This window comes from Acartia tonsa, chromosome 10 (genome assembly GCF_053477335.1).
Source record: "Acartia tonsa isolate MP-2025a chromosome 10, ASM5347733v1, whole genome shotgun sequence".
Taxonomy (NCBI): Eukaryota; Metazoa; Arthropoda; class Copepoda; order Calanoida; family Acartiidae; genus Acartia; species Acartia tonsa.
Window position 1 is genome coordinate 34212925 of NC_137269.1, and position 72089 is coordinate 34285013.

Consider the following 72089-nt stretch of genomic DNA (forward strand, 5'->3'; position numbering starts at 1 on the left):
ATATTTACAAAATAAACATTGAATATTATTTCAATAATTATAGCAACAATAACAAAACAGAGTATAACAAAATTGTCTTTGCTTTTTTTCAAATTATAAGGTCTGTTGTTAAAAATATATTTAATTAATCACAAGAATAATATTGCTAAATAAGATATTTTAACTTTAAATCAGAATATATATTTTTTGTACTTAAAATTAAATATTTTGAAAATATAAATAAAACAGGATATAAAACAACTGTCATCGAATATTTTAATGACACTTTGAGGTAGGTTAAATCTTTTAACAATAAATTTAAAGTTGAATAGAAGTATCATTGTATGTCTATCTGGCATTTACCCCTTAATATCAACATATTAATGGATATATAATATGTGGATGTTGTGACAGGAGAACCTTTATCTTCTATCTAGTGATGCTATAGTCAATAGGTGCCTCCATTGCCAGAGTAGGGGATAGGGTAAAGTCATAAGAGGGTGTGGGGGGGGGGGGGGTAATAGCGTTGGTTTAGGCAACTGGAAGTATCATTTTATTAATGTAAGCGAAAATCTGGTGCATTATCCAAATAATTCCAGATCGATAATTACAAATTTAAATAAGATTTAGCAATTTCTATTCAAAGTTAAAGGTAGTTCTGTCAAAGAATTGGTTGTCTGCTAGGTGATGGATCTCAAGAATGCTGGGTCTCTGTTAAAGATGATCCAACACAAGGTTCGTTATTGGGTAAAAGGGGCCAAAAAAACAAAGAAATCCCAAATGAAGTAATTCAACACGTATGTTAAATGTTTTGTTTATGTCAAGGTGCCACTAATTTAAAATATCAAAATTATTTATCTATCTTTACTTATCTATATATTTATCTTATTCTATCAATCTATATTTCTTTATCTATATCTACCTATCTATATATTTATATTTATAAATTAATCTATGAACCTATCTTATCAGGATATCTGACGAAAGTTTGCTGTACCAATGTAATGCTTCCCTGCAAAGTAACCTAACTATCCATGGCAATAGAATCGCATATTTTTCCATCAATGAAAAAGATATTGATTATGTTGTGCTTGTTGGAAAAGGTTGGATTTAGCTAGATCAATTATATTAAACATTTTATAAAGGAAATAATCAACTAGTTTTGTCAAAAAAGGTAGGGGGCATTGAAATGTATATTATACTGGTCAACTAAATTTTTATCAACACAATCTGTCATTCGTTGACTTAAAAACTTTGGGGACTTAAAAAAACATTGATTGGACTGCACAAAACTTCAGTGTCTTAACATTTTCTTGTATATTTATAATTTGTATAGGGTTAGTTTTGTTAGAAAATTGTGTACAATTTACTCAAGATTAAATAAATGAATTAAAATTTAATTTAAAAGAAAAAAGTTTTTTCATATAAAAATGTTAAATATTAAAATTTATGTATTTTTAAACATCCTCCTCTCCCCTACTGATTTTTGTCTCTTGCTAAAAAATCCCTATCAGTTTACTTTTAACATCCAGCTAAACTACAAGGTTGATCATTTTATTTTTAAAGATTTTTTCTTTTCAAGCAACATTTTCGGCCTTTATAGTTTTACAAAGAGGGAGGTCACTTTCTAGTAAATTCTGTAAAGGTGTGTGTTATAAGGCCTAAAAATAGTAGTAGAACGATAAGGTGCTCTATATATTTGTATTCCCTATTGAATAGAACAATAGGGAAATTTTTTTTTTTTTTGATAACAGTACCTGGAATATCTTTAAAAAATACGAAATTTCTATCAAACGCTTTGTTTGGCTCAAACTGACAAAATTTTTTAAAAATATAATTATAATAATAATGTTTTCTATAGGTACAAGGTAAAGGTTAAGAACAATCTATACCATTAAACAAAGGAAGAAGTCATTCTTTACAGGTTGATTTATTATAATTATATTTTTTTTTATTTGTGTCAGTCTGAGCCAAACAAAGCGTTTGATAAAAATTTCTTATTTTTTAAAGATATTCCAGGAAAGGTTATCAAAAAAAAAAAAAATTTTCTTCCCTATTGTTCTATTCAATAGGGAATACAAATATATAGAGCACCTTATCGTTCTACTACTATTTTTAGGCCTTATAACACACACCTTTACTAGAAAATGACCTCCCTCTTTCTTTAATTTTACTTATCTTTTAATATTTAAATGAAATTAATATGACTTATGTCATTTAGACTGAAGAGGGTGCATTGTTCACCACAATATATTTCAATAAATAACTAAGAAGTATCAAAGACTTTAACTCAGTTAATTTATCAATGAATTGAAAGTTTTAAAGTCAACAAAGGAGAGAATGCGTTTTTAAGCTTTCTGTATATTATTAATCCTTTCTTTCGATACTAAAATTGTTTTTACTCAATAAGCGTTAATTTCAGAGCGAAATTATTGTTTAACTTCACTTTAATAGATGCTGTTATACTTAATTCTTTAGAAAATAGAAAATTTTACGCTGATAATAATGAGAAGATAATAGAGCAGTTCTATTATAAGGTAATTATTTTTAGGGGATTTCCGTAAAATTCCCTGTGGGGCCACCCAGTACCCAATAAAACCTGACGTAAGAAACAAAAAACGCCTTTATTTTCAACATATTTTAAAAACAAAGCACCATAAAATCATACATTTTAGTCTCAATTTGATGAAGTAACATACACAAAACCTCTGACAACACAAACAGACTCCAGGTATAGATATAAAACAAGTATGGTCTTCAGATGATATACCATGCATGCACATTAAAGACTTCCTAACAAAGGTTGATTAATCAATGGATTGGTTGTTTTAAAAATAGGCAGTTTAACGACATGCGTATCATTATATATACATTGTTTACTCACTGTTAGTAGTTAAGTCACTCTATAAGTTATTTTGTCTGTCTATCTTAGGAAATACTCGGTGCAACTTTTGATGTAAACATCTCTCGCTTCTTTATTCAACTCTCAATATCCATTTACCCCTCTTTCTATCTCTCTATTATAGATCACTAAATTCCAATTTGCTTTTAGCTATGACCTTAGAGGACTTAGTTTGAAAGTTGGATATCTCGAGTCTGACACATATAATAAGTGAGTACTTTATTCTTTAAACATGGTTCGGCAGCCGCCCATAAATTCACTTACCTGCGGCTTATACAATTTAGCTTATTGTAAATCTGGCCCTTTTAAATGACACATTACAATCTTTCCCGATTTTGTATTACTTTTGCGGAACATAATTACAGTTACGTCATATTTTTCTTTCCCGAAAAAGGGAAGGGGGGAAGAAAAAAAGAGATGGGAGAAAAGGGGTTTTTCCCCATCTCTTTTGAAGAGATTTTCTTCCCCCCTTCCCTTTTTCGGGAAAGAAAAATATGACGTAACTGGAATCATGTTCCGCAAAAGTAATACAAAATCGGAAAAGATTGTAATGTGTCCTTTTAAATCCTTAAATTTTACGCAAATAACCCCCCAAAATTAGATTTTTCTGTTTGTTTGGTCATTCAAAGTAAGGTAAGCGAAGATAACCCAAACTATCTTTTTATAAATAAATTAAAAATAATGGAAGATAGATTTCCGTTCTTTATTCCCTTAGATGAGGTTATATTAGATACTAAATATCCCCGCAGGGTTAGTACCCACCCCCATTATTTTAACATTATGGGGCTGAGGGGCTTTCAATGATCAACCGGATCTTAATATTAAAGAACTGTTTTTAAAAATTTGTGTTCCACAAAATAAGACAAAAGTGTATATTTGTGTATAGATATGACAGAGTGACAAAAACATTCTCAGAAATGATTGGATCAACATTTGAAATTATGAAAAGTATTTAACTATTTTATTACCTTGCAGCTTTTCTACAATTTATCCGTGCTTGTCTGTTAGCCTGGACTAAACGCAGAACATTACAAAACACATTTTTAGCTTTTTGTCCTGAACAACCCCCCCCCCCTCCACCACTTATTTAAAAGCAGAGTATATTTTTGTTCCTACATCAATTGTAAACCATGACATAGGCGTCCAAGGGGGGGGTAATGGGCCATTTGGCACCCCCAAACGATTTTGGGGGTGCCGTAGGCACCCCCAAAATTTTGTGAACAATACCCCCCCCCAAAAAAAATTACCCCTACCTTGGGGGTGCCGTAGGCACCCCCAACGATTTTGGGGGGGGTATTTACCCCCCCCCAAACCATTTTGGGGGGGGTAATTACCCCCCCCAAAATAAATGTTCTTTAAAAAATTTTTTTTTGGGGGGGGGGGTATTTACTGTGTTACCAAAAATAAAATAAGTAGTACATTAGTCGTTGAAATATCAAGCTTTATATCATTGCAAACTGTCAGTCAGTCATAAAATCTTTAGGGTAGGGCAGGGCCAAGTCAGTTGCTAGGCGAAATCGTTATTATTTTGACATATCTTCATTAAATGACATTTATCTCCATGTTCTAATCGATTGACAGAAAATTACATTAAACATAAGTTGTTTGTTGTTAAATTCCCTACAAAAAAGTATAAAAGCAAATTTTTGTGAGATGAGTTTTACGGGTACTTATTGGGTCTCAAAGTCGAACGAGAAAAAAAACATTTTTTTATTATTTTTAAAGGTCAGAAAAAGATTGGGTTGTACAAAAACGGGTAAGAGTTAGGAGTCTAGACGTCTTCATGGGACAGAATAAGCATTCAATTCCATTGAAATCATAAAAAAAAGCTTGTTTAGTTTTCTCAAAACTAGTTATAAAACTTACCAGGACCTATAAGACGCTTCACTTTAAAGTATAATCATATTGGTTCATTGGTTAGTGAGTTAATTATTGTATTTTTATGTTCTAAAGAATGAGATACTACTATATATTTGAATAGTAGTGGCGCCCTTAGCATCTAAGAACTTGTATTTTCTAAAGGGTAAAAAGGGAGGAGAAAAATAGCCTAAAACCACTCAAAGGATTAACCTATAATAGTGTGGAACCATCATGGGATCTATGTGAAGCTTTCCTAAAAAGGAGAACTCAGTATTAAAAGTAATGAAATCTGAAGCTATAGTCAAATAAACCTTACTTACTACTTTATGTTACAGACTTTAGGGGGGGTAATTACCCCCCCCTAATCAAATTTTACCCCCGGGGTAAAAATTTTGGGGGGGGTAAAAAAAAATTTCGGCGCGCTTCGCGCGCCATTTTACCCCCCCCAAACACGAATTACCCCCCCCCCTAAAATTTTTTACCCCCCCCAAAAAAAAAAGCTTGGACGCCCCTGAACCATGATATATAGCTTTATTTCATATCTAAAATTATTCAATATAAACATATATGTATTTCTCGTATTCATTCGAATCCGGTGGATAAGAACCGGTTCTCATCAATACGATAAAACTATGTCTAGTATCGTATTATATCCAGCTTTCTACGAATATAAAAATGTACAATTATAAGATTAAAACTAGTTTTTTTAGCCCGTGCCTTCGGCACCTCGGGGCTAAAATACTGGTTTTTAAATGGTAATTAGGTTCAATATCTTATTTTGTTTAGAACAAATGAATTTCACAGTGGAAGCAGTTCCCTGTATTGATGGAAACTACGGGTCTCAGGTTTCTAGAGTAGCAATCTATTATACAAATTCCTAGGATTACAGGAAAATTTGGGGTTTGTACAAAAACTGTACAAACCTCGTTCAGACGATGCTGCTGTCTATGACACTTTAACGTCAGATCCAACAACCCAGGAATTTTTCTTAAAATCCTAACTGTGCATGCATTGACTTTCGTATTTATTATCTTTAAACATCGAGTAAATGTACCTTTCACAGTTTTTTTATGACCAATCCGTCTCCCCTTTGGAATAATATGCGGGTTTTTTTTCAGGTTTCTGGAGGGGTTTTTCAAAATGGAGTTAAATCTGAATTTAATGGATTAATAGGTGGTTATTGATAAATCATATTACAAAATTGAACAAACGAACCGTATTTTTCAAGTAAATTGAAAACAAGAGGGGGGGGGGATGTAGTGTCTTTTCCCTATGCCTAACGCCATGTCAGGCACCCTATAAACTGAACTAAGAACCCAATATAATCTAACCTATTTTTTTTTAAAAAAAGGATGGGGTTTATTGGTGTTTAACAGAGTACTTTGTATTTGCATGTTTCTAACATTTCCTTTTCTACTTATGAAATTAATTGTATTCGTTTTTATTTTCTAGGGATGTTAGAAAGAAAAGAAATTGATATTGGGCTGGCTGATCTTTCTCTTACCTTTCCTAGAATAAAGGTTAGTTACCATTTACAGTTAGCTTTGAATCCGATTTATTTCAACTAGTTTAAAACTGGTTTTACTATCTGATAATGATCATCTCGTTAATCTCTGTTTTGTTTATAAATGTGAACATAAATTCAATGTTAATGATAAAAATTGTAAACCTGAACATGTTCAAAATTTACGTGATGAATTTTTGTTAACTATCTTAAACATCTGTTATAGAGATTACCGGACACAGTTTGAAAGGGATACAACGATTTTAAATTGCTGTTGTTTAGGTGGCTGATTTTGGCGGGAACGTAGTGGAACAACCAGTTTACTGTCTTATATCCAGGCCTGGAAATAATCTTCAGTTCAGAGCTTATTTTAACCCTTTCTACTTGGTAAGATCAGGAATCTAAGGGGGATAAGACAAGGAACGATAAATTGATGTACACTTTTTCCAATTATGATAAACTAAATTAACCCTTGCGTGATCTAAATCATTAGCGGACAAGTTTATTGGACGTTTGTTAAGCCAAATTAAGAATCATTAAAATTCTTTAAATTTTGAAGTCAACGAATGCGAGAACGGGTCTATAAACTATATATCATTAGACTGCCAATATGTCATCATTAACATGCTTTTTTATCAAAACCATAAAGTCAACGTCAATGTTATCAAAAAATATAACTAAAAAATAACATGTTGATATTATTTCAAGCAAAGCCATTTTTATAAAAAGCTATGCAGCTGATATAAACCATTAAAACTTCACATAAATTCATCAAAAGTGTGTACCACCACCCACGAAAAATTAACTCTCGCGCCCCCCCCCCCCCCCCCCCCTAGAAACAGCCACAACAAAATTAGGATTTATTTAAGAATATCTGGTTATCTGTGCTGTTTACAGCCAGCTGCCTGCTGCTTGCCTGTTTTCTTCTCAGCTCAACTTCGGGGGAAAGAATGGACAGTTCTGGCTTTAAACTCCAACCTCTGGTAAGTTTTTTTTTTTGAAGAGAGTCTTTTCTATAATTAGGGTCAGTCCATGAAAAAGTGTGTGATTGATTACTCTTATTGTTCACTTGAGTTTAAAATATAGTGACCCCTAGAATAATGAGAGACATAACATTTTACGGAATGTAAGTCTTTAATATTTATATTAGGCACCACATATTAAAATGTTTTTGTGACAGTTTTATTCACAATTTTTGTTTAAGTCGGTTTGTCTGATTGTCTGCTTTGTTGAGTTTGACTTTTCATGGATGATGTCAACCTTGTTGAAATTAATTGTAGAGTACCAGAATGAGAAATTTGGAATTGGTTTCCTTCTCCATCAGATGTATGTCCACTAAGGATAACTTTCTTATCAGTTATCAAAGGTAAAAACTTTACAGAAAGACAAATGCTTTGACTTCGATATGACTATTCTAAATTAACATAAGGTATGGTGAAATGTATTCGTTACGTACGTATAATATAGAATTTTTTTGACGTTTATAAATTTACACACAATATTTTATTAATAGTGCCTGCGCCCATAACTTATAAAAGTTTGTTTCAAAATCTTGAATAAATGAATATTTCGTATTATTGCTGAATATTAAACCTAATGCGTAAAGCATAGCATTTTATATAATAGGTACAGGACAACATGGAGAGTTCTGATGCTTACATATATTCTTGTGGGCTATCTTACTGTTGAGGTATTGTTTTTAAGGATGTCTACGCTTTTTTAAGGGGGATGGATACAAAATCTCAATATGTAATTTAAGCGTATGGAAAGGGTGGGTTAATCATCCAAATACCCCCCCCCCCTAACTTTGATTATATTTCATGTTATCTAATGTCTCATATTTATATTTTTTAGACAAAATTAATTAAAATATGATTGCTAGAATCATGGTAATCTTGATGTCTTAGTATATTGTAATTTTATTGAAATAGGTTAAAAGACTTTAGAATATAACATTTGACATTTTAACTCTTATACAACTCAAATCTTTAATTTTGATAAAGTTAAAAAATTTCACACCTTTAAATTACAAAGCCTCCAGTTTTAAAACCGGCATTATGAAATATTATATTTAGGTTTACAATGCTGAGCTGACTTCTTATTTAACAAGGAAGATGCAAAAAAGAAATGAGCAGATCTTAGAGGATAAGACACTGAACGATAAATTTATATACATCCTCAATAATGATTTACAAAATTAACACTAATTTAGATTAAAATTATTGGTTTATATTTTTGAACATTTCTAGTTTAGAACTAACTAATGAAAATTCAATATAAGTACCCAAAACTATAGGAATAAGATAACATGGTTTTAAAACTATGGGTACCAGTGTAATAAAAAGTCCAATGTTCCTTCCCTCCCCGAGCATTACGTAGTTATCTTTTTTCTTCATAAAACTACATTTTACAGTTTACACTGATCAAATCTGTAATCTAAATTTAAACTACTATCAAATCATTATGGACAATAACATTACATGCTTTAAATCTTTATTGTGCATTTTAGCAAAGATATTCGTTTACCAATTCAGCAAATGGAGGATATTTTAGGTTATTTTAATAGATGTTTTTTATATGTATTTATATTTACTTTGTGTTTATACTAGTGGCTGCGCCCCTAGCATCTAGGGACTCTGTAATTTAAAGGGAAAAACAAAAAAATAGCCTAAAACCATCCCAAGACTTAGATTTTAAAAATAAAACATTTTAAAACTATTACGGGACCTATATGAAGCTTTCCTGAAATGGAGGACTCAATCTGTTCAGTAGTTATTGAAATCTTAAGCTTCAGACAAGAATACCTTATTACTTTATATATTAGGAGGATATGTAATCAAGGCGTTTTTTTGTGATTTCTATTTTATCATTTCAAAAAGCCACCAGTTTTCATGAAATCTAATCTTGTTGTTATCTTTTCGCTTTTCTATTGGGGACATTTCTAAACTGTCATATTTAGCGGTAAACCAATTGTATAAATACTTTATGTCGGCATGTTATTCGGTCTTTTTTTAATTGTAGACCATAGTGATATGAAGCTGGGACTTGATCAAGTTTCATTTCTAGTTACAGCTATCCAATTCTCATCTGAGGTAAAATTAAGTGTATTTTTCAGGAATATAAAGAGATAAGACAATGAGCGATTTTTTTATGTTTATCCTAAATTATAATGATCAAAATAATCCCTTCTGTAGAAACTATTATCGATTAAAAAGTTTGGAGACTGCTAGTTTGAGCTAAAAAAAAAACAAGACTTGATAAAAGAGTATATTTAACCCAAGCAAAGCTTTAACCTAAGAAACTATCTATATATGTATCATTATATGGATGAAATTGAACTAATGTCAAAAGAAGATGTATCAACTTTTTTTTTATAGCTAGCCGGTTCTTTTAGTAAGTAGTAGATGTAAAATTTTTCATAGAATTCAGATATGCAATCGGTTTTTTTGTAGACCTCTTATTTTTTAAGTAATTTAAGTTTTTTAAAAAAATAATTAAGTCGGTTTTAAGGTACTAAAACGCAACAAAATAAAAGAAGAAGTTGGCCAGTAAGAACAAAAATAGTAAGATCTTTAATTTGACACCTTACTTTTAAAATTCTGTTGAGTAATTATTGAAAAAATCAATTTTTTTAACCTCGGTTTAATAAAAACTTTAGACCTAAATATTTTCTCAAACAGACATAATTAACATGGGTTCATATATACCTTTAGAATCAGAAAAATATTATGAATCCATTGTAAGCAAAATTGAAAAAAAGTAAAAAAAATTAAAAATTAAACAATTGGCCAATTGTATTTTTTGTTCAGGCAACACTATCGTCTTCCCTTTTTTACCCCCTCTTTACCCCCTTCCCATTTTTATACTCAATTCAAAAATTAAGACGTTGCCTGTACAATATGATATGATATTTTCATATAATTCCTTTTATTGTAGTTTATATACTATATTGTAAACTTTTTTTTTCAATTTTGCTTACAATGAATTCGTAATATTTTTCTGATTCTAAAGGTATATATGAACCCATATTTTTTTATCTGTGAAATAATAAAATTAAGTTCAAAGTTTTTATTCTCGTGGGTTTAAAAAAATCGATTTTTTCAATAATTACCTGACAGAATTAAAAAAGTAAGGTGTCAAATTAAAGATCTTACTATTTTTGTTCATAATAGCCATTTCCTTTCTTTTTTTTTTGTTGCATTTTAGTACCTTAAAATCGACTTAATTTTTTTTTTTTTTAAACTTAAATTACTTAAAAAATAACAGGTCTACAAAAAAACGGATTGCATATCTGAATTCTATGAAAAATTTTACATCTACTACTTACTAAAAGAACCGGCTAGCTATAAAAAAAAAAAAGTTGATACACCTTCTTTCACTCTAACCAATCATGAGGTTGGATTATTCCTACAATTTGGTAGATTTAAGGGAAAAATTATCTAAGCTGTATGCGTTTATTGGGTAAGGCTGGTCCATTTGGGGCGGGTAATATTTACTAGGTTTTTTTCAGAACAAATATAAACGTCTGTGGAACGAGAAAGTTGTTGGAAATGAGTTTGGAGAAATTAGCTGGGAAAATGGAGATGATGTTCTGTTACAAGCTTTAGAGGTAACAAGTATCACAACACCTGAAAACATAACTTAAAAAGTGACAGGTACCCAGAAGTCTAGAAATGTACGCAAGTCTTGAAAGTTCCTGGGCAAATAACCATTATATATTGCTACCCAGATTTGATTTGATGTTTGTGAATGTTTTTATTTTTGAAAAACTCCAAATGTACAGAATATTTATTGTAAATTTTATTATTTTAGCAAAACTATATTCTCGCTGGATTTGGTGAGCTTGCCTTGGCTGTCATTGGTAATTATTGTTTGTTTAGTAGCGCGCTACTCTAGAATCTTGGCCCTTCGGTGCCAACAAAACTGAAAATAATAATTTTTCTATCCGCGGATAACTTTACATAACACAATTTTATAAATTATTATTGTTATTAAGGACGTCACCCGTGCAAAGTAACGAAGCTGCCAACTGAAGCCATGTTTCCAACTCAACTTGGTATTTACCTACAGAAAGATTCGCCTTTAACACCTCTATTCAAGTAAGAATATGCCTTTTATTAAGTGATTGGGGTAGGAGCAGATTGTAAAACTCTCCAATAAAAAAAAACAATTCTATTGATTTTCTCTAATTCATGTGTAATGTAGGGGCGAAGTCACTTAATGCAAAAAGTAAAGCATACAAAAATTCAAAAATTATAAAAAAAAATAACAAAAAAAAAACGGACAGGCCAGATAAAGAAAAAAAAATAATATTATAGCTAGTCTAATCTCAGGTTAAATTAGGTTGTGTATCCCCATTCCCCACAGGGTTAGGGACTCTGCAGTGGTATTATCGATCAAACAAAGATACTATGAGTCAATAATTGAGTTTAATATCCGCCTCTCTTATTTTCATTTTATTTTAAAAATTAGCATAAAAAAGAGAGGTGTTAGTAAATGTTATCCAAAAAGTGATTTTAGGAAAGGCATAGATACCAAAAAGATATTTTCTTGTAGGAAAGCGTTACAGAAACTGCAAGAGGCTGGCGTAGTTCATAATATCAAACAAGCAATTCAAAAGTAAGGAGAAACAGTATAAAATAAGGATGACAACATACATATGAAAATAAAAGTCGTACATTACAAAATAAAGAGTGATGGCGCTTGTTGTATACACCAATTTGAAATTTGATAAAAATATACTAAGTTCTCATTAAAACTTGATTACTACATGTTTAATTTTCGTAGGAATCGCCTTACATTACCATATTATTAAAGATGCTAAAAATATTCTAATTTACGATTACATACAACCCGAAAAGGTTCGCTCTTAAAAATAGGTTTTAACAATAACGTTCAAATTTTAGATCCATCTATATTACAATCCCTTTTTTACTTTCAAGCAGACATATGTCTATTTGAAATCAATCCAATATATCTTTGACGATGGAAATTTGAAACTCACGGGTCAATATTTCTCAAATATTCCCCCTATTTTCGAACTGTCCAAAGTCGTTTATAATAATTAGGGAAAGGGTTGAATTTGGACATGAAACATAAATATTAAAATCTTTTCTAAATTTTTACGATCCTGAAAGTTAATATTTACTGATATTTTCCAATAAATTTTTTCGTTCCGTCAAAATTTGGAAAAATAGCCAATATGGCTGTCTAGAAAGAACACGAAACCTCTACACCTAATATTTTCTCAGTGTTTTTTTTTACTTTTTATACAATTTTTTTTAAAAATTAAATATTGATGAGTTTTTTATTTTTATAGAATGAATTATAAAAAAAATAATATTGGTTGATTGGTTTTTGCGATATCAGAACTCAGAACCATATCAGTTTTACTTTTAAACAATTCAATAAATATGAAAACTTTAAAAATTAAATATTGATGAGTTTTTTTTATTCTTTTAGAATGAATTATAAAAAAATAATATTGGTTGATTGGTTTTTGCGATATCAGAACCATATCAGTTTTACTTGTAAACAATTCAATAAATATGAAAACTTAGATATAAAATTTGTATAATAGATAAGACTTTTAAATAATTTAATCTCCCCTTTCTTTATTCCAAAAATCTCGATTTTTCTTTCATTGTCATATCCTAGTATTTATTATGTGTATTTGTATTGTCGTGTGAGTATGTGAGAGGGTTGTAAAGGATAGATAAATTACCACCCCCCCCCCCTCTCCCTCACATAGCTGTTAAGACTTAAGATTTTTTGTTTCAGGCTTTCAGCGTATCTACTCTATAATAATCCACCTTCCAAAGTTCCAACACCCTACATTCTCCAACCCTCCACCCTGCTTACTGTCTTCTACATTTCAACTCAACCATATATCAAACTTGCTAATATCATAAAGTGAAAGAAAAGTTAAAAAATAAACCACCAATAACCATTAAATAATGTATTAATCATTCTAACTCAAGTAATATGTACTAATTTATTATTTAACCTAACATACTAACAAAACAATAATCATAACTTTTTTTACTTTAATGAAATAAATAATCTAAATAAATAAATAAACTATGTTGACTTAAATAAAATGAAAATAAATATTTTTATTTTATTTGGATTGGAGTTAGTTTTGTAAATTGTAACGTTTTGTCCTTGTTCTCTAAGGTCTCATATTTCCTGTATCATGAGTTGACCCTTAGCTTTATGCGGTCATAAATGTTCCCCCCCCCCCAAAAAAAAAACGCTGAATCGATAATAATTTATTATACTAGTGTAGTCTCACCCCTCCCCTATTTAAGAAATGTTGTCTACCCCTACCTCGCCCCCCCTAGTTTGAAGGTTGACCGTTACGATACAAATATTGACCCCTCCCCTCCCCCCCCCCAAGAAATAACAATTCAAAACATATGGAAAATAGGAATTAGCGAAGCTTTTCTATAATTTGTGTTGGTTATAGACATCAGTTAGTATTACTATTTTATATAATTTATAGACAGAATACTTACTTATAATTATACTTATGCATTTATGTTAATGTTCCCCCCCCCCCCCAAGAAATAACAAAACAAAACATATGGAAAATTCAAAATACTAGGAATTAGCGAAGCTTTTCTATAATTTGTGTTGGTTATAGACGTCAGTATGTTAGTATTTATATAATTTATAGACAGAATACTTACTTATAATTTTGATTATACTTATGCATTTATGTTAATGTTTTGCTTTAATGGATATTGTCATCCTTGTTAAAAATATTTCACACATCCCATTCCCAACACTTCATATTTGAAGATATCTAGAATATTATAAATCTTAATAATTTCTTGGAAACCAACAACAAAGAAAAATAGTAAAAATGGTGGTAAAAATCTAAATTTGTAGGGGGTAATGATTTCCTTGAAATTTCATTTGCTTACGGACCTTTGAAGTGACAACATTTGAACATATACTACAGTACTACAAATTCATATCATCTACATTCTACATTCTCTAGTATTTATTTTGTTGCATTGTTTTACTTTTGCTATCGTTATGGCGGAACAAGGACAGAGAGTCAGAGTTGACCGCAGGCGCAACATGATGATGGATGACTTGGTTCCTTACTTCCCCCGTACTCTTACCTGCACAGATCCAGAACCGGCTTTATACCCCGACCTGATGCCTGGATGGTTCGCCCATTATCAGGTCCTACACAGATATTTTAAAGATATATGTAACCTGCTTTTCAGGTCGGGGTTTCAGTCGGTTCGTAATATGGAGGCGCTCAGGCTATTTAGTGAAGGAATTGGTATATACCAATTCCTTCACCAAGCCCTTCCATCTTCTCAGCGGACACGCGAAGAAAATGAACTTGTTCTGCAGCAACTTGAAGCCAAATGCAACGGTTACCGTGACGACGTTATCCAGTTGTTAGATGTCTATGACCGTGCCATTAATTTAGATGGCACAGTAGATCTATCATCAGATGAAGACGAATATCCCGATATCTCCGGCGATGTAAATCCATCTTCCAATGATGACGATATTGACGCCATCCTGGAAGTTCTGGAACACGAAGGTGGCGCGAGCGCGAACTCTACCCGTGATGACTCTGAGTCTGTGATCATTATCGATTGATGTTGCGTTGAGTTGAGATCGTATTCCTGTGAATATTTAGATTCCACATAAATAACTTGACATATATATGCTATAATAATAAAACTATGAAAAATAATTTTCTTATTTTTATTTAATTTAATTTGTAATTGCGATGCTGCTCTATAATTTGAATTTCTTAATGTCTGTTACTAAGACTTGCGAATGCGATGAGACTTGGTTAATAATTGTATGAATCTATCCTATAATATAAAGAAGTAAGCTCTGTTTGTCTGTAGCTAAGGATCTCGCTAACCACTGAACCTATATGGTTCTCCTTTACAGTACAGCTTCGTATAGGTCCTTAGATGGTTTTAGGCTAGAGAGACGTTTGATATAGTTATTTGATATAGTTAAAGTTTAGTTAGGTCGTTAATTAATATATGTTTACGAAATACTTATGTTTCTGCCGTGATTATTTGTGTACTTATTTTAACTTTGAAGACATAAATTTAAAATTATCAATAGCTATAGTATTTCTTGCATCGTTAAACGGCACGTCAGGGCTAAAAAAACTGGTTTTAATCTTATGAAATTAAATTAAAGACTTAGACTTGGTTAATAATTGTATGAATCTATCCTATAATATAAACTTATAAAGAAGTAAGCTCTGTTTGTCTGTAGCTAAGGATCTCGCTAACCACTGAACCTATATGGTTCTCCTTTACAGTACAGCTTCGTATAGGTCCTTAGATGGTTTTAGGCTATTTTTCTGCCCTTTCATATCCCTTCGAATATAGAGCCTCTAAATGCTAGGGGCGCAGCCGTTTGTATCCAAGGAAGAGAGACGTTTGATATAGTTATTTGATATACTTAGGTAGGTTAGGTAAGCGTTCCACGTATTTAAAATTATCAAGATATTTCTTGCATCGTTAACGAATAAAAGCTAACTATCTCGGACGAAAAATCAACATGTTTAAAATGGACGTACGGACATTCTGGTAATGATTATAGAGTTGCTACGCTTTCTAAATCGGACGGACCGACCATAAGAATGAATAAAAAAGTGTATTATTTCGAGTTTCTTATCACATTTATTTTTACAATATCACGAATATGAATATGAAATGAATGAAATACAAAATGAAAATGAAACAATGAAATTGAAAAAAAAATTAAATAAGAAAATCTTGTTTGTTAATCAATAAATCAAACAAATTATTTTCTGTCATTTTGACTAATCTTTAATATTTGATTTAGAGAGACAATGTTAACTCACAAAGTTTGTACAGATCCAAATCTTAAGCTTGGTATTCAGGTAAGACTTTTAGGTTAGGTTAAGTAATAGCAAGAAGAGCCCTAGAGGGATAGTAACCCCGTAGGAATAGGGCCCCAAAGAATTATAGCTAGAATACTAAAAGAAACATATTTTTCTTTTTCAAAAGTCATTTTAAAAAGAGGATGGGTTTAGTGGTTCAAAATTAACATGGCTAACATGGTCTTTAAATTCATTTATGTAATTAATTTGTCATTTATAAAAACTTTTAATAAAGACAAAATAACAATTTAAACAATATTTTAACAAAATTTTAGTTCGTTATAAAGCAAATTAACAAGAATGTCAGTAATTCTAATAGTCTAGTATCTACAGCATCTATACTCCTTATATTGTTACTGTATTTTAATCTACTGTTATTTGTTTCATTGAAACATTGTGATGATGATTAATGATTATTCTATATATTCAGAGCACTGTATTTCTGTTCATAATTGTTGGAATTGGAATAATTGCTGCCTTTACTATCCTAATCATTGAGATCATCAATTACAAACTCAACCCATCTCAAAATTCTGGTGCCAATGGCAAATTTGAAACAAAAGTACATCCTTATAATCATTAATCTTTCTGATAAAATAAATGTAAAATTTTGTGTTATTTTGATTTTTTCTCAATTTCTGTGTGTAAGAGAAACAGGGCTATAATTGACTGACATTTTGAATATCTCCATCCAAATAAATTCCAGGTATAATCCTCCAGGTGTCTGTCAAAATTTGGATTCCTATGTTTCCGAAATTTCTACTTTTTTTGCATAAATTTTATACACACAATCAGAAGACCTAATTCAATTAAATCTTGACAATAGTAAGACGACATTTTTAAACTTATACTTAAAGCACAAAATTGTTTTCTAGAATCCATATTCCAAAAAAATGATATTCTGGACGTTTTGGCATTGAATATACAGTTGCTTCCATGTTTAATTTGTACTTGTAACATTTGAAGATATCAATATGTTTCAATAAGTTTGAAATAAATAGGATAATTCGTACATGCCTAATCTGTTGCGGTAGGATAAAAAAAAGTGAAATAATAGAGGGGAAGGGGTTAAATAACTTTATGTCCTCACCCTGTTGATCCTTTGACGACTTTCACTTGGGTCTTTGAATATTAGCCAATAGCCTCAAAAAAAAAATAACATTAACTACAAAAGAGAAGAAAGTAATTACAAAAAAGGTCCCCTACACTTGATCCAGGAATTTGTCTGGGCTATACCTCTATACTAAATACATTTATTGAATTAAAAGACCAACCCTATAGGTGCATTGATAAACTTTGCTTTGAAAATAAATTATTAAATATACAATATATGCTTCATGATATTTTTGCTCCAAGGACAATTGAAAATTGAATTGATTATTATTTTCATGGTTACAACGCAACAGTCCATAAATGAAAAATGATATGCATACCATGGGAAATAATTGTTATATTGATATATCGGTTTTTTCTTAGTGAGTCCCTCAACTAATAGAGTTACAAGAAGGAGAGGGACAATCTTAAATATTGAAGCTTTTTATAGTGTCTATATAAAAAGGGTGTATATTTAGAAACTTTTGGCCGAAGTATTTAGATTTTGTCCTTTTTATAGGCACTATTATGAGCTTATTCTGTAAATATCATCCAATTTTTTGTAATACAGGTGCTTTTTATAGAAATACTTACATTTCAAGAAATACTTTGCTTATAACATTGTCCCTTACTGTGAAAATTGTTTTAAATTAATAGAATATGACATTGATAGCGTCTATTTTCACATCATTATTGTAGAAAAGCAAACGTATGAATGGTCACGAAGAAATTGTATTCATGATAATTAATCATTTTTTCCATAGTTATTATTTTAGTTTTATAGCATATATACTCTTCAATTTTTTGTGTAATTCTTCAATCTTTAAAATTTCTTTCAATTCTTTATTTCGGTTTGTGTTGGTTTTCTTTCGAAATGACACAAACTTGGATGCTTTTACAAAAAGCACCAGTTGAGCTATGATACCATTCCCGCTTATCAATACTACAAAGTATCTTGTTCTCTGGCCGTCTGTATGTCTGAAGCTTAAGATCTCAGTAACCGCTGATCTGATTGGATTCTACTCTTCAGAGAATATACCTACTGTTCCTGTGGTGGTTTTCTATTTTCTTGGAGGGTGGGATATCCAAAACCACCCAACAAAAAAATTGTCCTTTATTTTTTATTTTTTATTTTTGTTTAGTAAGGTATTTTTTTCAAGGGTTTATTACCTCTTGGGGCAACTGTAGGCTAGGGGAGAAGTCGCTTGTTTCTAATATAAACAAAATAGGGAAGTTTATTTTTTTCCTATACCAAATATTCGGGGGACCCAAATCTTGAGGGCTACACAGTATTATTAGTTTAAAAGGCTCCACTACGTTTGAACTCATAGAAGTGTATCATCCTTGTTTGTGTTCACATAATTAAAACTGTACATACAAGATTATATATTTCATCTTCAGAAATAAAATAATAGGAAAACATAAAAATATTGCATCTACGAAATTTTTTAAGATTTAAAAATATTTCTCAGAAAGAAATTGTAAGTTATAGAGCAACTGCGTTACTTAAATAATCTTTTATCGATATGTTAAATCGCGAAAGACTTCCATTCCAACAGTTCTTTTGTTTTTTATAATAATTAATTTTGAATATTGACACATCACAGGGCAGGCGTAAGGTTAGTTGGTCTTTGTTAAACGCTTTGGTAAGGTCTAACTGATTTAAAAGTTTGCTAAATAAAGACATTTGTACCCTAGTACAAACGCAGAAGCCCCAAACGTCTGAGTGGACACTTAACCTAACCTAACCTTTTTAAAACCAATTTATAGGTTTTTGAATGCTTATTTGTACAATGTACATTCATATCTTAACCAACCTAACCTAATCGGTCTACTCTGTTTATCTACTCCGACGTTTGGGACTCCTGCGTTTGTGCTGGAACCGGTCCAAGGACAAACGCAGGAGTCCCAAACGTCGGAGTTTTACAAAAGGTTGTATTAAAAACAAGGACAATTACATGGTTAAGTAACGCAGCCAATGAATTTTTAATGTCTTTAATGTAAAAAATAACAACATACTTCAAAAATATATTTTTATATTATCAATAATACAAAGTAGAACGATGTCTGTCTGTTTGTGTGTGTGTTTGTCTGTTTGTTTGTAGCGAAGGATCTCGCTAACCGCTGAACCGATCGGGTTCTCCTTTACAGGGTAGCTTCTCATAGGTCCCGGGAAGGTTTATAACTATTTTCTCGGGGGGTGGGACACCCCCTACCCTACCCCCCAAAAAATGAAAAATCCCCCCCCCAAAAAAAATTTTTTTTCTTTTTAAAACTAAGATTAAAATAGTTGAGTTGACTAACCCCCCCTCCCCCCAAAAAATCAAACCTCTTGGGGCAAAGCCCCTAGAGGCTAGGGGCGAAGCCGCTAGTAGGATATAATATAAGAAATAAGTTTTTTTTTGGCTAAAGCTTAAGATCTCGGACGATACTGGATCGAATTGGCTGTACTTTTCAGTGAATCTATATTATTGTTTTGGAAGGGTTATATGTTTTTCCCTAAACTTCCCCAACCTCCCCAAGAGTACGTAAGTGTATCAAATCAAGCTAAGCGTCCCTCATTTCAAATAATTTTACGAAATTGGATTAGAATTTCTTCTATATATTCTGTTTAGCTTTCACAAAATAAATTTTAATTTTATTTGATTTGTTGAGCTTCGTTGTTAAAGACGTTGTCATCATTGTTAAAATCAAAGCTTGTATATAAATAGTGTATGTTTGTACGTTCGTCCGTTCATACATATGAAACGGTTAACTTTTAACTTTATTTTAGGCTAATTATAATTGTCCCATCGATTTTAAACTTTGCATGATGATATCTGTTAACAGTTAAGTACGATTTAGAAAACGTAGCAACTCTATAATCATTACAAGAAAGTCAGTACGTTCATGCAAAATATGATAATTTATAACTTTTTTGATAACTTTTTAAAAAATTATTTATTTATCCTATTTATATGATTTTTGTAATACTAATTCCTAAAACAACAAGGTACTGTATGATAAGCGAAGCATCTCTATAATCATAAAAAAATAAGTATATCATTATACAGCACCCTGTAATTTTTTTTTTTTACATTTTTATACAATTTTGTTCAGTCTGAACAATTAATATTCTTTTATGTTTTTAAAGTTCTGACACTCTACAAGTGTTCTTGTTCGTTTGTCATATATTTTTAGAGCTTCGCTTTTGTGGAAGTTGTCATCATTGTTATATTCGAAGATTATTGGTATTTTTTCTCGCCTGCATATAAAAACCAATACTCATAAAGGATAGATATGCAAAAAAATGATGTATTACCATAATACTGGTGGTATAAAAGTATGTCGGACTATCTATACATATATATATATATCAGGGATAGAGGGGACAAGTATATGTACTGGTACCCAAAGTTTTGTTAGCACATCAACTCGTTTGTTGGGTTAAAAACTTTAAGTATTTTTTAAATATATCTTGATTAATTTGTTTCAAACTAGCAGCGTCAAAGCATTTCAAACTAAAATTTAATCTAGAGTAGGTGCAATTTTGTTTTATCATCATTGGGAATGTACTGTACATAAATTTATCGTCAATTGTCTTTTCACTTAGGATCCATTATATATATCTTTTAGGTCAAAGGAAGGTTTATAACAATTATGGGGTAGGGGAAACTTAGAACCCCAAAAATAAATCGCAACTAGAAAAAAAACTCCCCCTACCAAAAAATCTTTTTCTTTCTAAATCTGAAATTAGAAGTGAATGGTCGACCTACACCACTTCTCCATAGAGTTTTACAGGGGCATAGCTGCTAGGGATCTACTGCAGTTCACGGTAAAATATTGCTGGTAACGAATATTGCCAAAAATCTATGAATTTTAAAGGCTGCTAGCTGCCAAACGGCTGAAAATACAGATCATGCCCGCACACTGTTTTAAGCAGCATAAGAAGGCCTACAAATAATCTGGAATAGCCATAAATCAATAATGCATAATTATCTCGCAGTGCAGAGAAATGCGCGAAAAAGACCTATTTTACGCGTTTTTTCTTCAATGAAGCTTTCCCTGTGCATCATTGGATCTTGGCTATTCCAGATTATTTGTAGGCCTTCTTATACCGCTTAAAATGGTGTGCGGGTATAATCTGTACGTTTAGCCGTTTGGCAGCAAGCAGCCTTTAAAATTCATAGATTTTTGGCAATATTCGTTACCAGCAATATTTTACCGTGAACTGCAGTAGATCCGCTGCTAGAACTATTATTTATTAAAGAAAGAAAAAAAAGATTTTTCGGTTTCTTTATTCCTAATCCAGTATGTGTGTATACCCTACTAATACACATCTTATTTTCGATATTCAATAGAATTTATTATAGCCAATATTATCATAGGCATATTTTTGCCATATCCTTACATGCGTAGAAACAAGGACAATTAATTTCAGTGGCGTGCAAAAGGATTCACCATGAGTGGGGTAAAACTTTGTGGGGGTAAAAAAAATGAGAAGATACCGAAATTTATGTTTTACTTGGGTGTTTACACCCCCCTTTTACAAACTCAATATTATATCAAACATTAAGGGAAATAGACGAAAAAACAGAAAGTTTAAAATATCGAAATTTTTGAAGTATTAAAAAAATCATTATTTTAAAAATTCTTGAATATAGAAGAACATACAGACACTAACAACATTAGAGTAGCTTCGCTAATAAAGTTCTATATAAATTATATTATAGTCTTCTAAAATTCACGTGCCTGGAAAATATAAGTCCATAGTTTGTTTAATAGCGAAACATCTCTACAAGTAGCCGTGTCCTTCAGTTTAATGGAGAATAAAAATGTTATAACTAAAAACTTTGTTATGAAAAAAGACATAAGAAGCCCTCTTTATCTTTTAAAATTTCTATGTGTTAGATTCTGCCTTTGCCAGCATAACCTGGTATATCATACTAGCATCGCACTTGCATTCTCCTTCAACCACCCCCATCCCTTCCTCCGACACCGTGATCCAATAAGAAAAATGTTGAGACCTGTTTCTGAAAACAAGGACCAATGCATGTGTCATATAGTCGAAAAGTAGGTGAATTTAAGTAAAGGAAAGTGATTTTTATGCATCTGTACAAACTTTAAAAATATGTGATTGTACAGGGTAGCATCACAGAAGGACAGACAGACAGACAGACACAAACACAAATAGAGTATCTTTGTTAATAAAAACAAAGATGATTACAATTAAAATTATTATTACTCTCAAATTTGATTTAAAAATCTTTGGATAGCATATAATTTAATTAAAATTTGATAAGACAAAAAATGTCTCTTGGAGAGGGGAAAGATGAAGAAAAGAGTCCTGGTAATTCCATGGAGCTCACTTCAATGGAAAACCAGGACAAAAATACAGAAAAACCAATGCCAACTTCACCTGCTAAAACAAATAAAACAGGTATCAAAATTTAATCATTTTTCTGGATAAGAACTGGTTTTGATTAAAACTGTAAAATTGTGTATCCTATTGTATTAGAGACAATTTACCACGATTAATAAATGAAAGTCATAGCTCATAATATTAAAACTTGATGAAGGGCCGAAGGCCCGGGCCATTATCACTGGAACGCAAAATTTTGCAAACATGCTGTTATTCGTTGGCATAAAAACTTTGGGTATTCTTATTAGATTTTGATTGGTTGGTTCATAACCTGTAGTGTAATTTAATCTAAAGATGAAGTAATATTAATTATCACCATTTAGGATGTATTAATTTATAATCCATTGTCTTATCCCCAAATATCCCTGATTGTATCTAGGAGAGAGTTATTATAAAGTAGTGGATGGTTATGGAGATACCAGTACTGTTCATGGAGTTGGATATGTACTTGATAAAGAAAATCCCTGCGCTGGTAATTATTTTATGCTTTTAGGGAATAATATTAATTTAAGATTTTTCATCATTATGTAAACTACAAGCGGGAACGCCAATAGGGACCCATGATGCGGGGTGGAGGCAGCCGACCCCCCCCCCCCCTAACCTTCATCTGTAGATTTAACATAAAAAGTTAATAATCTCTTGATAGGGTAATGGTACCTTCCCAGGGCAAAAGAGAAGCACTCTGTAAAGGAGAATCATATCGGTTCAGTTGTTGCGTTAGACACACAGACAGAGATCCTTTTGCTTTATTAAAAGGAATTCTATACTTCACTAAGTACATTAATTTTAATATTTTGAACTTGTCATTCTTGTTTTTTTGTGTTTATTATAAATATATATAGAAATCTAGATGAAAATATCCTTAATTGAACCAATAGTACCTTAGTGTAAGAACGTTTCGACCATAATATTTAGACTGCCACCATTTTTTTGTTGAAAATTTTAGGTTTATATATTGACACACTAGAATTGAAATTTTGTAAAAATCTTTAAAATTTATATCACACAAAAGCTTTAAAAAGACACTAAAACTGGGTCTTTTTGCAGATTTTAAAAACTTTGCAGTGCTTGTGTGATCGAAATTTTTGCATTATAGAGGAAATATTTTGCATGGGTCATTTTTTTTTGCATAAATCAATCAAAATTTTTCCAAGGCGGAACTAATTAATATGTATTCTATAATTTAGACCGCTGTCTGTTTACTTGCTTGATCATCTTGTTTGGGGCGTGTGCAGGTATACATAATTTTTTGTAAAGAGGTTGGATGATTGTCTGTATGAGCATAAAGCTATTCATTAAATAGAGTCTACCATGCTGTTTCGCTCGTGTAAGATAAGAAATTTGACTACATTTTTGTTATTATTGAGAGGTTTTATACAAATCAGATAAAGATATTTTAAAACAACATACTTAGATTTAAGAGTTAAAAATAGTATAGAGATGTTTCGCTTATAACATTATGCCTGCTCGCTTAGGAATATATATTTGAAAAACAAAGATAATTGTATTATTATTTCTTTCTAAAATGTAATGAAACAAGGATGACAACATCCATAAAAGCAAAGCTCTATAATGGAAGGACAAACGGACATTAAGGCTTGTATAGTGTCTGAAGTGAATAATCAGAATATAAATGTATAAGAGTCGAAGCAAAAATTTAAGTATATTTGTTGAAATCAAATAAGGCTTGATACAGGATAATGTTTATGGACATACTTACATTTTTAGGACTTGATTATAGAGTTGCTTCGCTTATGATATTGTACTTTTTTGTCCCAGGAATCAGTATACCAAAAATCAGATCAATTGGATAATTAAATCACATAAAAATTTGTTGTTAAAAAGTAAAAAATTAACATGTTTAAAATGGACGTACGGACATTCTGGTAGTGATTATAGAGTTGTTTCAAAAATTGTTTCTAAGACTGAATACTTTTTAATTGTATAATCAGGAAACTATGTTGATTGAAATGATATTCCTTAGGTTATCTGATATTTCTTGGTGTTGAGGGCTATGCTAATTCGACGGTAGGTTTGTTTTTCTTCAGTAACCTGGCAACTCTATAACTCACTTTGTTTGTCCGTTCTGAGTGGAAATGGGGGGTCAGGGGATCTTTAGTTTTCAATGTAGATCAATAATACCAAACCTGAAAAGAACGAGATTGAAAACGACTTATGTTAAAAATAAGGTTGTGATTTCGAATTAATACTATTCTCCCTTAAAACTACAAACAAACAATGTAACTATAGAGTAGTTTCTCTTCTGAAAAAGTGTATAATCTATTTTCTCCTTGACTAAGATTAATACTTTTTCAATGAAAGCAGTATTAGAAAAAATATTTTTAAAAATTGGATTGATATGATTGTTCTTGAATCGTACTCTACTTTGTTTTTACATAAATCTTTTCTATGATTGATTACTCCCTTCTCTAGGGATAATACACATAGTACTTTTATTAGGAATAGGATTTTAAAATTTTGCACATAACCCTTATAAGTCTGACCTTAAAAGTGCGGGAAAACGGCAGAGGATTTTCAAGAAAATTTTAAATATGCCATGTATGATGTAAACATATTAGAATAGATTAAATTTAAAATTTGAAGTATCTAAGTCAAAAATTGCGATCAGAGACGCCATATTAAGATTGCTGGAAGCCTGGAGGATCAAGACCTGCAGGAACATACCTACAACCTGAAATAAACTTTAATAATTTAAATATTATACCTTATAGGTTTATAAAAATGAGGAATTGCTATTTTTTTCTCAATTGTATAGACCACAGGTTTTTATATCAAAATGCAAAAAAAAGAATATTTTTTGTCTTAAAAAATAGCTTAGTATGGTAGCAATCTTAAATTGCTCATCCTAATTACTAATACGAATAGGACGGTTATTTTAATGCAATAGTTACTCTATGGAAAAAATACGGACAGTTACAAATTCTTTTCCATTCATTTCACATCAACATTTTCCAATTCTCTATATTTCTTCAATATAATATGTAGTAGAGGGTGTACACATTCACAAAACATTCAAAATGGGGGATTTTTATTTGATTATGTTATTTTTTTATGTATTTCATTGCATTATTGTTGAAATTAAACTCATCTATCTATCAAATCACAACCCCCCCTTTCAAATCATAACCCCCCTCCCCCTTCTCCACAGAAATGGGAAAAATAATTTAAGCATTTATTTTAATGTTTTGAAAACCATAATCAATAAAATTTCTGTTTTTTTTATAATTAAAATAAAAAAATCTTAATCTTAGTTTATTTAAAAATCAATAAATTTCAGTTAGAATTTCAATATGTAATCAGTGGTTGGGTAATCAGAAATATGCTGATATAGAATCAAAAAAGACTTATCAGTTAACATTCAGTACCTGGGCCAAGTTTTATTATTGTTTTCATCATGTAAGTTCCAGTCAGCCAATCAAGGATTTTCTTTGAAGACAAAATAAGAGTTTCTTTGCTACCTTGAAGATAAAGCAGAAAATTATACTGTTATGAAATTAAAAATAAATGATGTTATACCATTTCTAAAAGTGTGCATTCCAATTTAGAGAAAACCAAACCTAATAAAGAAGATCTACAAAAGTATACTTCCCTCACTTAATCCATAATAAAAAAAAATTGAAGCATTGAAGGACCCTTACAGGAAAATGATTTTGACTTAAATGGGGTGGAGATGCAATTGGTCAGGGGAATTTGGTCAATACAATTTTTCTATATCCAAACCGACGCCTATACAAAGTCTAAAAGGTAAACTTAAAGGTAAAATATATTATAGCCTGTTTTTGTATCCATCTATGTAGAAGATAGAATCAGGATGTCAGTTTGTTATTAAATAACAGATAAAAGAGTCATATACATTTATTAAAGGTGTTTTTAAAAAAATTGAATAAGATTAACGCTTATATTGTATTATCTAGAGTTTAACTTAAATATCCTTAAAATTTACCATTCTTGTTGTGCATTATTATGTAATGGCCCAAAAAAGAAAAAAATCTTTTTCAATTATGGGAATGAATTTTACATTTTTAAGGATTCATTTCAAGGTTTTTTCATAATAATACTGCATTAGTAAGGCAAATAATACATAAAAAAATCATTCCATCACTTAAATATTTTATATATTGTAAAACTGTTGTCATCAACTTTTTGTTTGATTACTGTACAATTATTAGTTTAAATTTTATTTTTTATTAGATGAATAAACACAAAATAATGAACAATGTTTGATGATGATATATTAAACCTTTTTCTGTTTTTTGGATAATTTCTATTAAACTATATAATATGCATTTTTCTGTATGGTTAAATGCCAGTTTTAATTCAACTGGCATGAATCAGATTTAAAGCCTCACTCGAAATTTTATTGACAGATATAATAGTAAACTGAAAATAAAGTAAAAATTACAATCTAACTTTGATAAAGATTGAAATAGAAAGATATAATTATTACTACTTTCAGGTCTTGATATCCCTTAGCTCAAGATCTAAGCTAATTCCGGATATACCAGCACCAACAGTTTCCATATGTACAGGCAGTACTAGTCTACAGAGGATGGAGATGGCTCTCAACAAAAGCATCAGTGATTGGATAGAAACGGTGATTCATTTTTAAAGAATATTTTTCTCCCATTGAACATATGTGTATTTTGTAATTACCTAATATTTTATAATTGGTAAAGGGCACCTTCTTCTTCTTAACTGTTCTTCTTATACTCTGTAGTACTAGATTTCTTCACTCATTGGTTGTAGCCAAAAATTGCTCATTTCTTATTGGCTAAAATTCTAAGCCTACTCTTAATATGTCACATTGAAACTCTTTCTCATTGGCTAACATTCTTAACTTTTCTCTAATAGGTCACATGAAAACTAACTCTAAAAGTATTAAAATTCATCATCATAACATTTGCTTTATTTAGGAGTTGAATGGCAATGTTACAGTTTCACTATCTGATTACTTAAAAGAAAAGTTTAATATCACCAAGGAATTTATGATCAACTTAAAAAAATACAGTTTTTCTTTTCAGTTTTAATATAATGTACAAACTCTGCTTAAGTCTAAGAAGAAAAGTTACACTTAAATGAATGACAATTAAATACATATTTTATTTTATTTTTAATAAAATTTAAACTGAAGAATTTTTAATTATTCATCCATATTTTCTATGCTGCCTGTCTAATATGTTATTCCAATTTTTGTTAGAGTGTGTCTCTAGGTTACTGAAATAAAAAAAAATAACTAAATGGAATGAAATGACAATTTATAAGTAACAAAGACCTTAGTAAAGTAAATAAGAAAGTAAAATAGCATAATTATTTTACTAAAAGGCATTAGGATATTAGGTTCTGCTACTTGGCTTTTTTTTATCTTTGTTGTTTTTTTAAAGTTGATTACAAAATTTAGGAGGAAGATATAGCAATATTTGACCTATTGTCATCTATGGTGAGCAAAGATATATCTAAATCATTGACAGTGGATGCTAGTAGAGAGTATGCTAAATTACTTTTCACACCTACTGTGACAACTTCAACTACCACTACTACAATTACACAAACTACTACATCTACTACTACTACATCTACTACTACTTCAACAACTACAACAACTACTACATCAACCACTACCACCTCTACTACTACATCAACTACTACCACATCTACTACTACTACATCAACTACAACTTCAACTACTTCTACAACAACAACTTCAACTACTTCTACAACAATAACTTCAATTACTTCTACAACAACAATTACAACTTCAACAACATCAACTTCAACTACAACAACTTCAACTACTACTTCAACTTCAACTACTACTTCAACTTCAACTACTACTTCAACTTCAACTACTACTTCAACTTCAACTACAACAACTTCAACTAAAACTTCTACAACAACAACTACTACATCAACTTCAACTACATCTACAACAACAAAAGCTTCAAATTTTATATTTTTAAGGAAAAAACGTCAAATTAATTCTTCAACTACCTTAGAATCTACTTTACCTGTTACTACAACAACTTCAACAACAACAACGAAATCAACTGCAGCAATAACAACTAAATCAACTGCAGCAATAACAACTACATCAACTTCAACAACAACAATATCAACTGCAACAGTTACAACTACATCAACTTCCACAACAACAACTACTTCAACTGCAACAACAACAACTTTAACAACGACAACTACATCAACGGCAACAACTACATCAACTGCAACAACAACAACTACATCAATTTCAACAACAACAACAACATCAACTGCAACAACAACAACTACATCAACTTCAACAACAACAACAACCACATCAACTGGAACAACAACAACTACATTAACTTCAACAAAAACAACTACATCAACTGGAACAACAACAACTATATCAACTTCAACAACAACAAATACACCAACATTAACAACAATATCAACTTCAACAACAACTGCTAGTTCTAGAACTACTGCTGCAGCAACAATAACATCATCTAATACTACTATTTTTTCTACAAATACTTCTACAACTTTAACTACTTCTACAACTACTACCACAACTTCATCAAGAATATCAACATTAACTTCTACAACTTCTTTGAATAATTCAAAAACTACTCTTACAACTGCTAGCTCAAATACAACATACATAACTACAGATACATCAACTACAATTCTACCCACTGATAGTTCAAATACAACATCCATCACTAAAGATACTACAACAACCCCAACCACTACTTTAACATCAACAACAACTACAACCATGACAACTACTACTCCTTACCCTCCTGCAACAGGTTTTAAATATATTCTAATATCCTATATAAAGTAGTAAGTTTTTCTTTTCAGTGAAGTTTCTGATATGTCTAGGGAAGGTTTAATTTTTAAAAATTACCCACCCCACAAACAAACAAAAATTTAAATTTTACTAAAAACTAAGATTGAAAATTGGCAGTAGTCGACTTCCCCTCTACCACCAACCTTAAGTATTCCTAGAGGCCACTAGGGGCGTAGCCACTAGTTAATGATATAATATAGTACTTTTAAAACCTACAAATCCAAATGGTTAGGCGGCAACAGATGCAGGATTATAGAAAAGGTAAGTGATAATATTGTATATGATCTAATAAAAATATATCTTGTTGCAGAGGATCAAGCAATCCTGCTGGCTTTGATGAACAATATCAATGCAGCTGTTGTGCTTGAAGAAAAGAAACAAGAACAGTTGAAAACGTACTTTGATTCTCAGGTATATAACTAAGAGATGGTTTTAGATTTGAAAACCAAGGGTTGTTGGATAAAGCAACAAAAAAATAAAAAGATATTCATTTATTGCTCATCTCATCATATTGTTTCTACTTACACCTTGTTAGCCACTAAAGTAATTAAATTCGTAGACAAGTACCATCGTCACATGGCCAATATAAAAATTACTGCAATGTTATAATATTTAATAAATTAGAATAATTTCATATAGAAATTTTTTTCAACCATTGGCCTTTTAATTTTATAAAATTTATTTGACATTAATAATATTGAAATGTATTTAATTCAAATATCGTCATATGGATATGTATCAGCCATTACCACTTTTATTTGGCATGTCATCACAGACTGTTTTTTGTTTTGTTTTGTAAACATATACATTATAGGCATTAACTGAGAGCTATATGGAGATTATGAAAATCCTATGGGTGTCTAGTTTATCTTGTACTCAAACAGAAGATGAAACTGAAAGCCTTATACAAAATTGTACCCTTAGAGGTAGATTATAAATTCCTTTAATTTATATAACTTTTATATCCTTTTATCTATTTCACCTTGTTATGCAAGATAGGTTGTTTATAATGGTAAGACAATAATAGACGATTTTTTTACAGAAAAATAACTTATATCTAAGGTGAATTCTTGAAAACTTTTTTGGCTCACTGCCTCACACAAAGTGAGGCAAATTATTCCCTCTAAATTTTTAGCGAGCCTCACTAATTTTAGTGAGGCAAAAGTTTTTTAAGAATCTACCTATGAAGTCTGATCTCAAACAGTTATATTCGAAGATTTTTTGATTTTCAATTGGAATGAAATATTAGCCTGTAGGTGCAAGGGTTTTACTTGTCACCTTTACTATAAATAATACCTCTATTATCCCAATAAATCTGCTCCAATTTTAATATATTATATTAAAAATGAATTATTGTCAGTTTGACATTATCGCAGCATTCAACGATTTTTTTTGTCTATAGTTCTTTTCAATAAGAAATACACCTATGTAGTGAATATTATCTATCTGCTCCAGTTTTAAAGTCTTAAGACTCACACCTTTATGGAATTTTGCCAAACCTACCAATACATTTGGACTGTGATATTTAAGTCAACATGTTCAAGCTTATACTGTAATCATCTTTAAATGGAATATTCTAAATCTGTTAACATATCCAATGGAAATTAATCTAGTAGTGATGGACAATATTGTGATATATTTCATTTCAAGAAAGCAAAGCTGACTGTGGCAAGTTATTCAAAAAGACAATGACAGATAATGGAGTATGCTGCTCTTTCAACAGCCATGTCAACTATAAGGTAGAGCATAATTGTAAAAATTTCATTTTTGAAAGGAGGGGACATTGAACTGTAAATTACACTGTACAAATTATGTGGTGTTTACTTTTTAAGAATAACTAGCTAAAAAACTTGAAGAGGTTTGTATCTAGATTGAATTGGAAATTACGAAGTTCAATTGCTTAAAATTTATAATCAAAGGGAGAGAGAGACAGAGAAGTTTAAAAAAATACTGGTACCCAAAAACTTAAACATATATCATATATGTTTTTACCAATTATTTCTTATCTGGAGAAGTATTTCAATTTATTATTCCTTGAGATCCCTGGAGCACAAGTCATAATCTAACAATTACAATATATTAACAGGTATCAGAACATAGAACATTGCTTGACACTATTATAAATCAGGTAATTTAATTTTGTTGTTATTTCCTATCAAAATTTGGACATATTTGTTTACAGCTTCATTACAATGATAATGTTTATAGGCAAAAATCGAGGAAATGAAGTTGCCCAAAATGTTATACAATAGTACTACAAAAATCATATCAAAATATCTTATCTAGTCAACATATTAAATCACAATGATAGGATCAGTTTTTAAAGAAATGAAGAAGGAATCTGACAGCTTTGTAATATGTTAAACCAATGCAGAAATAGATACAGTATTTCTATGTAATTGGTTGGACTGATAATGATATTCAGACAGACAGACCAATTAAATAATACCCAAGTTACGAATTAATCTATTATTATCTTTCAAAATTAAAGTAATCTAAATTAGGAAATGGACAATGAAACTCAAGAAGAACTTAAAATTGAACACCAGGAAAAAATCATTTTTACAATGCTATAACTAAAAAGAATGGAGTTTGGGAGTATGGCAGTTGTTCTTTTTATTTAATGTGTAATAACAGATAGTGATGGTGAGTTTATAAGTTTATCTTTGATAAGACTGTGATAACATTAAAACAATCTTGCCTAAATGAGATGCTAAGGGAGAATCATTTATGCACTCTTAATGGCGTTGCTGCAAAAGATCTAATTACATGAGGTCTAATTTACAAAATGTCGGCCCACTAACTATGAATTTTTGTATAATGTAGATTAATTTTTATAATTAGGTCTTCTTAGAATATTATAAATCTTAAATCATGATGAATTGATTTTGAAATTTAAAAATGATATTTTGAATCAGTTACAACCTGGACTTCATCAGGTAAACTAAATTTAACAAAGATGACAACATATAAAAATAGAAATCCTAAAAAAATCATGAGTGGACAAACAAATGAAATGAGCTGATATAGTTTAATTATTTGTTGCTTCGTATTATAGACAGCTTTACGCGGATAATGAAATGAAAAATTATAAGAGCCAATTTTGTTGACCTTGAGAGGTCCAATGCCCGGGCTTGCAAAACTAGTTATTTTAACATTCGTGGAAAATTGTCTGCAAAACATTGTTATACATGATTTTTCAGTATGGGAGAGAACTGGTTCTTATCCAGCAAATATTATTCGACTTCGAAGCCATACTGAAGCATATTTTTCATTTGTCATGAAACAGAGGAACATTAGATAAATTAAAGAAAATGAAATATTAAAAAATAAAAGATTCTAATTTTCCTTGATTATCGCGCAAAGCTAAAGAGTACGCACGGTCGGACCGGACCCTAATTATAGAAAATTTCCCCCCTTTTCAAACTGATGAAAAAGTAAAATTAATATATTTGTGATCATGTTATGACGCAAACCACAAAGCACTGAGTTTATAACATCAAATATAGCTGTAATTCTTTAATTCTCCTCAAAGTTTCACTCAGTCTAAATGAAAAAAATACAAGAATGATAATATCCAGAAAAGCGAATCCGCAAATCAGAACTTTACTAACATTATAGGTATTTCTTTCATCGTATTATAAACCGCTTTCCGCGGATATAGATTATTAGATTAAAACAAGTTTTTTTTGGCCCCGAAGTGCCGAAGGCACGGGCTAAAAAACTGGTTGTAATCTTATGATTGTACATTTCTATATTCGTAGAGGGCTGGATATAATACGATGCTAGACATAGTTTTTTCGTATGAATGAGAACCGGTTCCTATCCATCGGATTCGAATGAATACGAGAAATGATTGTATAGGGATATTATTTTATTAAAATTCAATACGCTTCTCAAATTATACCTATCTATTACAGTAATCCAAACGCATGGATTTGAATTTAATGGATTATCTCAGCTGGCCTAAATAAATTATTTTAGCTTCCAGTTAAATTAGTACGGTCGGATCTATCCATATGTAACAAGGATGACAACATCCATAAAAGCGAAGCACTGAAACGGTAGGACAAACGGACATTAACATTTGTTAAGTGTCTGAACTGAATAATCAGAATATAAAAGTATAAGAGTCAAAGCAAAATTGTAAGTAAATTTGTTGAAAAACTGCTTGATACAGGATAATGTTTATGGACATACTTATATTTTTAGGACTTGATTATAGAGTTGCTTCGCTTATAATATTGTTCTTTGTTGTCCCAGGAATCAATATACCAAAAATCAGATCAAACGGATAATTAGATCACATAAAAATTTGTTGTTAAAAAAAGTAGAAAAATCAACATGATTAAAATGGACGCACGGACATTCTGGTAATGGTTATAGAGTTGATACGCTTTCTAAATCGTACCTAACTACTACAGGAATCACCATGCAAAGTTTGAAATCGATAGGACAATTCTAACATGCCCATATTAACGAATAAAAGCTATCTATCTCGGACGGACGGACGTACGGACGGACGGACCGACCCTAATTATAGAAAAGCTTAGCTTTTAAAAAGCTACTCTTGGATACGTCATGTAGATTCAAAGAAAGCTTTAGTTTTAGAAATTATAGAAAGTGAACAAATTATATTCTATAGAACTGTTGCATACTTTTCAGAAAGAGAGGGAACAATGGGCTGTTTATTACACTAGTCCCCAAAGTTTTATAATATCGTTTTCTTATTCGTTGACTTAACAATTTTGGGGACTTTAGTAAATTTTGATTGGTTGATTCATTAAGTTTCAACCACAAATTATAAACTAAAGAAGGGGTAATTTTTATGTATCATTATCGGAGATATACATTAATTTAGCAGCCATTGTCTTATCCCTTTAGATCCCTGCATACTTTTAGTATTTATAGAGTTCTAAGAAAAAGTATCCAACTAAAAAGAAATTGATTAATTATATACAGAGCTGGATCTTTAAATCATTTTAGTGGTGAGCCAGATCGGGGTGCGCCGAGTTTCAGCCAATCACAGCGCGGCATTTTATAAAATGTTGTGCTCTCATTATTGGAAAGTTGGCTCACCCCGATATGGCCTGAAAAAGATCCAGCTCTGATAAATAATTTGGTATTAAATTTTTTTTTTTACTTTAGGGACTCAGCTTTGTGTTAGACAAACATTCAGACAAAGATTCTCTAAACTCTATTTTTCAGTAAGTTTTTACTTTTTCTTATTATCCAGAGATCTAATGTAATGAGACAAAGGACGATTAATTATATGAAAGAAAAATACCCTTATTCAATTTTTGGTTGTTTAAACACTGCAAGTTTGGAATCAACCATTCAAAATCCAAAAAAAGTACCAGAATAAGATGACGTGGTTCCAAATCTTCGGGTAGCAGAGTAATTCCTGTGTTTCATTTATTTTGTATTTCTTTCTCTCTTTATATTTCTCTCATTATCTTTTCTTCCTTTCATTCTCTTTCTGTCTTTCCATCTCTCTTTTTCTATTGTTTTTTCTCTTCTTTTTCTATTTTTCTCTCCTTTTCACTTCATCAGTGTTTCTACATATTTTATTTACTTTCCTTTCATTATCTTACATTTTTTAAAACATATAACTTATATTATTCTATAGAATGAAGTAATACTTTTTAGGGATTGGACTGGCTTTCAAATATTTATTGGTCATCCAAATGAGTTTCCAATGATAAGAGGTAGGTTTATATTTAAAAAGTGCTTTGCTTAAAAGTAACCATTGAGCACATAAATCCCCTCCTTTTTTTGGAAATTAAGTGAAAATAAGGGGAGGTATTACCTAGGTAATTTCTTATTCCTAGAGGGGGGGCAAATTTATTTCAGAATGGGAATAAGTGTTTCTCGTATTCATTCGAATCCGGTGGATAGGAACCGGTTCTCATCCATATGAAAAAACTATGTCTAGCATCGTATTATATCCAGTTTTCTACGAATATAGAAATGTACGATCATAAGATTAAAACCATTTTTTTTAGCCGGTGCCTCGGGCACCTCGGGGCTAAAAAAACTAGTTTTAATCTTACAATTGTACATTCTATATCCGCGGAAAGCCGTTTATAATACGATACGAGAAATAACTATTCCTGTACTCGACAATGCACTTTGAGGAAAACGAACAAAAAATAATTTTCACATCTGCCCATCTGAACAACAAAATAACCTAAAACCTACCCTGAAAATTTTTAAACATTTTAACAAGCCGTTTTGAGCCCTAATGAAAAAATGTATAAAACATAAAGACATCATATTACTTCATTATATAGGACTAGCAATTGCGCCTAAAATAGTTATAAAGCTCTTTTTGATCAAAATAAGATTAGCTGTATTAAATAACCATATCGGTTCTGCAGTCAACGAGATCCTTCGCTGTAGACGCACTGACAGAGAGACATCCTGTTATTTTAGTAATTGTCTTTCTTTCTAGAGAATGGAATACTATTGGATAGTGGTAAAGAACATTATATTGATATAATGACAACAGTCACAAATACAGATTTAGATCTTAGGTAATCATATGACAACAATGTTTGTATAATCGTTTCGAAACCGATAAATATCAGGTTGATTAAAACCGGTTCTAAGGCACACTGAAAATTTATGTAGAGCATCGTATTATATCCAGTTTTCTACGAATATAAAAATGCACAATCGTAAGATTAAAACCAGTTTTTTAGCTTATGCCTTCGGCATCTTGGGTGGAGGTAAAAAACTGGTTTTAATCTTTTAATTGTACATTTCTACATCCGCGGAAAGCTGTTTATAATCCAATGAGATAAATAACTATTATTGCATTTATATTGTGTTTAATTCATTTTACATTTGTGTGTTATGGCCGTATAAGGCCTTGATAAATGCGAAGCTTTTTATAAATATGGTCGGTCCTATTACAACAGGGTACATTGTTATAAGCGTAGCATCTCTATCTCATTCTCAAGTCCTAAAATGTAAATATGTTCTTAAACAGTATCCTGTATTTAAGCAGTTTTGCAAAAAATTTACTTACAATTTAATTTATACCTTTTCTGTTCTGAAATTCTTCAAGTGTTAATGTTCGTTTATCAGAGCTTGGCGTTATTGATGTTGTCATCCTTGTTTTTATATTTTCACTAAAATTCAAAAGTGATTTTTTTCTGGAAAATGTTATATTACCGTATCTTCTCTTTCAAAATTACAAATGGAACACAGTGAGTTTGAAGGTGCTTTGACTTTTGTGTCAGAACCTAAATTGGGACATAGTGCATTTTATTACCTTAGGTTAGGTAACCTCATTTCACTTTTCAACAAAATCTAAAATGCAGCCGTTTTTGAGAAAATTAGATTTGAAAATTTCAAGTTCAATTTTCATCCACTGGGAGTTACCGCATAATCATGACAAGAAAAACAAAGATTATTTATTTAAAATTTTGAAAAAGTTTACTTTTATAAAGTTCTTTATAAAACCACTCCTTAAGTGAGTTGATTCATGGCCATTTTTATCAGTTGCTTTGCTAAGGTCATGGAAATTCAGCTTTAAATAAATCATGTATAAAGAGGTTTCATGACAGACTTCATAAAAGCAAAGTTTCAAAATTTTGAATAACTTATATTTGCTTTTCTTGTCATGATTATGCGGTAACTCCTAGTGGATAAAAATGAACTTGAAATTTTCAATTATAATTTTCTCAAAAACGGCTGCATTTTAGATTTTGTTGAAATCTAGGGTAATGAAATGCACTTTGTCCCAATTTAGGTTCTGGCACAAAAGTCAAAGCACCTTCATACGCACTGTGGGAAGAATACCAACATCCATAATTAGGAAATCTTAGAAATAGTGAAAACAGCTAAACTTTATCATGGGAATCTGCACAAAAAAAAATTTGATCTATCTCTAAGAATTTTAAGTGTCTTTTTTTCAATTGCATCCAAGAAAATCACTTTTTTTCATGTAATTCCTTTTTTTCCACTACAAAATTGACAGACGAACGGACGAAAGTGAAATATAGAATGTACTCTAATAATTTTGGACGGACTAACGGACATTTCGAAATATAGAATAGCACCGTTACTAATGAAAAACAATTGAAATGTTTTCTTTTATTTCTATTGCGTAACTTTATTTGAATAAGTTTTAAAAATCTAGAACTCATATCATATCTTTGTATGTATTACACCTTTTACTTTTTCTTTTAAATTTTTTGTCATAGAGGATTTTTAAAAGAGTAGGTATAATATCAGAGAGTAATATTTGTCAGGAAAAAGAAATATATTTGACTTTATATTCGAATTTCTCGGGAAAAAAATAAAGAAGTTCAAATTCAAATTACTTTAAAATACCGGATATGTACGGGTAGTTTAATGTTTTCATATAGGAAGGGTGAGGGTGGGGGGTGGAGCATTGCACTTCAATGGTGGGGGGCTAAAGGTTTTTCACTATTACTTATGAGGATTTTAGTATTGATGTATAATCCAAACAATTACCTGACCCAAGTGGCATCGTGGGGACCTTTTTCGTCTCTTAACAAATTGCTTTCTGATCTTTTGTAGCGACTTGGCTTGTTAATAATCCGACGCTATTGGCTGATATTCAAAGACCCAATTGAAAGTCGGCACAGGATTCGAACCATATGGCTAGAGTTACATATAGCTCGTGTCCCCTCCATATATTACTTTAATCACAGCCCAGCAAAACTCTTTCTTGTTTTTCTCCATGAATTTTGATATTACAACAATTTCATTTGTTTTTACACTCTCCAGCACAATACCAGTAACAATATTCCATTCAAAGTGTCCCTACTAAATTCCAACAATTTTTTGTAGTTAAGCTACTCTATAGACTATTGTGAATATGTGTTGTCTATCTTTTAGTCAATCAGCTGTATATTTATACGGAAGATATTATGAATTTTCGAAAATTCTGCAACAAAGTTACGTCATACATGTGTTTATAAAATCTAGGCGAAAAGTAAAAGAGGGGGGGCGGGGAGAGAAGGGTAACTTTTTCCGACGTTTTGGGCTTATAGACCTTCTTAACAGAGAAGCGTCGCCGGACAAAAAAAAATTCTCAAACTAAAAGGAAAAAAATAAATTTTGGTTTTATTGAAACACCTCAAGTTTATTTAAATTTTATTCTGTTATTGTTTATTCAGGAGACACTTAGGTTCATATATTTAAATGGAATATATAATATATTTCTGTCTATCTCTCTGGCTGTCTTTTTAGCTATCTATCTAATTATTTATCTTAATTCTAAGGTTCATATATTTAAATGGAATATATAAAATATTTCTGTCTATCTCTCTGGCTGTCTTTTTAGCTATCTATCTCATTATTTATCTTAATTCTAAGGTTCATATATTTAAATGGAATATATAAAATATTTCTGTCTATCTTTGGCTGTCTTTTTAGCTATCTATCTAATTTTTTATCTTAATTCTAAGGTTCATATATTTAAATGGAATATATAATATATTTCTGTCTATCTCTCTGGCTGTCTTTTTAGCTATCTATCTCATTATTTATCTTAATTCTAAGGTTCATATATTTAAATGGAATATATAAAATATTTCTGTCTATCTTTGGCTGTCTTTTTAGCTATCTATCTAATTTTTTATCTTAATTCTAAGGTTCATATATTGAAATGGAAAAAAAGAATACCTATTTATTAAACTATCTATCTTGATTTGTTAGGTACATATTTTTATAGAATATTCATTTGTACTAATTCAGCAAATTAATTTCATTCAAACTTGTTTTGTTTTGTAACTACAGGGAAGTGGGTAAGAGGGGAGGGGTGGCGGAGAAGGAAGTGGGTTGTGAGTAAACTTTTTCTTAAAATTGTTTGTCAGAATCCCGGTCCCTTGTCCTTGGTCTATTTGCTGTTTATCTTTATACTTTTTGTTCATCCATTTAAATTAAATATCTATAATACAAAGTAGTACGATGTCTGTCTGTCTGTCTGAAGCTTAAGATCTCAGTAACCACCTAACCGATTGGGCTCTACTCTTTAGGGAATATACCTGCTGGTCCTGGGATGGTTTTAAGATATTTTCTTGGGAGGTGGGACACCCCCAACCCCCCAAAAAAATGAAAACCCTTCCCAAAACAAAAAAAAATGTTTTTTACTTTTTCTTTTTAAATCTAAATAACACAAAAATAGGTTGATTAAACCACTTGGGGCAAAGCCCGTAGAGGCTAGGGGCGAAGCCGCTAGTATTATATAAATTAATATACACTATACTATTAGTAGGTATCTATATAATTTTCTATTCAGCCGTTCGGACTATACATAATTGAATTTTGTTGACTATGTATCTATGTAGATCAAGAAATCCTGAAGGTAGAGAGTGTAAATATCAAGAAGAAACCGAAAGCTTCAGGCTCTTTGATTCTTATACCAGGTATTTTTAAACATTAAAATAATTAACCAACAAGAATTCCAACATCAATATATATTCTTTAAAAGTGAAACTTTTCTATGATTAGGGTCTGACAGTTCGTAGCGGATAGCTAGCATCGTTAATTTAGACATGTTAGAACTGTCCTATCGATTTTAAACTTTTGATTACTGTAAAAGGTACGATTTATTTTTTTATTTTGTGTACAATAATTTTTATACTATTTAATTATCCTTTTTAATTGAATTTTATAGAGTTTGGCATCCAAGTTTTAATTTAAAATATGTCCGTATAATGCATACCCATTTTATACAATTTTGAAATGGATATACATCAAAATTTTGTTTGTCCTACTCTCTAGTTTTGGAGCTTCGCTTTTAATGATGTTTGTTATTATTATTATTACGTAGTTTATTGGTTTTTAATTAGTTAAGTAACATAAGATCACAAATACAAATTGTTGAAAATATAAAATTAGAAAATTATTTACAAATACTACATAAAATTTATTTTCAGTATATTTCACGTGATTTGTCTTCTTTGACTTCTCGGAATATTTAAGCTTTTGTTTTATGTGAGTGAGGGCAATGGCGTCTTTTTTTTTATAAACTCGTGGATCTTATTCAATTTCATTCTTCGACTGGATTGGCTGCTCTCGAATTTAGGATGGAGTTACCTAGCAGAAGTATTTTTATACCAAAATACCTAGCATTAAATAAAGAAACAAGTCAAACTCGTCCAAAAGTATTTTTGACGTAATTTTACTTGAGGTTGGATATAATACGTTCCACAAACTGTGCAGCACTGTGTTTGGGCGGTCCTAGTTGCCAGTTGCCTCTGAAAAAAAAAACCTGTCACAAATTCCATACTACAATCACAAAGAAAACCGCCTCATTTACCATAATTGGCATTTGTTGTTATGCTTGTTTTAGGACAAATTGTGAGCTAGAATGTGTTTTGGAGGTTATTTCCAACAAGTTAAATTGTACACCATGGTATCTACCACAAGGTTATTCTAACAAATTAATATTAAAAAGAAAACAAAAATATTTATGTCCATAAGAAGTTCCGTATTTGAATTTAATAATATTATGTTAAATATGATTTTTTTCTCATTTTAGTAAACACATCAACAATGTGTCATCCCATGGCTGCTTTGAATTTTACCAAAGAAATGGAAGTATTTGATTATTCAAGGAAATCATTATAATTTCATATTTTTGAAATTAAAGAGACTCTTTCTTACTTTGTACATTACTTGACTAAGATGATAACAGAGTTGTTCAGCTAGATTTTATTTAATAAATTAGAAATGACAAAAAATTAACTATTGGTTGAAAAAATTTGACACTCCTAACTTGTACAACCCAATTAGATCCCCAAAGTATAATTTGGGGACCAGTTAATTTTCAGTATAATATTCTACCTCTCTTGTAAATTAAGATTTTTTTTGGTCCGATTTAAATAATGCTGTCAGCTAAATTGTATTAATTATAAATGAAACTATCAGCTGTGGTTGTTATTCTGAGTGTGACAGTACTGAGTATGATTTCTCCATTGTTTCCAAGCCATTCAGGTATCTATCTAACTTTCTTTTCATCTATCTATCCATTTATCCATCCATCAACCCATCTATTCAACTCTATATCCATACATTCATCTATTATTCCATCAATCTAACCATCTTTCCAAATATCTACCAATCAATCCATCCGTCTATCTACATATCCATCCATTTTTCCATCCATCCGTTCATCTATCCATCCAACCATCCACCCAAACATCCATCCATCCATGCATCCATTTATAAATCCATCTATCCATTATTCCATCCATTTATCCATCCATCCATAAATATATACATACATCCATCCATCCATCTATCTAACGATCTGTCTATCTACATATCAATCCATTCATTTGGCTATCTATCCATCAATTTATCTCTTTGATTTTTTGTCTCCCCATTGTGAAAAATGCTCTTGAAAAATGGTGAAAACTGGTGAAATCATTAACAATTTTATTTTAATTTTAGGGACTGTAATTCTCAAAATTTTGATTTGAACACGCTGTGCTCGAGTCATCCTGGGGAGTTTGCTAAATATTCAACGCAGGTAAAGACATAAGTAAGTGTAGTAGTCTTATTCAGCCAACCTAATTTGTAACTTTTTTTCTGTCTTTCAGTCAGTTTGTCAGAAGCTGTCAGTAGAAATGATATTTACTTGGCTGCTGAGAAAGATAATAATGATTTTCATTACAATAGAGCATGAAATATAGGACTAAATTAGTTTGTCAGTCCAAATGACATTCTTGAAGGGGGGAGGGGGGGAGACTGATGGTTTCATTGGCCAGAAATTTTTTTTAGTGAAAGCACCAAATGAAATTTACTTATAAGGAAATTTCTTTTGCTTCATTAATAAGTTAATGATACTGATATTTTCTGATTAATGTTTCCTTTCGTACACGTAATCATGATAGTAAATTACTCACTTAGACTGCAAGTAAGTAATCTATTTCCTACACCAATATTAATACTGGTATATGATGCTAATTTCCAATCTCATATCAATTATTGTTCAAATATTCTTTCTATGTGTACTAAAACTATACCTCTATTTAAGGAACATAATATCCTTCCAATAATGCAAGAAATAGAATATTCATCTCTTATGACTATGCATGACTATTTTAAATGAAATTCTATCTCCTCCTTTTTATCCAACCTGGATTAGAAATAATCACCAAAATGGTAATTACAATCTTAGAAATGGCAATGATATTAATATAGGCCTCATAGAAATGAATATCTTAAAAAACATCCAAGGGTCTTCCAAGCCCATATGGTGTAAAGTTGAAAGTTTGGAGTCGACTACCCCCCACTCTCCTTCACTCATGTGTTCCTAGAGGCCTTTCAGGGCGTACCATCTTTTAACAAATATTGATGATAATGTTTAAAGGTGAAAGAAGCATATGAAAATTATTCAACAGCCTCTCCTGCTTACATTGAAAATATTAAGGTAAATTATATTTTATTAATATCAAGAACAACAACTTTCTAAGCAGCAAAGCAAAAAATAAAAATTATATACTTGAAATTCTTTTAATAGTAAAAGAAATCTTATTTAAATATAAAGGGAAAGTATAATATAAATAAATTGTGGAATTTCTCAGTTAGATATAATATAAAATAATCCTTAGGTAATGTCCAAAATTAAACTATAACAGTTTTAAAATTAAAAACTAGATGATTTTCAGAGTAAAGAATAGTTGATTGTCTATCTACAAAGGATTTATACGTGGATATCATGACAGGGGAAAATATTCGTCAATTTATATTGCTAACAAGTAACTTGTTTATTGGTCAGTTCGTTCATCTAGTAGAATAGGTTTAAGGTGGTGGATGGGGGTATCGTTATTTTAGCTCGCTGCGAGTTTCACTTTATCAGAAAACATGAAAATCTGGTGTAAGATCTAATCAAAAACAATTCTTTTCTCTATGCCCCCCCCCCCCCCCCTACTCATAAAATTTGAAAATACTGTGTTTTATCTTTTATGTGTTAGAATATTATATAAAGGATTTGCCTAAGGGTAAAGTAATTACATATTATATTCTACTCTTTTTCTCATTCTCATTTTTTCTTGTTTTAACATATTTGTTATAAGATTCAGTGCATATTTGATTTTTTTTTTAAAACGAAAGGGAAATTAGTTCTTTTAGTTAATTTTGTCCTTTGATTCCTTGGAATATTAGGCACAAAATAATCTAGTTTTCAGTTTTGAAATACGTTCTGAAATGGACACACAGAAAACTGTCCCGAATTTGTATTAATTTTGAGGAACAATACTCCAGTGACGTCATATTTTTCTTTCCCGAAAAAGGGAAGGGGGGAAGAAAATCATTTCAAAAGAGATGGGGAAAACCCCCTTTTCTCCCATCTCTTTTTTCTTTCCCCCTTCCCTTTTTTTTCTTTCCCCCTTCACTTTTTCGGGAAAGAAAAATATGACGTCACTGGAGTATTGTTCCTCAAAATTAATACAAATTCGGGACAGTTTTCTGTGTGTCTCTGAAATGCATTCAGTATGTTTTCTTCTCATTATATGTGACTACTTTTTTTCTTTTATCTTTTTATTTAAAATAAGTAAATAAAGTCAAATCAAATTGACAGACAGACAAAATGCAGAGTTGCTCAGCTACCTAATGTAAAATAAGTTTCTTGCTTCTTTTTCTTTTTCTTATGTTGCTAAAGATAATCACACTTTATGATATTAAATTCTTTTTTTCATTAACTTTCTGGTAGTTTTGTTTCAGGGGTGTATAGACAGCTTCAACCAACAACGAAATTAATTCGGGAAAAAATCACAAAACCTATACTTTTTTTTCAGCTGTCGTTGGGGGGCAACACATCGTAAAATTGACGAAATCTCCATTTGCCCCCAAATATTATTTTATATTTATTTTGCTTTTTGGTTATAACTATTCCTGGTGTATAGAATAGTTATTTATCGCATCGTGTTACAAACAGCTTTCTGCGTATATTAAAATGTAAAATTACAAGATTAAAACCAGTTTTGTTATCCCGAGGGCTTCGAAGGCCCAGGCTGAGAAACTAGTTTTAATTTTATGATTTATTTTTGATAATCTTGGAAAACTGTTACTAATATAATGCCTTGTATACATGATTTTTCAGTGTGACAGAACCGGTTCTGATCCAGCGGATAGAAATCGGTTTTGAAGCCATACACACTTTATACTGATAATGCTAACTTTTATTATCAGAGTTCTGTAAGATATTATTATACCGAGGAAAATTTAGAGAAAGAAATATTTACAATTTACAAAGAGGTAAAATTATTTATTTAGACAATACAATTCTTTTATCCTATAATATAGTAGTAAGTAAAATTTTTTTCTGTCTGATGCTTAAGATTTCAATAACTACTGAACTGATTTAGTTCTCCTTTTTAAGGGAAGCTTCACATATGTCCCGGGATGGTTTTCAGATATATTATTTTTAGATTTAAGAATATTTTTGAACCCTTTTGTAAACAGAGCCTCAAGATGCTAGGGGCGTAGCCCCTAATTTAATTTGATAGTAAAAAAATTACTTATATTAATCATTAATTCAAAAGATAAAATTTAAAAACAGTTAAAACCGCTTTTTTTATTAATAAACTAAAATACTTTTGTAGAATGGACGTGACCCCTATGATGCTTTTGAAAAGGACAGAGCTATTGTTTATATATATGCTGGCTCTCCGGGTTCTACAGGTTGGTAGCAGGACTATACACTCGAAGTTTTTGGAGAATTTTAGCTCCCTAAAATATAATTTTAAGATACATATAACTTTTTTGTTATTGAAGCTTGAGACTTTAAATTTAAGGTATTTGGTCTACTTGTATCAGTCTTTCAGCAGTTAATAACGGCGTATTTCCTGCAGGCTTCTTAACCCTTAACGGTCGGGGGGGGGGCGTTGAACGCCCCCCCCTCCGGTTTTTTCTATCTCATTTTCTGTGTGTGAGAGATGAAGAGCCCAAACTGCTTGACTTTTTAAGTATGGGTATGACACATAACTGAGAGTTGGAATTTTTTGAATATCTCCATCCTGGCGGGCACAGGATGCCAGCAAACCTGGCAGGGTCATCCAGGTAAAGAGCAAAAATATTTTTTTGACTAAAACAAAGCATTTTATCATACCAAAATACTAAAAAATCCTCTAGTAGTACATCCTTATATAAAATACAGGTGTTCAAGTCACTTTCAGGTTCCAGGTATGATCCTGCAGGTCCTGATCCTCCAGGTCTCCAGAAATCTTTAAAAGGGTCCTGTGGCCGGAATTTTTGACTTAGAGACTTCAAATTTTAAACTTAAGCTTTTCTTACATGTCTACATAACGTATTAAAATTTCATGAAGATCCGCCGCCGTTTTCCCGCCGACCGCCGACTGCGGCGGCTGGCAGCTGCCAAGTACAGCTGCGGCCGCTGAAATTTATATTTTGATATTTCAAATGTAAAATTTACATAAAGATAAAAATTTTCTAGAAAAAAAATTTTCTTCTAGCTTCAAAAATAAGAAAATTATAGCCGTTTGAAATTTTTAAGTAAAAAAGGACCTAAAAACAAAGGTTGTTAAATAAAAGGGTGAAGGAAGCGAAAATTGACTTAGACTTATAAAAGGTCGGAAATTCATTATCAAACAGAGGACTTGCACAAAAAAATTTAGCCCTCTAGCTCTAATAGGAACTGAGATAATAAGGGGGGGCGTTGAACGCCCCCCCCCCCGACTGATTAAGGTGCGGCAAGGGGCCCGACTGTAAAGGGTTAAAGTCCAATCAAATTTTTTACATGCTAATGTATGCATTTTATGGGACCAATGGCTTCGAGATTTTTTGAAACGTTTCACTTTTCTTGAGTTGGTGTCGCATCTCACGACCAATTAAAAGATTCTGATTATTTAGACTGGCTGGCGTTATGGCCTAGTAAGATAAAAAGAAATAAACCTGCTGCTTGTTTTAGAACTACAAAGATCTGTGGCAATGAGTAGTTTAACTTTGATATCCTCTATTGGTGGCTACCTGGCACTTTTCTTGGGTTTCAGGTATGAAATCATTATTTGTCTACCTGATTTATTAACGCAAAATGGGCGATTTACCTCATCCTTATAATAAAGTAACAAGATGTTTGCCTGTTCGTCTATCTATCTGTACCAAAGGATCTTGCTAACCGCTTAACCGATATGTTTCTTCTTTACAGGGTAGCTACTCTTAGATCATGGGAAGGTTTCTAACTATTTTTGGGGAGAGTAACATTTTATGTATATTTGAACCCAAGTAGGTATAAAGCTTTCTATTAATTTATCTATCTATCTATCAAAGTATACTTATTTTAAATCTATTTGTATGTCTCTTTTTCTTTTATGGTTAAGAAGTATTTTGTATCAATTTAAAAATTTACATAAGGCTGAATTTAAATACACAGGATGATATTAAATAAAGATGAGTTTAAAGTGATAACTAAAGTCTCTAAATTTAAATACTCGTTCTATAGTATCAGACAAGAAGTAGTAGCGAAATAAGAGGTCAATCATCCAATTTTTGTAGTATTTTTTGCTTTATCCGTAAAGATCCTACTGAGATTTTAATCTTTTGAGTTCTCTATTTTTGGGAAGCTTAACATTAGTCCAGCAATTGTTTATAATTCTCCCACTTCAATATCACTGTAATACAGAGCCTCTAGATGCAAGGGGCGTAGGCGCTGGTTAGAAAAAAAGGAAAATAATAGCATATATACTTATATTTTACAATTGCATGTATCAATTGATTTAAACCATTTTTTTAAGTTTATTCTATTTCTTAATTTTAATACAGTTTTATGAATACTAGCGGCTTCGCACCTAGCCTCTATGGGCTTTGCCCCAAGAGGTATAATTACATCTTTTATTACCTGGAGATCCCCCAATCCACCACTTTTTTTTTTTTTAAATTAAAATGGCGGGGTATTTTTTGTATTTTGGGGGGTTGGGGTTGCCCCACCCCCCAAGAAAATAGCCTAGAACCACCACAGGACAAGTAGGTATATTCCCTAAAGAGTAGAATCCGATCGGTTCAGTGGTTATCGAGATCTTAAGGGACAGACGGACAGACATCATTCTACTTTGTATTATAGATTAATCTTATATGAATTTAAAAATTTTTGAAAAGTTCCCTTTTTTAAATTATTTAATCCTATTCGTTTCATAAAAATGGAGGGGGTAGCCCTCTAAGCTTTTCGAAATGTATAAGACATATAAAAACAAACCAAAAAAGCAAATTTGCTTAGAATTGAATATAATAAATCAAACACATTTGTTGAAGTTGTTTATTCATATGCATTTGAGTTTGATAAACGAAATGTCAAATTAATGAAATAATATTTAGAATTGAAATATAAAAACAAAAAAGGTCTATAACCCTTTAATAAAAATTCAAATTGCGGCCTTAGGTGTGAAGTGTCTGCTTTAGTAGGATGAACTGAAAATAGTTGCCGAATGTGTACGCAGTTTCCTGGGTGTTTCCTCATCCTAGCTCAATATTTACTACCAGCTACAAATCTTCAAACTTCCCTTAAAAAAATCAAAATTTGAATGTATAAACGATTTATTCATTATACATTATAAATTTAAATTTTTTAAATTTTGATTTTTTTTTTGAAGTTTGAAGCTTTTTTAGCTAGTAGTAAATATTGAGCTAGGATGAGGAAACACTCAGGAAACTGCGTTAACATTCGGCAACTATTTTCAGTTGACCACATTTAGTAGATGTGGTTTTGAGAATCATATTATAACTATTGATGTTAGGAGGGCTCATTATTATTATTTTACTGTTATTTCTTAGTTTAATATACCGACGGAAATTTACTCCAGTACAAGGTGTTCCCACGAATTGATATAGAAAGTCTAGATCAATAACCCCTTTATTGGACCGTAGGTAATAAAGTCTAGTCCGTCTACATTATTGGTATTAATAAGGAAGTTTATTTTTATTTTAACTATACAATATGTCAACTTTAAACGGTTGAATTTCTTTGGATTTAGATTTGCTTTTAAAAATTATCCACAATTTTGTTGCTTGCATCGTGAACCTTTTCATCTTTTCTAAAATTCCTTAATAATCATGCCTTTTTCTATTAATTTGTAACTTCTTTTTATAAAATTGGTTTACTTTCTTAAGCAGATTTTTTTTTTAATCTTTTGAAAGCACGTTTACACCATTGCAGGTTACTAGCCCTGTAGGATTCTTCTAACATGATCTAACATAGGCAAAAAGGAAAATTGTGTGTTTTTTAGGTTTATTTTTGTCAGTTAGGCTTCTTTTCTTAAAGTTTTACTTCATTAAATTCAAATTCGTTATATTGAAGCCGAGGGTCAAAAATTATTTTGCCTAATTGTGTGAATACCCAAGGCAAGATATGGAAATTAAGTGAGGGTATCCACTTTTCTTATGGAAATTTAATTATTTCCTCAAAGAGTTTTACCAAGTTCACCTGAGGGCTCTACCCACCAAAATTTATTCAATATTTTAAATTTTCACTTTTTAATTTTGTATTTATCCCAGAGATAGACTTGTGGGGTCATTGGACTTTATATTACACTAATGTGTAGTACCCAAAGTATTTTAACCAGGTTATAATATTCGTTGGCTCGAAATCTTTGGGTACTTTCTTGAATTTTGATTGTTTGGTTCCAATCTAGCGGTGTCCAACCAAAAATTTTAATGTACATGCACAGTTGTAAGATTTCAACAAATTATTCAATAATATCAACTTACGGACAGACCTTATCTATAACAGATAGCTGAACTACTTAAAATGTACATAAATTGCACATTATTAATATATAAAAGTACTTTGCTAATATTTTGGACATTTTCTTGCAAAGTTTTAAAAGTTAAATTTTATAAATAATTTAAAGATGAATTTATATTTTGTCCTAATTTATACCATATCAGTATTGCGGTTTACATTTTTAAGAAGGTATAGTAAATTGGGCCGTAAATTGATGTGCATCCCCAATAATGATTAAACAAAATTACTCTTTTGCTGATTAAAATTATTGGTTGAAAAACTTGAAGACTTCATTCATCTGGAACAAATCAATCAAATTTTAAGATGAAGTATTTTCTTAAAACGTTTGTTATTAATCACAAAATTCCAGGGTTAAGAAATGGACTATAAATCAATATACATATCCAATTTAGATTAAAAATGTCCCCATTCTATTAATTTATATTGATAGTGGAAAAACTTGGACACTGCTAGTACCACTAAAATTAACAGTCCTACCCCCCTTACTGCGCATCTATCTTCTTTATGCGTTGAACGGTATTTTTTAGAAGCGAAGCTACTCTATAATTCCAATTGTCCGTCCGTCTATCCCTCCGTCTGTCCGTCCTTCCGGAAGACACGAAGCGGGAAAACGTGATTATCTCAGCTCCTATTAAAGATAGAAGGCTGATCTTCTGTCAACATTCCCATCAGTATGGAGTACAATTAGGTATACCTCATCCATAGCAGTCAGACTGCTTTATAGGAGGTTTTTGGCTGTTCTATATTTTCAACGAATTAATTTTCTCGGCTCCTATTTACGATAGAAGGCTGAAACCTTGTTTTGATTTATATTTTTATTGCGTTGAACTGTAATTTTCTCTATAATGTATATGTAGTATTATGTACTTTACATTTCTGGTAGACTTTTAATATTTTAGGAGAAAATATGCATTGCGGGAAATTCTGTCTCAATTTTAAATATCTGAAACTCAAACAAGAACGATTATGAAAGATTTTTTTGCAAAGACGCAACTTTTTGGCCTCACTTTATAAGCAAAATAATTAAATCAGTTATGAGAAATCAAGTTGCTAGGTTAGTCATAATAAAACTTTGCTTGATAATTTCTATGGCGATAAGGTATTTTGTAAAAACAAGCATAATATCTTAGAATCCTTTTTTTATTTGTTGATTACAATATCTAATTCCTTGTTTGAATGCTAAAAATGGTTATATGATATACATGGATTTATTGACAGGAGAAAATTGTTCATCAATTTAGGTTGCTAACATGGACCTCATTTGATTGTCAGTTGTTATTTCAGTCGAAAAGGAGGGGATGGGTAAAGGGAGTGTATTGGGGTATCATTATGTTAGCCAGCTGGAAGTATCACTTAATAAAATCAACATCCAAGTAACGATAGTATATTAGACTAAAAATTAAGAAAAATTTGAAAATGTAAAACCTACTTAAGATATTACATATGCTTGACAGTAAATTTCCACGAACCAAAATTAAATTTAAATTTGAAATTGTAATCTTTGCTCCACTTCCCGGAGAGTTCAAGTTTGCCAGGACAATTAGGATATTTATATTTGCTGATTATTAAAACCTTGCAGGGCTCTATCAAGTTATAACTTGACCTAACATTAAACCTTTTCTTAATAAAGTAACAAAGCCTAAGAAACAGAAGAGTGTGTAAAAGATCAATAGTTATCTATTTCTTTGTATTAAAGTCAGCTTTCCGCGTATATAAAAATAAAAGATATATATAAATATAAAAAAAGGATGCTGGGCCAACATAACTGGTAATATTTTTATGGATTTTATTCCAATATTCGTGGAAAATTGTCTGTAATATGATACATGATTTTTCATTTCGGTTCTGAAATGGTTCCGATCCAGCGGATATCAACTTGTTTCTTAGCCATATTGGAAAATGAATTAGTAAAAAAAAATCTCGAGGGAAAGCTAACGTATTTATACTACATCGTGAACCATGATATGTGAAGGAATACAATTACAGTTTAAATGTGCCTTTATATAAGTACTTGTGGTTGCGTCACTAGCATCTAAAAGCTTTGTTATCGAAGGTAAAGGGAAAGCAGAAACATAGTCTAAAACCAAATGAAAAATAGCAGAAAACCATCCCGGTACCATATAAATTATCTATAAAATAAAACTACTTTAGTAGATATCGAAATCTTAAGCTTAAAACTAAAAAACTTACTACTTTATATTATAGGTATAAAAGGGCATTGAATATCTAAATATTTGGCGAAATAAACGTTTTAATGAAAAATGTCGACATTAGTATAATTACATAATAAATAGTTTAAGAGATAGGTATTTAACATTTTTTTTGTTAAATTAGATAGTAGTTTGAAAAAAAATCTTCAAAAACAGTTTGTAAAAATCCTCTAATCATTTTTTAAAAACAATAAGTAAATATCTTTCTGAAAATTGCAAAAGAATAAAAATAAGATAAATAAATTGAAAATAAAATAATGTTTGTTTGATATATTATAATTTAGTATACTGTCACTGCTTGAAATTGTGTATTGGTTTACCTACAGATTCATTTGTCTACTCGCATTCTCTGCTAAATCAAAGAGGTAAATAAAATCAGGAATCATAGGATTTAGGAAAGGACAATTTACAAAAAAAAATTATTGCTTCCTCTATCTATGATAGACAATATTATTCCCACATAGATTATTACCATTGGTCGGAAAGTGTGGACACTGTTTTAAAAATGAATTGGATTTAGAATAAATTACAATTATTTGGTATTGCTTTCGACCAAGTGTTTGAACTTATTTGTGTTAGTCAGGTTTTAGAATTTTTCAGGGTAGACAGATATAAATCATTTTTAAAGCAAAGCTTTTCTATAATTTGTGGTAGGTCCGTCCGTCAGTTGTCAGTTCATCAGTCAGTACATCCGTCCGTCCGTTACGTTAATTTAGGCATGTTAGAATTGTCCTTTCGATTTCAAACTGTGCATGGGGATTCCTGAACTAGTTATGTTGGATTTGGAAGCGGAGCAACGCTATAATCGTTACCAGAATGTCCATACGTCCATTTGAACATATAGATTTTCAACTTTTTTAACAGCAAATTTTAATGTGAAAAAATTATTCGATTGATTTGATATTTTCCCTACTGATTCGTAGGACAACAATGTTATAAGTGAAGCATCATCTCTATAATCAAGTTCTAAAAATTTAAGTACATCCTTAAACATTATCCTGTATTTAAGTAGTATTTCACAAAATTTACTTAAAATTTTGTACTTTTATATTTAGATTATTCAGTTAGATTACGCTACCAGTTTTAATGTTCGTTTGTCCTACCGTTTCAGAGCTTCGATTTTATGGATATTGTTATCCTTGTTTCTTTTTCATTTAAGAAATTGAATATTACATGAATTCTAAATACCTAATATAATGTGCATGTCTTTTTTACTCAATGCAATGATGATGTCATCAAATTGAGACCTATAAGATAAATGGAATCATCTTATTTTTCCTATATTTTTGTTTCAGAGTGAACCCATCTACCTAAACTGAATTGTTACTACTCAAATCTCAGAGAGGGAGGTGACATTGGACTTTTTATTATATTGGTATCCAAACTTTGGGTACTTCCAAAATTTTAGCCAATATTTTTTATGTAATGTTGTCTCATCATTACTGATGTACATATAATTGTCGTCCATTGTCTTATCCCTTGAGATTCCTGTCAAATATTTATCTAAAAAGCAATTAAAAATCACACTTTGAAATTGAGATTTATTCAACGATTTTTTCAAGGCTCGGCAGCCGCACGGCACTAGCTTAAACTTTTCCAAATCTAAATCAGCTAAAAGCATCTGTGGCTACCGAGCCCTGATTTTTATCATATTAAGAATGTTATTTTTTTATATAAAGGTGTAAGGTTTTTTGGGTATAGTCCATTTCGTGGCAACACTCCTTAAGGGGCGATTCTTCGTTTTTTTCACAGTAACTTTTCTTCTATTTATAGCCTCTGCGGGGGGCTCTACCCTTGCGAGGCCAATTGCCTTACTCTGTGAGGCAATCATCTAACCCAATATAACCTAACCTAACCTAAACTAACCTATCAAAAGCCATTTTAAAAATATGACGAATCCCCCCGTCAGGGCCTTGCCACGAGAGGGACTATTCCCGGTTTTTTTGTTTGGCTGTCTGTTAGATCTCACAACCACTGAATCAATTAATTTATCCACTTTAGGGAGTGGTTTTATTTTCAAATTTAGTCTTTGGTGGGTTTTACATTATGATACTGTACTTCCCTTCCTATAAACTAGGGGCACAGTCGCTTGAATAGAAAGGGAGAAGTAAGAATGAAGAGGGAAGGAAATGACAGAATTTATTTTCTCGTATTCATTTGAATCCGGTGGATAGGAACCGGTTCTCATGAATACGAAAAAACTATGTCTAGCATCGTATTATATCCAGTTTTCTACTAATATAGAAATGTACAATCATAAGATTAAAACTAGTTTTTTTAGCCGGTGCCTTCGGCACCACGGGGCTAAAAAAAACTAGTTTTAATCTTATAATTGTACATTCTATATCCGCGGAAAGCCGTTTATAATACGATACGAGAAATAACTATTATTTATTTTCTTTCCATGATCCAAAAAAAATGTTTCTGTTCCCTACTGTATGGAGAGTATTTAAATTAATAATATTAGAATTAAGGATGTTGACAACGTTTAAATAAATGCATTCCCATTTCAAAATCCTCCAGAGAGAAATTCTCTAACTATAATTCTTGTATTTACAAGCTTATAGGCTTATGATGCTAAATTATGCACTGGTAAAAATCAATACGTAAAGAGATCGCAATAATTTTATTTGTTGAAATTTCAAGAAAATTTAGATGTACGATTTATTGAATTTAATGGTATATCTAAAATAAACAAAGAAATTGTAATAAAGTATAAAATTCAATAGAACCATTGCACGATGGGGTAAATGAAAGATAAGTGGAGTTAATTTTCTACTCTACAATAAAATAAAAAAGGGTTAAGTTTTCTAGTATGGCTTTGAAACCGATTAATATCCGCTGGATTAGAACCGGTTTTAAGCCATAGTGAAAAATCATGTATCCTATACATTTTTCTACAAATAATAAAATAAAAATAATAATATCAATACCATTCTTGTTAGCCCGGGTCTTCGGACCAAAAGAACTGGCGATTAAAATAGAAAAGTGTTCAACCTGCTAAACATATTTTAGTCCTATCTTTGCCCCACAGTGCAATTTTAAAAATAATGTGATTATTTTATTGAAAAATATAATCTCAAAGGAGGAAAGAGAATGCATCCATTTCTTTGAATGGTTCAACAATAATAATTATAAGATTAGTTTGTAAGGGAAAATTGTTGTTAAAAGTTGAGAGTAAATAAAATTTATATGTAAAATTTTGTCTTTTTAAGTATCAAAGCTGCTCTAAAATTCACTTTGTGTGTGAGTCTATTTATTAATCCGAAACGCCATGTGGGAAATGTTTTTCTCGTAATCATTCGAATCCGGTGGACAGGAACCGGTTCTCATCAATACGAAAAAACTATGTCTAGCATCGTATTATAAACCGCTTTCTACGAATATAGAAATGTACAATCATGAGATTAAAGCGGAAAGCGGTTTATAATACGATGAAAGAAATAACTATTCTCGGTTGGATTTAAAAAAAGATGACTATTTTTTGTGAAGATTCCCTATGTTATATACTTTGTTTGTCAGTATGTCGGTCATTAGAATACATTGCTACTTCTAAATGTTGTCTTCCTTCTTTAATTAATCTATTGTATTAAAGTGTGCATGCTGCTTTTGCATAGATTGTTTAGGTATTAAACTTCCTGATTGCAATAAGGCTATAGATTTGGCGATTCATCAATTCGAAAAGAAACTTTTTTTTCGACATGATCAGAAAAAATGTTAGGTGTTTTTTTGCTAGTTAATTCAAAAGCTTCTAGAGTTGTACTCTAAACAGCTGCGGTTAGTAATATTAATACTGCTAAAAATAGTGTAGCGGCTGCATAAAGCTTAATAATAAATTAGAAATTTCATCAATAAAACTTTTAGGGACCCGTATGATTTACAGTTCAATAACCCCTCCTCCAAAACTTTTGACACTGTGATGTGAAAATTATTGCTAATATAATATTTTAAATCATATCAATGGAATATTGTTTGCGGTATTTATTGACACCATAAATTTCCAGAAAAGTGTACTACAATTTAACTTTTGGTTTCTCTAATCACCAGAACATTAGAGTAACAAGAAAATCCGCGACATTATTAAAACGACTCTGATCGTTGAAGAAAGAGATATTAGCAATTTAGAAGCTGCAGCTTAGAATGGGTGAGGCTAAGGGCGGCTGAATTGAAATTAACAGCTTTTGCATGAAGTGGCGAAGACTGAGAGGTGTAGAGAGTGGCCGCGGCTAACAGTGGCTGACTCAAAGTTTGACTGACGGAGGTTGTGGTTGAGGGTGATTAATTCTTCCTACAAGCCACCTGCAGTCTTGAATCCTCGCGGTTAGTTATGGCTGCAGCTGTTATGTCAACCCAATTTACTGCTTTAAGCTTTCAAGGGCTATATATGCAGGTAGCTTGAAAACGTGCCTCAAAAATTCAGCCTTGTGATGCCATAAAAACGAGGGATTATCCATTTTTGATTTTGAGACACTTTGTCCAGGTACTATATTCAGCTGTAATGGTTTACCAGCTGATGCTAGAACCATCATGAAATGTGTGTAAAAGGATGTAAAACACACATTTATAAGGTATAAAGGATGACAATAACAGAGATATGTGAAGAAAGAGCATGTTTTAGTTGAGTAAATAGGTAAATAAAAGCAATACCTGCTTGAAAATGTGGATGCTATATAAGGTGAACATTATTGATAATTGTGTTTATATAACCTAAATTTTATAAACATTAATTTTAATATTGAAAACATTAATATGAAAATACAACATTTATGTTAGTGGCGTTAACAGTGTTTTGCTAGAGGGGTGCCCAAATCGAACTCAAAAATTTCTGACGATTTTTTGCATCTCTTTAATTCAAAATCAAGGAGGGTGTAATACAGACAACAAGAGGTGGGGTGTTATTTCATTGTCAGGGGGGTTTGTACAGCCATCTACATTATCAATGTACAAACTCTGCCTTTGTTAGTTTATAATCTGTGAAAGACAAAGTGTGTAGTGCCATTGAACCTATATAATGTGGTTCCCAACTTGATATTATCAAGTTAGAAAATCAGGGTAACCAATCATAGAATAAGGAGGAATAGAAATGAAAACCTCAAATATTTTAGGGAATATTGAAGATAAGTTGCGCTTGCGCAATAAAAACATAATATGAAACTTGAATGGTACACATGTCAAGTTGGGACAAAACTGAAATAATATCTTTTTAATGAAAATATATCGAAAAGTATTAGATTTTTCATCTAACTTTATGTCTCTACTGCATAGAAATTAAATTTATGTTTATCTAATATTGTTTACATTTAACCACTGTCAATATACTTTATGACGCAACTTGCGTAATTACTCGATTACGAAATGTAAACGTAACTTGCGTATAACTCAACAATTAATAAAATAATTTATGATAATAATTGAAATTAAAATACTTAAAAATATATAATTGGATATAAACATCTTTTACTCTCAGACCTTGAAAGAATTAAAAATCAGCTGCTAAGGATTTTTTGTAAATAAATTCATGCGCAAGCCTAATACAAATGCCGTGATCATTATTTCTTAACCAAATATTTTTAAAGTCATTTTTTTACTAAATTCATGTTGAAATGAATTTTTGTTTAAAGTTTTGCTTATACTATAAGGTTTTAATCCATTGTGAATAGGACAAATATGGCTGGACGATTGGCTGTATGGCTTTTAGTATACTATTAAAAAAGGCATTTATTTTTCATATCATTTCTCGATAATATCTGAAATCATATGATTTTACTACAAGCCTTGTAGCCATTTAGGGCTTTCAAATGTTCCAATTTTATTTCAGGCTAGCCAGGCAGAATCTTCTATCTGGATTCTATTCTATACTTTATCTTCTTTGTAACCAATTTATACTAATACTAGCCTAATACTTGAGGCCTCTAGGAGCACTTGAGGCGGAGGGAATTGAATTTGATAACCATTTTTTTAAATTTGATTCAGGAAAGAAAAATTTTGGAGGGGGGGGGGGTTTGGGGGGCTGACGTCCTTTGTTTTTATTGTTAGTTATGAAAAATTAAATTAAATTTTTTCTTCTTTTGGCAGGGGGATTTTTTTCTTGGGAGGTTGGTGATACTTCCCCAAAGATAGTTATAAACCTTCCCAGGACCTATAAGAAGCTACCCTGTAAAGGAGAACCCGATCGGTTGAGCGGTTAGCGAGACCATTCGGTACAAACACACAGACAAACAAACATCCTGTTACTTTATTAATAGGACTAGCGGCTACGCCCCTAGAGGCCTCTAGGGGCATTTGAGGAGGAGAGAGTCGAATTTAATAATTCAATTTCTTATTTTAGATTTTAAAAGAAAAAATAAAAAAAAAATTACGTTTGATGTTTGTTTTTCGTTGAACTCTCTTTCTAAAATTGAGAAATTAAAAAAAAATTTAATTTCTCTAGGGAGGGTGGTGGTACCCTTCCCCAAAATAGTTATAAACCTTCCCGGGACATATGAGAATCTACCTTGTTAAGGAGAACCCGATCGGTTCAGCGGTTAGCGAGATCCTTCGGTACAGACAGACACACAGACAGACACACAGACAGACAAACATCCTGTTACTTTAGTATAAGGATTGACAAAAAGAGACGTTAGTTTCTAATATACAGACAGACCTGTTTGGATGACGAAATGCTGTACATTAACAAGGATGACAACATCCATAAAAGCGAAGCTCTGAAATGGAAGGACAAACGGACATTAAGACTTGTATAATGTCAGAACTGAATAATCAGAATGCGAATGTATAAGAGTCAAAGCAAAATTGTAAGTAAGTTTGTTGAAAAACTGCTTGATACAGGATAATGATTATGGACATACTTACATTTTTAGGACTTGATTATAGAGTTGCTTCGCTTTTAATATTGTACTTTGTTGTCCTAGGAATCAGTATACCAAAAATCAGACCAATCAGATAATTAGGTCACATACAAATTTGTTGTTAAAAATGTAAAAAAATCAACATGTTTAAAATGGACGTACGGACATTCTGGTAATGATTATAGAGTTGCTACGCTTTCTAAATCGTACCTAACTATTACAGGAATCACCATGCAAAATTTTAAATCGATAGGACAATTATAACATGCCTAAATTAACGAAAAAAGCTATTTAAAAAAGTTAAAAAATCAACATGTTTAAAATGGACGTACGGACATTTTGGTAATGATTATAGAGTTGCTACGCTTTCTAAATCGTACCTAACTACTAAAGGAATCACCATGCCAAATTTGAAATCGATAGGACAATTCTAACATGTCTAAATTAACGAAAAAAGCTATCCGTTACGGACGTACGGACGTACGGACGGACGTACGGACGGACCGACCCTAATTATAGAAAAGCTTCGCTTTTAAAAATGCAAGGAAAAACAGTAAAAAATACAAGAATATACATTATACATTTATGTATATTAGAGGGTAACCAAAACCTTTTTTCTATCCTTATACTAAAGTAACAGGATGTTTGTCTGTCTGTGTGTCTGTCTGTCTGTGTGTACCGAAGGATCTCGCTAACCGCTGAACCGATCGGGTTCTCCTTAACAGGGTAGCTTCTCATAAGTCCCGGGAAGGTTTTTAACTATTTTGGGGGAGGGTACCACCACCCTCCCAAGAGAAATGACAAAAAAATCGAAATTTTAAAAAACGTTTAGGAGACTTCAACGTCAAATGAAGAGGTATCGTACGTAAAAAATTATAGTTGAGACTTTAGCAAACAAAAACATTTAAAGTGCCACTAGAGGCCTCTAGGGGCGTAGCCGCTAGTAGTTGTATAAATTAATATCTAAAACATGATAAATTTAAAATACAGATAGTAGATATGCCGTCACTTGCTTGAATTAAATATTTTACTTTAAATAATGCTAAAAATATTAAGGTTAAAAACAAATTAGAGCATAATTTTAAAAGGCAACATTTAAAAGCAAAGCTTTTCTATAATTAGGGTCGGTCCGTATGTCCGTCCGTCCAAGACAAATGACTTTCTTCGTTGATTCAAGCATGTTAGAATTGTCCTATTTTGTAAACACTCTAATGTATATTGTATAGAGGATAAAAGGCAAGATAAAGGATTGATACAGAAATTGAAAAGGAGTAAAAAAAGACAAGGACACCTACGTTCAATAAAAGCATATCTTCAGTAACAAATTTAATCAAAAAAAGAACTTTTTTTAGTTTATAGCTAACATAATATCCTATTATAAAAAGTAGTAAGTTTTTTTTTGTCTGTAGCTTAAGATTTTGTATAGATTTTTTTGTAAAGCTTATAAAATACTTAATTTTCTTTTGTCTGAACAGTTTGGTTTATCCATTTTATGGAAAATTTGTATAGGTCTTAGGCTATTTTTCTACTGTACTGCCTCATGCTAGGAGCGCATGTAATATTCATTTAATTACAGACGTATTAAACTACAATATTTTGTAAGTACCATCGCTACTAAAAAGAATTTGTTGAATCAATGCATTAGCCAAGAAACTTTTATCTGCAGCGTTCAAAAAAAAGTATATAAAATACTAAAATAACAAGGATGACAACATTATTATTAGCGAGGCTTAATAAATCATGTTATAGATGCTTTTCTATAGTATAGTGCTTAATCTTTATAGGAATCTTATATATACAATACATATATATTTTGCAAAAATCTGAAAAATAACCGTATCTAAGATGAACATACGGCAATCTTTTTCAAGTTACTTTAAAATTTTTTCTCGTATTCATTCGAATCCGGTGGATAAGAACCGGTTCTCATCCATACGAAAAAACTATGTCTAGCATCGTATTATATCCAGCTTTCTACGAATATAGAAATGTACAATCATAAGATTAAAACTAGTTTTTTTAGCCGCGGAAAGCAGTTTATAATACAATGCAAGAAATAACTATTATTGTTACACAAAAGTCGTCAGGGCTATCCGTTACTTGGACACGGACGGAAATACCCTATATCTAGAAAAGTTTCGCTTTTATAAAACCTATTTCTATCAATACAGTACAGTATAGTTGAATTGGAGTAAATGTATTTTCCAAATATTATGCAGGTAGAATATACTGTCTGATATTGTACCAAAATAACTCACACTTTAAATTTTAGTTTCGAAAAAAAGTAAAAATAAATGGGAGGAGGTTTTTTTCTTAGGGCAATTCATCTCAGAGGGGTGGTGGTACCCTCCCTTAAAATAGCTAAAAACATTCCATTTACCTATAAGAAGCTACTCTGTAAAGGGGATCCGAATCGGTTCAGCAGTTAACGAGATCTTTCGGTACAGACAGACAGAAAGGATACTGTTACTTTTATGTAAAGATTGTATAGTTAAACACAACGATCCAGACTAACCGGAAAAAGTAAAATATAATCGGTAAAAAGGAAAGACTTACATTTTATTTAAATAAATGCCACATGCATTGTTTAAATGAAAATTTAGAATAGACTTACAAACATATATAAATTACATAAATAAATCTCTCAAAGAAATAAGAAAAACAATTTGTGTAATAAGCACAGCATTTGGTGAATTTGAAAGTCTTTATTTGAGTTTGATCTTAGTTCACCTAAATCATACTAAATTATTGTGTTTCTTTAACTTTAGCATAGCATTTAATGAATAAAAGACTTATCTAGGTTTGTTATTAGTTCATATTACCTATTGTCTAATTGGGGTTTCTCATTCGATTTAAATTGATCATCTAGAGAAACCACGGGCATCATTCGCTTGTAATGGAATGCAATACTCTAACGCCTACTTGTGGATATTAGGTTAAATAACATCAAACAGACAATCAACCTTATGATTGCACGACCGTTGTCTGAGAAGTTCTAACTGTGCATGGTAATGAGTTGCGCCTGTTTATTGGCCAAGTCCTTCTCCATATTCTAACTATTTATAGCAGCTGTAGGAACCATTATTACCGGTTTTAGTTATGACGCGGTGTCGAGCCGAGATTCCAAACTACACATTTCCTCGACTGCGAGCGAGCACAAAGATTGATCATGGGGGTAGAGGTAAAAAGGGGAAGGCTGTTCTTGTTCTAATATCTTGTGTTGGAACGATGTTGTAAAATTTAAATAAAGGGCAGACTTCGTATTACCCGCCACAACTAAAATTACCCTTCCTATCGTGATTTTGTAAACTGACCTCCACCCCATTGGCTGAATATTAGCTATGATCTATTTTTATTTAAATTTATTGTAGGCTTTAGTTCCAGAAATAAAACTTATTATTTAGTATCTATAAAGTTTTCACAACTGAAATTAAACTATATATAAAAAAATGTAATTTGAATAAACAAAAGAAATAATCCATACAAACCCATGAACACGACAATAGAATTTATTTTTTCAATTTAATTTTACAGCTGAGCTTGTAAAGGCTGTATTTGTTATTTTAAAAACCGCAGTAGCCCATATTGTCCAATCTTAGAGTGAGAATTTATAAATCCCTAGGAGACAATTTATCTATGCTTACTTGCTTACAATAATAGAGATAATATAAATAGAAGGACACCTGCCATAATAATTTATCTATACTTACTTGCTTATAATAATAGAGTTAGTAAAAACAGAAAGACACCTGGCATAACAATTTATCTATACTTACTTGCTTATAATAATAGAGTTAGTAAAAACAGAAGGACACCTGCCATAATAATTTATCTATACTTACTTGCTTATAATAATAGAGATAGTATAAATAGAAGGACACCTGTCATAATAATTTATCTATGCTTACTTGCCTGTAATAATAGAGATAGTATAAATAGAAGGTTACCTGTTATAATAATTTCTCTATGCTTACTTGCCTGTAATAATAGAGATAGTATAAATAGAAGGACACCTGTTATGATAATTTCTCTATGCTTACTTGCCTGTAATAATAGAGATAGTATAAATAGAAGGACACCTGTTATAATAATTTCTCTATGCTTACTTGCCTGTAATAATAGAGATAGTATAAATAGAAGGACACCTGTTATAATAATTTCTCTATGCTTACTTGCTTATAATAATAGAGATAGTATAAATAGAAGGACACCTGTTATAATGATTTCTCTATACTTACTTGCTTATAATAATAGAGATAGTATAAATAGAAGGACACCTGCCATAACAATTTATCTATACTTACTTGCTTATAATAATAGAGATAGTATAACCAGAAGGACACCTGTCATAATAATCTATCTATGCTTACATGCTTATGATAATAGAGATAGTATAAACAGAAGGACACCTGTTATAATAATTTATCTATGCTTACTTGCTTATAATAATAGAGATAGTATAAACAGAAGGACACCTGCCATAATAATTTATCTATGCTTACTTGCTTACAATAATAGAGATAATATAAATAGAAGGACACCTGCCATAATAATTTATCTATACTTACTTGCTTATAATAATAGAGTTAGTAAAAACAGAAAGACACCTGGCATAACAATTTATCTATACTTACTTGCTTATAATAATAGAGTTAGTAAAAACAGAAGGACACCTGCCATAATAATTTATCTATACTTACTTGCTTATAATAATAGAGATAGTATAAATAGAAGGACACCTGTCATAATAATTTATCTATGCTTACTTGCCTGTAATAATAGAGATAGTATAAATAGAAGGTTACCTGTTATAATAATTTCTCTATGCTTACTTGCCTGTAATAATAGAGATAGTATAAATAGAAGGACACCTGTTATAATAATTTCTCTATGCTTACTTGCCTGTAATAATAGAGATAGTATAAATAGAAGGACACCTGTTATGATAATTTCTCTATGCTTACTTGCCTGTAATAATAGAGATAGTATAAATAGAAGGACACCTGTTATAATAATTTCTCTATGCTTACTTGCCTGTAATAATAGAGATAGTATAAATAGAAGGACACCTGTTATAATAATTTCTCTATGCTTACTTGCTTATAATAATAGAGATAGTATAAATAGAAGGACACCTGTTATAATGATTTCTCTATACTTACTTGCTTATAATAATAGAGATAGTATAAATAGAAGGACACCTGCCATAACAATTTATCTATACTTACTTGCTTATAATAATAGAGATAGTATAACCAGAAGGACACCTGTCATAATAATCTATCTATGCTTACATGCTTATGATAATAGAGATAGTATAAACAGAAGGACACCTGTTATAATAATTTATCTATGCTTACTTGCTTATAATAATAGAGATAGTATAAACAGAAGGACACCTGCCATAATAATTTATCTATGCTTACTTGCTTATAATAATAAAGATAGTATAACCAGAAGGACACCTGTCATAATAATCTATCTAAACTTACTTGCTTATAATAATAGAGATAGTATAAATAGAAAGACACCTGCCATAATAATATATCTATGTTTGCTTGCTTATAATAATAGAGATTATCAAAAATTTTAAACAGCTATATTCTTTTTTTACATCTATCCCAGAGGACATATGTTACTTGCATAAAAGCTTTGATATTATTAAAGGTTTAATGAACTCTACCTCTTATTTCTTATCTCTATTGTCTAAAGCTAGGCCAATGCAATGCAACAGAATATTTTAAAAGTTGAGCCTGTCCTTACAAAAATAAATAACAAAAATAGAATTATAGATTATCAAATAAGATTATCAAACAAAATTTATTTAAAACAAGGATGACAACATCCATAAAAGCGAAGCTCTGAAATGGAAGGACAAACGAACATTAACACTTGTCAGAAGTGAATTAGCAGAATATTAATGCATCAGTACAAACAATATTGTAAGTAAATTTGTTGCAAAACTGCATAAATAGATGACACGGTTTAAGGACATACTTACATTTTTGGGACTTGTTTATAGAGATGCTTTGCTTAAAACATTATACCTTGTTGTAATAGGAATCAGTTTTCAGAAAATTAGAAGAATCGGATAATTGTAACATAAAAAAATTTGTTGTTAAAAAATGTTAAAAGTCGACATGTTTCAAATGGACTCACGGACATTCTGGTATTGATTATAGAGTTGCTACGCTTTCTAAATTGTACCTAACTACTACAGGAATCATCATGCAAAGTTTGGAATCGATAGGACAATTCTTACCTGTTTAAATTAACGAAAAGAGCTAACTCTCTGTGACGGACGTGCGGACGGACGGACCGACCCTTATTATAGAAAAGCTTCGCTTTTAAAAAGTGAAGTGATATGCTAAACGATGATTCTCTGAAAGTCCCATTTTATATGGATTACAAGGTTTTTATTTCCAGTTTTTACATTATCAAAATAGAACTAAATTTTTACCCTGAGTAATGCAAATATTCAATTTTTTAGATCCAATGATTTGACTGGATTAATTAGATGCTTTAAAAAATACAACAAAAAATGAATTATTAAGTATTATTTGAATGCTCTCTCTGTTAACAAATATAGTTACCTCGCTTTTTAAATTGTACCTTACTTTTGCAGGAATCAACAATGAAAAGTTTAAAATGGAATGGACAATTCTAACATGCCTAATTAAGTATTAACTCTACTAAAAAGTACATACATATTGCATACTCTATGCAACAAATTCAAATTCTTTCCTCGGAATCCTAGTTTTTTTTTAGTTTTTTTTCTGGTGCGTCGTAGCTTCTCTATAAACATTAATAAGGCACGTGCAGAAAATAGGTCAAATAATCCTATTAAAAATTTAATGCTAGCATAGGAACAAATGTTTGCCACTTGCATAAATACAAAGGAAAATGTAAAACTTAGGAAACCCTAACTCATAGGTTAGGCAAGCCCTTGAAATTGTATAGGAAAATTGGCAAAGAAAAAAGTTTTAAAAAGCAAACGTAAAAATAGGGTTGGAAGAGGTCACGGGATGGAGCTACCATAATTGAGATATATTATTACCTGGATCTTACACCAGATTTTCATGTTTTGTAATAGAAACAAACTCGCAGCGGGCTAAAATAACAAAAAAATCTACTGTCCTCTACCCTACCCTCTCCCATTCTACTGAATGAACGAACTGACCATTAATAAGTTCTATATTAGCACCCTAAATTGACGTCAATATTTTTTATTTTAAAAATCAACGTATATTCTACATTTATTGCTACCGTCCAACAAATAAATGCAAAATCTCTACCCAGGACCTATAAGAAGCTTTTTTTGTTATTGAGGACCAAATCGGTCCATCGATTAGTCAGTTCTTTTGGTACAAACACACACATACACAGACACACACACACACACATATATATAGACTTAGCAGTTTTATAATATAATATAACTTGAGTATTCCAAGAAAGTATAAGAAGTTTTGCAACTTTTGAATTTTGTTATTCCTGCTTTATTTGTTGCGAAGTGATTGCAAGGGTAAATAGAAAAAAATCAGGGATATGGTACTAGAATACTTATTCCTTGCATCGTATTATAAACAATTTTCCGCGGTTATAAAATGTACAATTATAAGATTTAAACCTCTTTTTTAGCCCCGAGATGCCGAAGGATAAAAAAAACTGGATATAATTAGATGCTAGACATAGTTTTTTCGTATTGATTAGAACCGGTTCTAATCCACCGGTTTTGAATGAATACGAGAAAAGAAAATTACTTTTTAAAATTTTCGTTTGGGAGTAATATAAAGTTGAAAATGAAAATTTTTGTTTCTTTTTTCATATGATTGTAAATTTTAAGTGCTTTTGTTAAAAATTTTAGCTTATCCCCTAAAAGCATATTTAAATTTTTCATAGAAAAAAAGAGATTCAATATGAATAATCCATAAAAAGGATAATTTAATCATTACAGTGAAGATGTTTGACATATCCCTTTGTTCCCAACAAAAATTCTTTTCTAATTTATAAACAGACAGAATGCATTTTTACCGCCTAGATTTAAAACTGGTTAATCTTAGTTAAAACTGGTTTTTGATTAATTTGTTGTCGTCTGATCTGATTAAGAGTAAATCTAAAATAATCAAGGGAACAAAAATGGTAATATCCATATTTAGCGAAGGAAAACGATGTTTGTATTTCAATTAAGATCTTGCTTAATGTGATTGACCTTTTCAGTGATGCTTTATATAGGTGCATTGAAGGTCAACCTATCCCCATATCATCTCGCACACATAGAGGCCTCTAGGGAAGTAACCGCTATTGTAAAATATAATTATACGTTTTTAAGGTAGGGTATCTCCATCCTATTAATAAAAGGTGATCCCCCCCCCCTTTTTCTTTTTTGAACTCAAATTGAAAATAGGGTTAGTATAGATAATTATTTCAGGTAATTAAGAGTTTATATATTTGAATGTTTCAATTTTTTTATGAACAAGGATGACAACATCCATAAAAGCGAAGCACTGAAACGGTAGGACAAACAGACATTAACACTTGTATAGTTTCAGAACTGAATAATCAGAATATAAATGTAAAGAGTGAAAGGAAAATTGTAAGTAAATTTGTTGAAAAACTGCTTGATTCAGGATAATGTTTATGGACATACTTACATTTTTAGGACTTGATTATATAGTTGCTTCGCTTATTACATTATACTTTGTTGTCCCAGGAATCAATATACCAAAAATCAGATCAATCTGATGATTATATCACATAAAAATTTGTTGTTAAAAAAAGTAAAAAAATCAACATGCCTAACATGCCTAAATTAACGAAAAAAGCTATCCGTTACGGACGGACGTACGGACCGACCCTAATTATAGAAAAGCTTCGCTTTTAAAAATTATATTTTTCTTTTGACCAAAAAAGGTAAAAGTCATCTTGTTAGAATTCACATTTTTTTTCTCTTTCGATTTTACTTTTGGTGCTTTCATCTAAATGCATGTTGAGTACTGTCCCCCCCCCCCCCCCCAATTTTTCTTATATTTTTTCTAAGCAAGGGTCAAAAACCTGTGGGCTTATACCTGCGGTGTCCTATCCTTGTGGGGAAATCCAGTACCGAAAATAGCCTAACCTTACCTGACCTACAGTAACAAATAAGTAAACAAAAAACTACAACCTCTCTTATTTTCAATGTTTTTCAAAATAAGGGGTGGGGGTCCATCAGTACTCGAATGGTAAAGCGCCGAATTCTTATTTATTCTTAGAAAAATATGGGGAAAAAACATAAAACTAAATATTCATCTTTTATGTAACTTTACAAATTTTCTTACTCAAATAAAAATAGCAACAAAAAAAATATAGTTGTATTAAAAATTGTATTGAAGATAAAATGTAAGATTAAAGAGCTTTAAAATGTTTGAAAAAATGAGCATACCGATAAGTCAATGCTTTAATTTAATCCAAATATGTATGCATATATGTACGTTATAGTATATGTATGTATATACAGGGAACCTTTCCCCTTTTCACTTATTTTTTAAGGATCGCAGCAAACTATAATTAGGGTCATTATATTCTTCATCCGTCCGTCTAGAAATAGGAGAAAATCTACTGTGAAAATACGGCAAAATCCGCTACTTTTTTTTTTTTTTTCATTGTACGGCCTTTTCGTTATTTGATAGACATTTTATGGACTTTAAATATTAGATTTTCTTTTGATTACTATTTATAAACTGAACATTATTGTCTTAGTTACTTTTAGGGGAAATGCAAATTGAAAATTTAAAGTAATTTTAAAAAATACGAATTATATTTGAAATATATTGGCCATTTTTTTATATACGGAGATGACAGCAACCAAAACAGAGAAGCTTAAAAGTGTAAAAAAAAGGTATGTAATTATCAATAAATTGCTTTTTACGGAGATATCATTCGTCTAATGGGATGTTAAAAAAGAAATACACGCTTCGCGCATATTTTTTTTACTTTTGAGTATGTTAATTACGTAAGTGGTGGGCATCTTGGAGGATGTATCCACCCACGGGAAACTCTCTTACAGAACCTAAATCCATTCGTTTTTACGTTATTTTTGAGTGTGCTTCGCACACCCCTGACCAAACCCTGTGCACGCTGCCGGTGTTAACTTTTTGGTGTTTATTATAAAGTTGCTACACTCTTAAGGCTACTATTTTTGTTACAGTAATAGCTTCCTTTGAAGGTTTGATTATGAGTTGATTCATTTTGTATAAAAATTACGTGTCTCCTCTGATAATAAACTGATATTTTGGCAACTAGATTTTGATTGGTTCATTTTAGCGAGAAATAAATAAATTTGGCGGTTTCTTTTTACCTAGCTTATAATTAAAGATTTATAGATATCTGTATATTAAATTAAAGCTCCTGCATAATTACTTTATGCCCCAACTAACTTCCTACAATCTTTCTTGAAATATCTCTAAATATAATTACTTTATGCCCCAACTAACTTCCTACATTCTTTCTTGAAATATCTCTAAATATAATTACTTTTTGTTTCGACTAACTTCCTACATTCTTTCTTGAAATATCTCTAAATATAATTACTCTGTGTCCTGACTAACTTCCTACATTCTTTCTTGAAATATCTCTAAATATAATTACTCTGTGTCCTGACTAACTTACTACATTCTTTCTTGAAATATCTCTAAATATAATTACTCTGTGTCCTGACTAACTTCCTACATTCTTTCTTGAAATATCTCTAAATATGATTACTCTGTGTCCTGACTAACTTCCTACATTCTTTCTTGAAATATCTTTAAATATAGTTACTCTGTGTTCCGACTAACTTCCTACATTCTTGCTTGAAATATCTCTAAATATAATTACTCTGTGTCCTGACTAACTTCCTACATTCTTTCTTGAAATATCTCTAAATATAATTACTCTGTGTCCTGACTAACTTCCTACATTCTTTCTTGAAATATCTCTAAATATAATTACTCAGTGTCCCGACTAACTTCCTACATTCTTTCTTGAAATATCTCTAAATATAATTACTCAGTGTCCCGACTAACTTCCTACATTCTTTCATGAAATATCTCTAAATATAATTACTCTGTGTCCTGACTAACTTCCTACATTCTTTCTTGAAATATCTCTAAATATGATTACTCTGTGTCCCGACTAACTTCCTACATTCTTTCTTGAAATATCTCTAAATATAATTACTCTGTGTTCCGACTAACTTCCTACATTCTTGCTTGAAATATCTCTAAATATAATTACTCTGTGTCCTGACTAACTTCCTACATTCTTTCTTGAAATATCTCTAAATATAATTACTCTGTGTCCAGACTAACTTCCTACATTCTTTCTTGAAATATCTCTAAATATAGTTACTCTGTGTTACGACTAACTTCCTACATTCTTGCTTGAAATATCTCTAAATATAATTACTCTGTGTCCTGACTAACTTCCTACATTCTTTCTTGAAATATCTCTAAATATAATTACTCTGTGTCCAGACTAACTTCCTACATTCTTTCTTGAAATATATCTAAATATAATTACTCTGTGTCCAGACTAACTTCCTACATTCTTTCTTGAAATATATCTAAATATAATTACTCTGTGTCCTGACTAACTTCCTACATTCTTTCTTGAAATATCTCTAAATATAATTACTCTGTGTCCTGACTAACTTCCTACATTCTTTCTTGAAATATCTCTAAATATAATTACTCTGTGTCCTGACTAACTTCCTACATTCTTTCTTGAAATATCTCTAAACATAATTACTCTGTGTTCTGACTAACTTCCTACATTCTTTCTTGAAATATCTCTAAATATAGTTACTCTGTGTTACGACTAACTTCCTACATTCTTGCTTGAAATATCTCTAAATATAATTACTCTGTGTCCCGACTAACTTCCTACATTCTTTCTTGAAATATCTCTAAATATAATTACTCTGTGTCCAGACTAACTTCCTACATTCTTTCTTGAAATATATCTAAATATAATTACTCTGTGTCCAGACTAACTTCCTACATTCTTTCTTGAAATATATCTAAATATAATTACTCTGTGTCCTGACTAACTTCCTACATTCTTTCTTGAAATATCTCTAAATATAATTACTCTGTGTCCTGACTAACTTCCTACATTCTTTCTTGAAATATCTCTAAATATAATTACTCAGTGTCCCGACTAACTTCCTACATTCTTTCTTGAAATATCTCTAAATATAATTACTCTGTGTCCAGACTAACTTCCTACATTCTTTCTTGAAATATCTCTAAATATAATTACTCTGTGTTCCGACTAACTTCCTACATTCTTGCTTGAAATATCTCTAAATATAATTACTCTGTGTCCTGACTAACTTCCTACATTCTTTCTTGAAATATCTCTAAATATAATTACTCTGTGTCCAGACTAACTTCCTACATTCTTTCTTGAAATATCTCTAAATATAGTTACTCTGTGTTACGACTAACTTCCTACATTCTTGCTTGAAATATCTCTAAATATAATTACTCTGTGTCCCGACTAACTTCCTACATTCTTTCTTGAAATATCTCTAAATATAATTACTCTGTGTCCTGACTAACTTCCTACATTCTTTCTTGAAATATATCTAAATATAATTACTCTGTGTCCAGACTAACTTCCTACATTCTTTCTTGAAATATATCTAAATATAATTACTCTGTGTCCTGACTAACTTCCTACATTCTTTCTTGAAATATCTCTAAATATAATTACTCTGTGTCCTGACTAACTTCCTACATTCTTTCTTGAAATATCTCTAAATATAATTACTCTGTGTCCCGACTAACTTCCTACATTCTTTCTTGAAATATCTCTAAATATAATTACTCTGTGTCCAGACTAACTTCCTACATTCTTTCTTGAAATATATCTAAATATAATTACTCTGTGTCCAGACTAACTTCCTACATTCTTTCTTGAAATATCTCTAAATATAATTACTCTGTGTCCTGACTAACTTCCTACATTCTTTCTTGAAATATCTCTAAATATAATTACTCTGTGTCCAGACTAACTTCCTACATTCTTTCTTGAAATATCTCTAAATATAGTTACTCTGTGTTACGACTAACTTCCTACATTCTTGCTTGAAATATCTCTAAATATAATTACTCTGTGTCCCGACTAACTTCCTACATTCTTTCTTGAAATATCTCTAAATATAATTACTCTGTGTCCAGACTAACTTCCTACATTCTTTCTTGAAATATATCTAAATATAATTACTCTGTGTCCAGACTAACTTCCTACATTCTTTCTTGAAATATCTCTAAATATAATTACTCTGTGTCCTGACTAACTTCCTACATTCTTTCTTGAAATATCTCTAAATATAATTACTCTGTGTCCAGACTAACTTCCTACATTCTTTCTTGAAATATCTCTAAATATAGTTACTCTGTGTTACGACTAACTTCCTACATTCTTGCTTGAAATATCTCTAAATATAATTACTCTGTGTCCCGACTAACTTCCTACATTCTTTCTTGAAATATCTCTAAATATAATTACTCTGTGTCCAGACTAACTTCCTACATTCTTTCTTGAAATATATCTAAATATAATTACTCTGTGTCCAGACTAACTTCCTACATTCTTTCTTGAAATATATCTAAATATAATTACTCTGTGTCCTGACTAACTTCCTACATTCTTTCTTGAAATATCTCTAAATATAATTACTCTGTGTCCTGACTAACTTCCTACATTCTTTCTTGAAATATCTCTAAATATAATTACTCAGTGTCCCGACTAACTTCCTACATTCTTT

At 30.9% G+C, this 72089-nt stretch overlaps 3 protein-coding genes across 3 annotated transcripts; all 3 read left to right on the forward strand.

The window, feature by feature from the left end:
- Positions 1 to 759: 759 nt before the first annotated feature.
- Positions 760 to 16767, forward strand: LOC145330777 (uncharacterized). Its single transcript, XM_080175443.1, has 16 exons — positions 760 to 764; positions 952 to 1082; positions 5528 to 5586; positions 6528 to 6632; positions 7115 to 7228; positions 7526 to 7611; positions 7872 to 7935; positions 8321 to 8361; positions 8755 to 8798; positions 9267 to 9337; positions 10756 to 10854; positions 11058 to 11106; positions 11242 to 11344; positions 11802 to 11864; positions 16092 to 16149; positions 16580 to 16767. The coding sequence occupies exons 1-16, from the start codon at positions 760 to 762 to the stop codon at positions 16730 to 16732; spliced, it is 1245 nt and encodes a 414-aa protein (XP_080031569.1). The 3' UTR covers positions 16733 to 16767.
- Positions 16768 to 22527: 5760 nt separating this feature from the next.
- On the forward strand, positions 22528 to 27690 carry LOC145330778 (uncharacterized). The gene is made up of 6 exons (XM_080175444.1): positions 22528 to 22660; positions 23022 to 23114; positions 23830 to 23877; positions 24627 to 24670; positions 27120 to 27257; positions 27577 to 27690. Exons 1-6 carry the CDS (start codon positions 22531 to 22533, stop codon positions 27688 to 27690), a joined length of 567 nt encoding a protein of 188 aa, XP_080031570.1. The 5' UTR covers positions 22528 to 22530.
- Positions 27691 to 28065: 375 nt separating this feature from the next.
- Positions 28066 to 54640, forward strand: LOC145329953 (uncharacterized). The gene is made up of 21 exons (XM_080174442.1): positions 28066 to 29454; positions 29806 to 29906; positions 30310 to 30421; positions 31146 to 31234; positions 31582 to 31623; positions 32000 to 32041; positions 32411 to 32434; positions 34644 to 34702; positions 35145 to 35203; positions 35950 to 36031; positions 39824 to 39901; positions 40831 to 40907; positions 41020 to 41093; positions 41407 to 41474; positions 41934 to 42012; positions 42856 to 42915; positions 44676 to 44741; positions 45089 to 45167; positions 46414 to 46495; positions 51734 to 51814; positions 52745 to 54640. The coding sequence occupies exons 1-21, from the start codon at positions 28098 to 28100 to the stop codon at positions 52761 to 52763; spliced, it is 2730 nt and encodes a 909-aa protein (XP_080030568.1). The 5' UTR covers positions 28066 to 28097; the 3' UTR covers positions 52764 to 54640.
- The last annotated feature ends 17449 nt before the right edge of the window (positions 54641 to 72089 follow it).

Excerpts from the sequence above, each read along its gene's own strand:
- LOC145330777 (XM_080175443.1), top strand. Across the intron at positions 7,936-8,320 it reads TGGGCTATCTTACTGTTGAG|GTTTACAATGCTGAGCTGAC; the intron begins GTATTGTTTTTA and ends TATTATATTTAG. Across the intron at positions 8,799-9,266 it reads GCAAATGGAGGATATTTTAG|ACCATAGTGATATGAAGCTG; the intron begins GTTATTTTAATA and ends TTTTAATTGTAG.
- LOC145329953 (XM_080174442.1), top strand. The coding sequence starts at position 28,098 with ATGGTGAGCAAAGATATATCTAAATCATTGACAGTGGATGCTAGTAGA. Across the intron at positions 40,908-41,019 it reads ACCATGGTATCTACCACAAG|TAAACACATCAACAATGTGT; the intron begins GTTATTCTAACA and ends TTCTCATTTTAG. Across the intron at positions 44,742-45,088 it reads TATTTACAATTTACAAAGAG|AATGGACGTGACCCCTATGA; the intron begins GTAAAATTATTT and ends ATACTTTTGTAG.
- LOC145330778 (XM_080175444.1), top strand. The coding sequence starts at position 22,531 with ATGTCTCTTGGAGAGGGGAAAGATGAAGAAAAGAGTCCTGGTAATTCC. Across the intron at positions 23,115-23,829 it reads TAAAGAAAATCCCTGCGCTG|ACCGCTGTCTGTTTACTTGC; the intron begins GTAATTATTTTA and ends TCTATAATTTAG. Across the intron at positions 23,878-24,626 it reads CTTGTTTGGGGCGTGTGCAG|GTTATCTGATATTTCTTGGT; the intron begins GTATACATAATT and ends GATATTCCTTAG.